Genomic DNA, 72,089 nt, shown 5'->3' with positions numbered 1-72,089 from the left:
TCTAACGAGGGCATTTTTTTTCTCTCCTATTTTGTCAAAGGTGGCTTATTTGCCCTTTTTGTAACTTTCCTCTGTAAGGAATTTATATCCACTTCATAGTTCAGAAAATAAAAAGACTGAACCGCATTAGCTAAATAAGGCTGTGCTAAAGGAAGATAAAACTAATATCTCTTTGGATATCATGATAGACTTATAGAAACAAAGAATAAAACTCTATTCCATTATAACACTATTATTTCTATCCATCTATTGCCAGATGCCATACTCCCATATGGGGTGGCCATTTGACTTTATTTGTTTTACGGGGAGGGGCACTAACCCTCCACCAACACACTTGTTGACACGTAGGGAGCACGTATGGTTTGGTTATATGGTTACCACCCAGCGTTGTAAATGGTTTCTTGGCTTACAGGAAACCATTTGGCTTGTCACTCAATGTAAAGCCACCTGTAAAGGAAGGAAAAGTAATAAGAAGTGACAGGAAAGATGGGAGAAATAGGAAGAGAGGAGGGCAAGCACAGAAAAAGAATGGCAAAGGCTAAGGAAGAAGTAAGCAGCACTACATCAAGTGAGTGGATGATGGTCGCCACCACCTACCACCTACAATATTATTCACTAACATTAAATCATATCCAGGTTAACAGTTCCTCAGACTAATTACGAAGTAGAAATTTGTTTAAATTAAATTAATTAACAAAAAGATTGTTGTCCAGATAAGATAATGCCGTAATCTGGGTCCATACTTTCTCGGAAAACATTGACATTATCAAAAATTGTTTTCCCCTCAACATAGAGTAAGCACTCCACTTTTTCAGGCAGAGGAGACGGAGGAGGAGGAGGAGGAGGAAGTTATTCGAATTGAAAGAGTTGCCATAGCAACCGTTACAGAAAAGGTTTAGGGTTACCTATGCTATTTTGCTATTATTCCTTAGCAACCAGAAGCGTTAGAGAAAACGGACAGGGTTGACTATGTTATTATCAATTTTTCCCCCATTCTGTGAAGTCTTTTGATGTGGAGTAAGATTACATAATCCTCCTGTTTGTTTTCTTACAGTTCCATTTGTTGTGTCGCTGTTTGATCATACCCACAGACGAAACCATGAGACACATAGGGCTAGGCTCAGGCAATGAGTTTCTTACGCCTGAAGCCGTTAGTGATTGCCATCTGCTTTTGATGACAACGGAGGCGGAAAATTGTCGCTAGGCAAGATATTCGGACACACACACACACACACACACACACACACACACACAAAGCTCGCACGCACTCTCCTACACATACATACACACATAATGAAACAAAGAAATATATGTATGTAAATATGCATGTAAATATGTATGCATGTCTGTATACCGGTTAAATATGTATGTATGTAGGCTATGTATGTAAACTGAAGCAACTAACTCCACCTTCGGGAAGCGAAGTCGGAAAATAAAGGTAAATATTAAACCCAGCACGAACATCAATCATCGCGTTTATTCATATGTCGTTTCGATTCTCACGGGAGTTATCACCACACCTGAGAAACATAAATTACACAAAAGCAAAGCTCCTATTACACTAATGTAAAAAAAAGAAAATGCCTGGTAATTAATGATATCCTGGAATACATGAAGCCATTTGTGTTGTCATCTAATGTAAAGTCACCTTAAGGTAGCAACTCATCGATTGAATGGATGGTGAGTTCCCCAACCAGGGCATAAATGTCCCGGGAAAACAGTACACCAATATGGTTAGGGAAGCCTGCGTGATTCTGCTGCCTGTTCATGACCCAGAGAAAATAGACAGGTGCTCTCTCTCTCTCTCTCTCTCCTGTATATATGTAATAACAGGGTGCCTCTGTGGTACAGTGGTAAAGTGTGTGTTTTCGTACACTGGAGAGCGAGGGTTCGCTCCCCGCCAGGGTAAAAAACTTTGGGAGCGTTCTGCTGGCCACGTACTGCTTGGCGGACATCAGGGGTGCTGTGGTTGAACCAGTGTCGCATACTATAAAGTATGCTTGCACCCAGACGGCTTGCGCGGGCCGATTACACTTGGTTCACAGACTACACACACATCCAAAGCCACTGCAACACTATATTTACACTTACAAGCAATTCACACCCTACGTACAGTCTCTTCCAGACAGCCTAAGCCATTTGGTAGAGACACATTGGCTGTATGGCTGTATCGTCCCCACTTCGGTTGGGATAGGCCGGTCCTGCTGTGGATACTCAAACGGCTGATGATGATGATGATATAATAACAGATCAGAGAAAGGAAAAACAAATAAATAAAAAAAATAATCCATACACCAGATTACTGACGCCCTCCATTCATAAAATCTATCTATCTACATACATATATCATAAAATCTATCTATCTATCTACATGAGGGGCGTAGAAGCTCGGGGCTAGGCAAGTTGGACCTGACATTTAAGATGAGATTGACCAGCCTCGCTCATCGCTGTGTGACATTACGTGACCAATAAACTCCAATTATCCCTTGGATATAAACCTTCACCGCCTCAATCCGATTGGAGCTCCGTAATTACCCACTAAACCACCAGGCGCCAAAATTTGGTTATATGGTCACCACCCAGCGTAGTAAATGGCTTCCTGGTGTGCAGGAAATCATTTGGCTTGTCACTCAGTGTAGAGTCACTCATAGGCAGAAGGAAGAGGAAAAAATGAAGGAAAGAAAGACAGAAGAGGGAGTATAAAGTCACCCGTAGGCAGAAGGACGAGGAAAGAATGAAGAAAAGAAAGACAGAAGAGGATGGAAAGAAAGAAGGATGGAGGGAAGGAAAGGGCAGACACCCAAGAGTAGCACTACATCGACTGAGTGGATGGTGAGCGCCTCCACCTACTACACACACACACACACACACACACACACACATACACACACACATATACACACACATAGCCTATATATATATATATATATATATATATATATATATATATATATATATATATATATATATATGTGTGTGTGTGTGTGTGTGTGTGTGTGTGTGTGTGTGCGCTCATGCAGGTTTGCCATACACCCACCTCATTCAGAAACTATCACGTTGACCCTTAGATAGATAGACTTATAAGGAGGTAGGTAGGTAGGTATAGGCAGGCAAACTGGCATGGATAGACAGATCGATGGACAGACAGAGATGCAGAGATATCGCATTCACAGATTTTTCACATTCATATCTGCATCTCCACCAAGAAAACGTGGATGTGTATAGGATGACATTTTTATATTCTAATATGGTAGTCGGGATTCCTTTACGTGCATGTCCATCATGTTGCCGCCCCAGCTGACACCACCAGATTCCTTCTTCGTAGTTATTTTCTTGCTTATTTGTTTTTGTACTTTTATAATCTGGTTCCAACACAATATAAAGGATGAGAATAACCCTTGAAGGCTACATGGTTTATGGATCAGTCTCACTGTCACTCTTTCACCCACTACTCGTATTACATTAAATTTTTCCCACTCAGTTACACTGTCACGCAAACTTCCACTTTTACACTCTAACACTTATTCACTCCCATTTATTTTAAACTGCTCATTTACTTTTGCTCTCATTCATTCATAGCAACTTCACATTCACTCTTTCACTCTGTTATATTTATTCACTTAACTCCCTCACCTAAGTCCACTGTCACACAGTTTTTCACACTTTCTTACACTCACCTACTATCTCATCCAATATCACTCTCCTTTTTAGTATAATTTATCATTAAATCTCCCTCACATACTCACTCCACTAATATAAAATTTCTCCAGAAGTCGTGCAGTTTGTATTATTTCAAATGCTAGGTTGAGTGCAGTTATTCTTAGTTTTTTTGTATTTTTTTTGTATAACTATACGGTCCATTTTTGTTACATGTTCATATACGTAAACAATCCCCTCTGCCCAGTTCTTTTCCCCTTCTGTTCCAGTCTCCTCTGAGTGTTGTCACTGCAGTCTCCTCTCATCCTGCACCCAATGGGGTTACACTCTTGAAATCCTTCAGTGATACATCCACATTTCCATGTTAAGTTTCACATCTATATCAGCATCAACAAGTTTTACAAGTCGATGTCTGATCTGTTACTAATTACATATATATATATATATATATATATATATATATATATATATATATATATATATATCATCATCATCATCCGGATCTCCTTTCCCACCTAAGGGCAGGGTGAGGAGTAGCAATGTCCAGCCAGCCCAAAATTGCCCAGTCCATTGGGCCACGCTTCCATTCACTCATCATTCAAGCCCCCGAAGTCCTGGCTCTATCGGATACGCCAAAAACATTCACCACGTTCTGTAGCTTTACATAATCATATCCGACAGAGTCAATCCAGACGTTGCCACGTTAAAAAGGGGTGCCAAAAATCCCTGATCATGCACGTCTCCTCATAAAATTCATCCAGCCAGCTCGATCTCCTGTGAATTTCCTAGCCTCACCGACTTCGAAACCCCTCTTCCTCACATATTCATCCACCATAGCTCTCCACCTTCTCCTTGGCCTACCTCGCCTCCTCCCTCCTTCGAATTCGCTCAGATATACCTTTTTCACCACTCTATTGTTATCCATTCTCTCCACATGACCATACCATCTCAGTACACTTTCTTTAATTCTGGTGTCCACCGACTTCCTCACTCCGCATCTTTCACGAATCACATTATTTCGTATCCTATCCACCCTCTGTACTCCACATACATTCCTCAGCAGTCCCATCTCCACTGCTCTTACTCTTGACTTTTCATTTTCATGCCACACCATAGTCTCACATCCATATGTTAAAGATGGCACTAACACTCCTTGATGTAAGCCTCGTGCAGCTGCAACACTCAAGCCTCTGTTTCTTATCAAGGCCTTCATTGCACCAGCTACTTTTCTTCCTTGTGTCACTCTACTTTCATCTTCTTTTGCACATTTTCCTCTCTTTTCTATCACTGTACCCAGGTATTTGAACTCTCTCACCAATTCCAGTCTCTCTCCATTCACTGTTACATTGCACTGGGAATCACCTTCTCTTTCAATAACCATCACTTTACTCTTTTCTACATTTACTGTCAAGGAATGACGCTTACAGACATCAGCAAAATTCTGCACTAGCCAACCATGTTCTTGTCTGGTACTTGAAAGCAGTACTGCATCATTAGCATACAACAAATTTGAGATATTCCATCCATTACCATTCATTACCAATGCCATCCCTCTCTCCGTTACTCGTGTTTTCACTTCTCTCATCACCCCATCCATATATACATTGAACAACCATGGGGACATCACACAACCTTGTCGCGCGCCCACACTGATCGCGAACCATTCACTTAGATGCCCATTAACCCTGACACATGCTTCACTACCATCATAAAAACTCTTGACGGCACCTAGCAGCTTACCCTCTACACCGTACATGCGCAAAACATTCCACAATCCTTCTCTGTCCACTTTGTCATATGCTTTTTCCAGATCCATGAATGCCATAAACACCTTATGGTCCTTCTCACAAGCCTTCTCTACTATCTGTCTCACTGCAAATATTTGGTCCACACATCCTCTGCCACTCCTAAAGCCACCCTGTTCATCACTCACTAAGACTTCTGATATCTCTCTTACTTTCTCTATAATAATTCTTCCATATACTTTCCCTACCACACTCAGTAAGCTTATGCCACGATAATTATTCTTATATACTATATATATATATATATATATATATATATATGTATATATATATATATATATATATATATATATATATATATATATATATATATATGCTGATCAGCTAGTCAGGTCAGGTGCGGGTAAGGGGATGGGTCTGTTATGATGTGGCAGAGGTAAACCAGCTCTGCTGTCGGGCCCTGCTGCGGATGTCACTGATTGCATTGCGCAGTTGACCCTTGTGCGGTGTAGTGCGGTGAGGATCTGTCCGTTCTCCCCTTGGGGCTAAGATGCGAATGAATGTGTTTGAATGGATGAGTAAATGGGGAGTGTGTCGTCCTGTCTCGGCTACCTCCCTTTCCTTGGGGGAAGCAGCCTAGGTATACGTACATATATATATATATATATATATATATATATATATATATATGCAGTGGTGGCCAAGCAAGTAGTCCATAGCCACTGATTTGGCCAAATCCGGTAGCATCCTTGTAACGGGGTGTGGTTCAATAAGGACAAGCATGTAGCGTGTCTAGCGACGTCTGGCATCCCTACCTGCCTACCACCAACCCATAGTCCCATATCCAGCGCTCCCACTTTGGGGGGTAATTTCACTAGATTGGAGAATTTGAATGATTTTAGTGACAAATCTAGGGAAATGGAAAAATTAGGGAAATCTAGGGAAATCTTGGATCAGTATCAGAAAAAAAAAAAAAAATCCAAATTTCTGGACCGGGACACCACTGCCACCAATAGGAGTGATCGAATACAGTGGGTAAATCGTTTTATTGCCTGTAGTTTTATCTCTACTCAGTGTAATCGTCTAGGATTACTCAAATAATCTAAATGTGCCATAGTTAAAATTAAATTTTGCAACCTTATTTGCTTAGCATATTACACTGAGTAATAGATCAAAGCAACAATGTATGTTACTTAACATATTTTAATGGAAAAATAAATATAACTCAGCTATTTATAGTAATATAATATATGTAGGCAATTCCGCAAACTAGATCCAGAAAATTTCTCTGACAAGAAACTTTAACAAAAAATCATCTTCAATATAAAGTTTCAGTCCATTTTTTTTGGCTTTCAGTAAACAGCATTACACAAAATATTATTAAATGTCTCCAATTAGCCAGCTTCAACTATTCTGTTAATCATTACTGATGCCACTGAGGGTACATTCTCATACCCAATGAATTTATCATGCCTTCCGAGGGCTCAAATTTTACACACTCCTCACTCTGATGCCCTCTCCACTTGTTATTTCATTTACCAGACTGCTGCTTTTGAGCCTGTTCCGTTTTTCTGTTTTCTTCAAGTAAACCAAAGAAAATATTCTCTCACAATCTGCATTAGATCCTGGGATGGTTAATAATGCTTTAGCAAGTTTTGAAATTAATGGATATATCCCTGTGTGCTATATTCTTGACCAGAAGAGTTCATTGTCAAAGACAGCATTTTGAGAGAATATTCTCTTACCTTCATTCATCGTCCAAGTCTTGTTCATCTTCCACTCTAACAATTCCAGGAATCTTGGCCGTGATATTTGCTAGACATATTAATCCCACATAAAACTTCATCAGGATCAAGGAAAGAACAGAGATCGGCGAGAACTGTGTTACTGAGAGGTAAGCGCTGCTGAAGCTGAACGGCCAGTTCTACCAGAAACTGAAGCAAGCGCTCCAACATTTGACTGGTCTTCTGAACGTCTCTCTTACAGGTTGTAGTCTCCAAGAATAGTGCAAACTTAATACCTCCATAGATCTTGTTAGCTGGTAAATGGTAGGTCTGTTTTTATTTTTTTAAATCTAGTTTTACCACTTCATTAATTTTCTTTTTTGTTTTCATGTTAATTAAACCAGGAAATTTGAAATAATACTGAGTTTGCAAGTAAGATATATGCGAAATTTATTCCAGAAATAGCAACATTAGGCTATGTCAGAATTATGCTAAAAGATCCATTATGTTAGAAAAATGCCAGGCACTAAATCTGAGATAAAATTATCCTAAAAGCATAAAATTATGCTAAATCTGGTAACATTTTTTTTTTTTTGGCCTATCGACCATTGGGGCCGAAGCCCCTGGTCATTAAGGCAGTTATATAAACAGTATACATGTATATACAATGAGACATATATGTCACGGGGTTTTTAAAATAAATGCTTATATTATTTAATTGATAATAATATTGCAAAGCAGGGACAATGATTGTCTTGCTAAATCAAGCAGCGATTACTTTACGCTGACTTGCTTCGCACGATTCTCTAAGAATGAGAATTTATAAACTTTCTCAACAGTACACAGCAGAGACTAATTACTCAATTGCTGTTACTGTTAGCCTCTGGAGAACGTTACTTCACCCCTGACAATAAATAACTAATACTAATAATAGTATCAGGCTCTTGCTGATGCTTAACTCCTAGGAGGCACAACGGATTTTAAGCTTAATACATAAGACTGGCCTAAGTACCAGTTATGAATGGCAAAACGTTTATGCAAGCTAGGAGCTATATGGGAAATAAGCTTAACTGCGGAGAAATGAAACAAGAGTTTACATTACATTAAGCTCAAGAAAAAGAACTGTTAAATTTATTGATTACAAAATAAATTTAACGTTACATTTCAAATCAAATTAACGAGATCGCACTCACTCACTCACACAAGAGCTAAATTCTTACGCCTAGGAAAAACACCTTAACTAAACTCTTAAGACTAGGAAAACGAACAGAAATACTGGTCAATGAATGCTGTGTATCACCCAAAGAAGGGTGGGAGCACTGGAGAACTGTAGTCAGTGGAGTCTGGGTGCTAGCGACCTCTCCTCTCACACTTCTGGAGCACAGTACCTCTCTCCGTCACAACACTGGACTGAGCAAGTCGTGGGAAAGAAAAGAGGAGCACTAGGCTGCATTTTTTAATGGTCGAGTGAGCGAAACGCGCCCAAAACAAATCGCTCAGCGGAAGTGCTAATGTCTCACACAAAGACGATCATGTATGACAATGAAAAATTGATTTGACAAAGCTTCCGTCCGAATGAGCGGTTAACTGAACGATAAACTGGGATTCCACTTGAGTTCGCGGTTTCCCACAAAAGCCAATGTCACTAGCCGACTCGTGACATTACGCCCCATGAAAATCAAATCTTTTTTCCTTCAGAAAAGAGATTTCAATATGCATACATATAAATCCTAGCTCAGTCACACAAGATTCACACTGTGGTGTGTGTGCTATCCTGCTACAGGAGAAAGTCGCAGTCGCCAGTGAGCGAAAAAAAACTCGTATTTACGTTAATAGAAGCAAGCTTGAGGGAAAAACTCCATGATGACGGTGAAAATCCTGTATTCAGGTCAAACTGAGCGAAAAGTCGCTACATTTACACTGACAACTAATTGTTGTGTAGCATGATGTATGTAATACATGGTGTAGGTGTAACAGTTGTAGTGTAACTGTACATACATGTAAAATAACACAGTAAATAATAATATGGCGACGGCGAAGGCAGAGGAGAAGAGGCGGCAGCGTACGGCAGACGATCAGCTGGCCCGCACAGCAAAACTGCTACACCCATTGCTGTACCTGCAAAACCAATTAAGGTGGAGCATCAAAAGTGTCAATGAGACAAAATTCTTATTACGTTACAATTACTCTTTCTGCCTAGCAATCAGTACATGCTACGAAAAGTATGCTCTAGCTGAAAAATACAAGTGACAGCCTAAGCTTTGTACATTCAAGGTCGCCATTAATTATAGCACACGATTAGCGTCGGCAAGTTGAGAATCCTTGTGCAAACTCGGGTCTTCCATAGCCTCGAACTGCACACGGGTCCTCAACCTGTGCCTTGACCTACAGTACTTATATTAATATCGGGGAGCTGAGAATCCTTGTGCAAACTCGGGTCTTCCATAGCCTCGAGTCGCCTCTGCGGAGTTCTCACTTCCCCCTTAACCTACAGTACTTATATTAGTATCGGGGAGCTGAGAATCCTTGTGCAAACTCGGTTCTTCCATAGCCTCGATTCGCCTCTGCGGAGTTCTCTCTCGAACCTCCCCCTTAACCTACGGTACATAATATGTATGTACAGGCCCTGGACATAATGTGTCCAGTGGGGCCAATGGGCGAGACGTCAGGTCTACACCCACTTCACCATTACCCTGTCTCTCAACTGACTCAGAGATTACAGGTGTGGTTACGAACGGCACAGGAAGGACATGTCCCTGATTAGTGGTGTTACTTTGACACACACTGCAGGAACGGACAAAACTATCTATGTCTCGTCCCATCCCTGGCCAGAAAAAGTCAGCTCGGATACTGCCCTGGGTCTTCCTTTTGCCCATGTGACCTCCTGAGGCTGAACAATGACCCCATTTTAACACTGCTAGGCGGTACTTGGCGGGAACGACAAACTGCAATCGAACCTCGCCCTCGGGTGTTCGTGACTCACAGTATAGAGCTGTCCTTGTTTGCGAAGGAACTTGGCTTGACCTCCCCATGAATACTTAATCACTCGACCCTTTTGTTTGTTCCACACGGCAGCAAGTGTCGGGTCAGAATGTTGTTCTTGTACAACAAGTTGACTACATATCAGATCTTGCGGTGATTCAATGATCACTGGGGTGACACAGTCTGGAGCCTCAGCCATGGCTCATGTTATCGCAGCAGCCGAAGTCTGAGTAGCGTCATGTTCGGTGCAACTATCCTTGACACCATAAATGTTTCCTACTATGAGGTCAAATAAATGTTCTGGCATGACAACTGCGAGTGTCGTACCAGTATAAAATTGAGATGCCACCTGGATACATGCCTCAGGGAACAATCTCACTGATCCATCAATAAGCTTTGCATGGATCTGTCGACCTGTATACTGCTCAGGTCGAACTAGACTCTGCTTGACAGAGCAACCTGAGGAACCATTATCTCTCAGGACCTTCACACGTATGCCTCCCACAAACCCTGGCTGAACAAGGAAGGTACTGTCACCTGTGAGAGGGCCTGTGGAGGAAGCAGCTAGTCATTCATGAGGCTGCTGAATTGATGCGGCAAACATTGTGCCTTGAGAATTATATTGGGAAGATGGAACATTGACCATCTGTGGAGGGGGGTTCACTGTCACTGTGGGACTAGTGAACTGTGGGGAAGTACCCATACTGGTAGGGACGTGACCACCATGCTGCTGGTGAGGAATGAAGGCTGCATTCGCTTCCTGCCTCTTTTGAGCTGGTGGTGAAAAAGTTTGTCCCGACGGTCGGTTGCGTGGCTGATACTGCTGCTGGTTAGGGTACTTGTTGTACCTCTTCCACTCAGGTTTCTGAGTGTTTTGCCCCTGGTCCTTCCACTGCAGTTTTGGACCTTGGCCATTATCCTGAGAATGGCCTTGTTGCTGGGGTTCAGTCTGAGACGGCTTCCCAGATTTATCAGGTTTTCTGTTCCAGGTGTTTTGCTTACGAGTTTGGTACCCGTATGCAGTAAAGAATGCGTCAGCCTTCTCTGCCATTTGGCTGGAATCTTTCACCTGGCAGATCTTAAGCTGTGCTATGAGCTCAGCAGCCACGACCTCTCTAGCTGTGTACGCAGCATAAGGTCAATTATCCCCTCACGCGTGGAAGGAGTTTCATCTTTCTCCATCCACTCATTTAAGTAAGCAGTGAGACGATCAAGGAATTGAACAGCTGTCTCCTTGTCTTGGAGACGAGCTCACATGAACTGAACTTTGGCGTCGTCTACTGTGAGACCATACGCCTTAATGAGTGCAGCTTTCATCATCTCATACGTGAGATTGTCTCCACGAATTCTGTGGAGAATATCGAGGGCAGGGCCCTCAAATAAACTAAGAAATTGGATCCGCTTAGCTGCCTCATCCAGTTGATACATGTCTGCCATGTCCTCAAAACGAGCTATGTACAGCTCGATTCGCTCGCTTTCCTTGTATGAAGGAAGCTTGATGCGTGGGGTCGCCAGGACATGTGTAGGAAGAGCGCTAGTGGAGCTTGGATTAACTGCACCAGATGTGTCTGAAGCCAAGGAATCTCGCTTGAGCTTCAGCACTTCAAGTTCATGTTTTTCGTGTGCTTCTTGCTCGGCACGTTCGTGTTCTCGTTCTCTGTCTCGTTGTTCACGCTTGTATTCGCACTGTTCTCGCTCTTGTACTAGCTCGAGTCCGCGTTGTTTTTGCTTGTGTTTGCGCAGTTTCTGTTCGTGTTCGCGCTGTTCTCGCTCGTGTTCGCGTTGGATTCTACGCACTTCACGAGCATCTTTCTCACGCTCTTGCTCGTAATTAAACCGTGAGAGAACATAACTCTGAATTTTCTCTGGGTCAGTGAGGCCCATTTCTTTGGCTTCCTGTAAAAATACAGTGGTAGCCATGTCGCTAATTTACTAAGTAAACCGAAACTGAGTACTGACTGCGTCGCAAACGAATACTAATAAACACAAGTAAAGAGTACAGACACAAGCTAGTGGTGACCAGTCTTATCTAGTTAACTGGAAAAGAATAAAGCAAAAATGCAAATAACTGAGAAGACTCAATAATTAACACAATGGGTACAGCGACTTCCCAGGAGCGAATAAAATCGTGTGGCGTTACCAAAAATAAAGTACTAAATAGAGTTAAGTACTCTATGGATTAATAAAGCAAAATTCACTTGCTAAATCAGCGGTAACCACCAGTAAACTTGTGCCTATAAACTTTAATGATAAATACCTAAATATGAACAAGTGAGTATTATCTCGTGAATAGCTTTAGAGCTAGGAGTTAATATCCTGGAATGAGGTTGCCAATTGTCACGGGGTTTTTAAAATAAATGCTTATATTATTTAATTGATAATACTATTGCAGAGCATGGACAATGATTGTCTTGCTAAATCAAGCAACGATTACTTTACGCTGACTTGCTTCGCAAGATTCTCTAAGAACGAGAATTTATAAACTTTCTCAACAGTACACGCAGAGACTAATTACTCAATTGCTGTTACTGTTAGCCTCTGGAGAAAGTTACTTCACCCTTGACAATAAATAACTAATACTAATAATAGTATCAGGTTCTTGCTGATGCTTAACTCCTAGGAGGCACAACGGATTTTAAGCTTAATACATAAGACTGGCCTAAGTACCAGTTACGTATGGCAAAACGTTTATGCAAGCTAGGAGCTATATGGGAAATAAGCTTAACTGCGGAGAAATGAAACAAAAGTTTACATTACATTAAGCTCAAGAAAAAGAACTGTTAAATTTATTGATTACAAAATAAATTTAACGTTACATTTCAAATCAAATTAACGAGATCGCACTCACTCACTCACACAAGAGCTAAATTCTTACGCCTAGGAAAAACACCTTAACTAAACTCTTAAGACTAGGAAAACGAAAAGAAATACTGGTCAATGAATGCTGTGTATCACCCAAAGAAGGGTGGGAGCACTGGAGATCTGTAGTCAGTGGAGTCTGGGTGCTAGCAACCTCTCCTCTCACACTTCTGGAGCACAGTACCTCTCTCCATCACAACAAACACTGGACTGAGCAAGTCGTGGGAAAGAAAAGAGGAGCACTAGGCCGCATTTCTTAATGGTCGAGTGAGCGAAACGCGCCCAAAACAAATTGCTCAGCAGAAGCGCTAATGTCTCACACAAAGACGATCACGTATGACAATGAAAAATTGATTTGACAAAGCTTCCGTCCGAATGAGCGGTTAACTGAACGATAAACTGGGATTCCACTTGAGTTCGCTGTTTCCCACAAAAGCCAATGTCACTAGCCGACTCGTGACAATATATACAGATATATACAAACATATATACTGTATATTCATACATTCATACATACACACATCCATGCATATGAATATACACACTTTCATGCACACACACATATATATATATATATATATATATATATATAATAATTTTTATTTTATAATTTTTTTGTATTTTTATAATTATTTTTTATTTTTACCTTACATTATAACCAAATATGCCTAATCTAAAGAACCTAAAACTAATCACCTAACTGACAAATCGTTAACCTATACTAAATACTAAAGAGACAAATAACTAAACCTACATTAATGGTAAAAAGACCTCGACCAAGAGAACACCATCGACTGCAGATATGTAATGCCTTTCAACAGTACAACTGGTCACGTTGATGGGAGGCAGGCAGGGATGCCAGATGTCGCTAGACGCCTTACTCGTCCATATTTAACCCCACCCCTTTGCGAGGATGCTACCAACTTGGGCCAATGAGTGACCGTGGACTGTATATATATATATATATATATATATATATATATATATGTGTGTGTGTGTGTGTGAGAGAGAGAGAGAGAGAGAGAGAGAGAGCGACAGGTTTCTTCTATTTCTTTCTGTTATGTCTATAGGAAAGGATGCAGTGCAAAAATTTCACTCTGTGTAAGTGCGAATGTGATTGGCTGTATCTAATATACATGAACTATATGCTTGGTTTGAAAATCTCTGCCCTCCACGCCCACGTCATTATCTCATCCCCCATCCCACACTCTCATTCTTGGAGGATATTTTGATATAAAGCTTCACTACACTCAAACCACAAATCTTACAGCACCCATTTCCACAGGGCATATTCTCATGGTCCCTACCCACCCCACCACAATTCCAGCTCATACCATAACATTTCTTTATTTTCCACGTAGCCTATATTTTTCACACGCTAACACTTTCATTCTTGGAGGATATTTTGAAGCAATCCTTCACTAATCTCAAACCACTAATCCTACAATACACATTTTCAGAGGGTACACTTTCCTGCTCAAGCCCAAAATCCAGCCAACACTGCAGCGATTTCGCCCATTCCTTTGCTCTCCACTCCCATTTCTTTATTTTCTCTCCCTCCCCACGAAGGTTTCATGACGCTACACAGGTCATGAAGTCAATGAATGCGCTTGTTTCTACTCTTGCTTCTGGTGTTTTTTATATGAACTGCTTTAATGTTACTTCTGTTTTGGAATATATTATACTACTTGCTTATATTGAGGAGCGATAAATGTTATCACAATAGTGCTGTTGTGAGCATGCAAGAGTTTGCAGGTAATTGGTACTGTCTTATGCAAGCTATGGTCAAATTAACACCCTAAATACTTAGTAATTTATACCAATAATATTTTCATAATTTAACTTCCTATGTTGAGGAATTATTTATGCAGATATAGGGCCATACTCATTCAGCCCGGAGACGAATTATTCGTTTTGTTTTAGGTCTTAAGGAGACGCCTTCCCCAAGTAAAAAAGGAAATTAAGGCTGTACTGAATCTTTCCACACCTGTATGGAGACTTTATCCCAGGGTAAGGTAAATCATCTAGAGATTCCAAAAGGAAAAAAAAAATAGTATTTAAGAGGCTAAACAAAGCCTTGTAAATACTTTCCAGCTCAACAGTCTTCTTATTTTTATGCAAAGACGTGTACAGTAGATTATCTGTAATGAAAAGTAATATTATAGTGTTCTTCCTGTGCAACTGGCATAAAGCAAATTAAGCGTGATGGCTAAAACGAGACTTGACAAATTAATCCTCGTCAGAGACAGAATGAAACGGCCCCGCAGGATATCAATCAACAGTGTATCTAGGCTACAGGTATGTGCGTTTGTATATTGTTCAGTACAGAAGGACGTCGATAAATCTCTTCACAAGGTTTCATTTACTGTGCTCCCAGGTGGTAAATTGATTCGGAGAGCAGAATACTCTCTTATTATTTTATTCTGCCTTTTTCTCTACTTTGACTCATATCTGTTTGGAATATTAATATGACAATCAAGGACAATGGATGACGACTCTTATCGGCATTGCATGTGTGCCCAAAATAACACCAAAGTTATGTACTGTACGTCAGTATTTGTTGAGGACGTTTGAATCAAAATATTTTCTACGCACATCACACCAGTTAACCATAGTACAGCTACTGGTTCTTGACTTACAAATTTTCTGTGAACACCTGACCAGAAACCAAAGATACAGTAAGAAGAAAATTTATTGTCTCAAAATGAACTTATCATTAGTTTTAGTCTTGAGTTACATAGTACAATTCAGTAACATTATTACAGTGGTACAAAATATATATTTGGGGGCATAACCTACGAAAAAGAAGGCCTTCGGACTAACGCTTAAATCACAGTGTGGCCCGAAGTTGAGAAAGGGTGTACATGCCTGCTGCGTAGCCTTATACAGTAATACATCATCAGAGATAAAACGCTTGTTTAATTATCGGAAAGGAATTTTTTCATAGTCATTAATACCGTCCTTAAGCAAGATGGTATCAAAGAGACTTACAAAACAGAATGGTCAGTCAAAGAAGGAAACTTATTCATCTTCGCTTCAAAGAATTACAGCTACAATGGATAGAGAAAAATTTGAAAGTACCACGAAAAATTATAAGACATATAACGACACTACAGTGGATCTCATACTGAAGACAGATAGGCAAGCATGCACCGAAAGTCTAGCTGAAAGACAAATTAAGACACTGTTTAATACAGTACAGTACTTCAGAACCAAAAACACATCTCACGGTTAAAATAAATGACAAAACAGAACAAAAGAATGAACAAATAATCTATCTATCTATCTATGTCAGACGCCTCAATCCCTTTCGGGATGGCCACAAACAAATCGCCTCCACGTCGCCATGTCCCCCGCCATTTCACTGCCCTGCTTCCAACTCTCACCCCCTTCTCTCATATACCTCTCCACCCCATCCCTCCATCTCATCCTCGGCCTCCCCCTCCCTCTCTCCCCCTTCACCTCACTCACATACACTCTTCGTTAGTCTTTCACCCTCTATCCTCTCCAAATGGCCAAACCACCTCAGTGTATTCCTCCTAATGCTTCCTATCACATCCACATCCACACCACAACGCTCCTTTATATCCTCATTTGTCAGCCTGTCTCTCCATGTGACTCCAAAGGCTCCTCTTAAATAACTCATTTCCACTGCTCTCACTCTTGGCTTGTGCCCTTCCAACAACGTCCAAGCTTCACTTCCATACGTTAGAGTTGGTATCACAATATTGTCATGTAATAACAAATAATGAGAATACTAAATGAAGGAGCCGCAGTGAGAGAAAAAGCCTAAAATGACAATAGTGTAGTACTGGAAGGAATGGTTCAGGTAAAGGAGGTGCATGTTCAGGATACAAGGGAAAGGACTCATCAAACTGAAGATTAAAGAAAACCATGAACAACAACAAGGCAGATGATATGGCACAACACAACAGGAAGGAAACAGGGAGAATCTCAAGACGACAAATCTGAGACCTGGGATAGGCTAAAGTCAAACGTTATCTCAGATTCTACTGAAAAAATAAGAGAAATCAGAGATGAAGGAGTCCAAACAGCAAAGAAATTTTATGCAACACTTGGGATCAGTAATAAAGTAACTCTTCAGAATTGGAAAATGGTTTACACAGTGATTCCAAATGTTACATTTCAGGAAATAAATAATAAATAAAATTAAAGAAGTGTAAAACAGGGCGCGAAATATCTGGACTTTTCTATATCCTTCAGTTTTGTGTTCATCATTCAACCCTTGGTGTTTTCCTCACTGACCACCAATTTCCTCAAACTTCTTACATTCCAAAACTTCATCATAAATACTTTGCTTCCCCAGCTAGTGCAATTCACTCGGCGGCAGCCAAACTACGTCCAGTTCGGTATACTTTTAGCTTAAATAATGGTCACAGGAGTTCCCATTATTCTAACCAGGCGTCTATTCCGACAGTGCATTAGATGTGACAGCTTGATGTGGTTCGCCCGCAAGTAGTGTACCGAGAATAGGACTATGAGTGTTGGCTTAGGATATAATTTTTTGTTGTTATGTGTCCGACTCAGGACAAGACGTGGCTGAATTGGTAGAGACTGCCTGCAGTCCTAGTGGACCCAGGTTCGAATCCCGGCTGGGCCAGGGAACAGTTTAAGGATTTGAATTTCATAAAAGCAGACTTTACTATCTACCAGAAGACCCGCCGACATGAAAAAATACCCTCTCTAATACCGGTACACCAGTCCTGTATGACACAACCCCAGCATGTATTCGATATGGAAGGTGGGTCTTAGCGCCGAAGTGGTGACTTGTGGAGGAGAACTGCTGGGCCCTGGGATAGGCCCTGAAGCCTTTACCCAGAGTCAGACACATAAAGAAAAATAATAATAATAAAAAAAAAAAGCTTAACACCCCGTTCTCTGAGTTCCAGCAGTCCTCCTATGTACCAAACATTTCCACGTCACATCTTCAGCGCAAAAACCCACCATCCATAATGAATACATACTAGAGCTGTCTCATGAAGGAACAAAGTATGAGGGTATATGGGGAGGCTTGTGTGCCGTAAGAGGAGGATTTTCGTTAGGTCTAGTCAACTCTTCACATGATGCGACATCAGGCAAAAACAAAATAGCATGGATAGACAGGTAAACAAACAGGTGCTTCTGGGTGAGATTCGAAATTCACATAATTCCAGAGCCGTTCAACCTCTCTGCCTCCGTTTACAACACGCAAGGAATACTTGGGTAGATTTCCTTTTCTACCAAGTAACTGCCTTATCCTTATCTCATGGATTATAATAACATCGATATTCCAGTTAAAGAAATAACCAAGCACATTACATTGGTCGAAAATACATGAAGGTTGTAGGCAAATGGAAAGTCAGATTGATGAAGGCTGTTTCAGAGGTGACCGGCTGTTTACTTGAAAAAGTGAATTTGTCCGCTAACTCTTGCTTTATAGTAGAAAGATGAACAGAAAAGAGTGAAAACGTGTAACTTGGGTACTGCTTGTCCATCAGCAGTGTTCAGAAGAACAGTAAGTGGTCTGTGTATTAACTGTAGTAAAGCGTGTGATACAATTCTGCAGAGAGAGAGAGAGAGAGAGAGACCAGGCCCGGCTGATTTATGATTTATCCTCAGTCGCTTCAACTCACTGCTTGTCATAAATCATGAAAACCGAGTCATCCACCCGTAACGATTTCATTCCAATTTGCCATATTCTATTTTCACCTCACCCCCCTGGATTCACACACCTCCATGATTCCAAATTCCTTTCACACCATTTGCCCACCGTTTCCTTGCCCTCGCCCTTGCTGTTAAACCCGGCAGCCACTGATCTGTACATCCTCTTTACCAGATTGCCGTCGTCCGTTCTCTCCATATTGTCATACCACCTTAACACACCCTGGACAGCCCTTTCTGGTTATTTCTGTTTTCACCACTTTCTCTTGTCATTCCATTTCTCACACTGTCAACCATCTCACCCAACCGTAAGCGCTACATTTATACCAGTTCTCCCCTGTGGTGGTGTAAAACGCATGGTAGTTATACACAAGCATGATATATCCCCATTCTGTGGTCACTTCCTTCATTAAATATGATAATACTCTATTCAGTGGGGTTTCATCACTGTACTATATATGTATAGTCGACATCAATACTTCTGTCGCCTCTCCTGCTCTACTATCGACCCTGGATATCAGTGTGATGACTCCGCAGCCACTGACTCTGGTGACTTCATTTAATCACAGGTCAGTGTCATTAGTGTAGGTGGCTGTGGATTCACCACACTGACTGTCAGAATGCATGGAGAGAAATACCAGAGGCGAAAGGAGCTTTGATGCCTACTGTACTTTGGTAGTAAGGATGAAAACTACTTCACCATGATTCGAATCCTGGCGATAGGGGACCGGGATCTTCATATCTTAGTAGTATTTTGCTTAATAATGTATATATATATATATATATATATATATATATATATATATATATATATTTGTGGTATAGTCCGTTTCGAAACCGTGATTCCTTCTGATCATCTCTTCGTGAGAAACGACTCAGCTTTTAATACCTTCTACTTTGGAAAATTTGCTCATTAAAACAAGAAGCTGTGCCAAGGCACAGCATAATCCGTCCCCGGTAGCCATTTTAGTGCTGTCGTATAAACACAACAGGATATCTTGTCAGTGATGTCACATATCAGATTTGGAGTAAATCAGGTAAAAATTTACAATTTTATACCCTTTTGGAATTTTAGGCTCGACCCACGTGATACTGACCCTCCCTACCGCGAACTAGGGGGGAGGGGGTGACCCCCGTGATGTAATGAGGCATGTTATATGATGGAGATACGAATGACGCACATTTAGGTTTCGGTTTCATGTCGATATGACGAATTTGAAAGGAGTTATGGCGAAAAAACGATTTTTTTTCCTACTTTATTTTTTTTAGGGGGGAGGGCTACTCCCTGGGCCTTGGCCCAGTTTGGCCCAAAATTTCACCAGGTGATCAGAAGGTCATAGCACATCATCCCTGTAATTTTAGCCAAAATCGCACCAACAGAGTTTGCGTAAAATTAACATACTGACAAACAGACAAACAAACAGAGAAACCGAGTGAAAACAATACCCGTCCCCAAGCCTCCCCGGGGCGGGGACGGGTAACAATTAGGCCACTAAACTGATGAAGTTGAATGGATAATATATTGAGCAGTGACATAAACAACATTAATCAGTCTACATATTATGATCTTTAAGTGAATTAAAAAACATATCAGTCGCTGAGTGCTACCTTGGAAAAGTTATGAAAACCACAATATTCTTGAGGTTCTGAACTGTGTGTGTGTGTGTGTGTGTGTGTGTGTGTGTGTGTGTCCCCACCCTTCCCTTCTTGAAATCCTTAATTCTCCTCTCTCTCTCTCTCTCTCTCTCTCTCTCTCTCTCTCTCTACTGTTTTCCGTCCCTTTCTAATTCATATTTCATTCCCACTTGCCTTTCCGTAATTTACAGTTCGACAGTAGAGTTTCTTTCCTCTTTTTCCCTCTGAGTATTTGTATTTCATTCCTCGTTTCGTCCTCCTAGTTTTTCAATTCTCTACCCTCTCCTCAGCAAGTCTCTCTTCTATTCTTGTTTTCACCATTAAGCTTTCCATAGTTTTATATCCTAACTCTCCTTTTCCTTCTTTTTTACGCTGTCGTTTGTCTCACATTCGTGCCTCACTTTTTATTCGTCGGTTTTTTTTTTCGTTTTTCTTTGTTCCCAATGCTTCTTGTTCATTAATTTCTCTTGTTTTGGATTCCCTCTTCTTTGTTCCTTGTCTCCCTCTTCCTCTCCACCATGTTATTCTCCTTTTCTTGCCCTTCATTTTGTACTCTTCTCCCGTCTCATCAATTCACATTATAATCATGTGGTTCTTAACAAGTCTTTCACTTTTTCCCATTCTCTCCACCAGCTCGATCCTGTTCGCGTCGTATTGCTTCCTTAATATCTTTTTGCATTTCTCGGTTTCTTCGCTCTTACACCGTCAAGAACTCATTTCCTCTTCCTGTGTCTTAGGGCTCGCGGTGGCTGGCTCACGCTACACACATATTGTTTTCGTGTACGAGTAACTGTCGTGCTGTAGTTTACCCACCGCAACCTGAAGTTTTCGTCTTTTTACTGATATTTCACGTAGTACAGTAACATAATACAACAACTCAACTCCCAATCCATGGCATTTTTTTTTTTTTTAATGTGACAAGCAACGTAATCTAGTGCTAATCTCTTGGTACAGTTCATTGTTCAGAATGGAAAGATTGCATTTTTTTGCCAAGGTCATAGGGCCAAATTATAGTTACACGTACAGTACAGTGCTCCCTTAACATCCACGGGGGTTAGGTAACAGACACTCGCGTATGTTAAAAATCCGTGGATATCTTCTTCCCCCTTAAAAACTCCCCTTAACCCTTTGGCTGCATCGGCTGTGATGACAACGTACTGGCTGTGCTCATTGCGGAGTAATAGGAAAAAAAAATGTTTGTTTTCAACTCGTGTTTTAACCCACTTATCGTCAATCTTGAGAGCTAAAATTTTTGCCAGAAAAACACCAATCTTTCTACTATCGTTTGCAACAAACTGCATGTCCGTAGGCACTCCAAGCACGGAGAACGATTTAAGAGATTACAAGGTGTGTTTTGACTCTGATGCTGGGAGGTGGAAATTTCCACCAAACCACAGCATTTTTTCCATACAAAATAGGGTTACAGCCACGTTACCTCATCACAGTATTTTTTTTTTTTTTTTAATAACAGAACGGAGGAAGGGAAAAAAATTAGTAAAAAAAAAATAATCCATACACCAGATTACTGGTGTCCTCTGTTCATAAAATATCTGTAACAATTAGACTTGAACAGTTGTGGGTTGAAATTTGGAGGAAAACAACTCTGGGGAAGCGAGTTCCCTAGAGATGCAGTTCGGGGAATGGAAGAATTCTGATAGGCAGAAGTTCTGCAATAGGACTGGGTGACATTTCAGTCATGAGCACTACCAGATGCCCGTGTAGCACGAGGGAAGGCATGGAGAGGTGGCACCATGGACGCAACTTCGTCTGAGCATTTGCCAAAAAAATATCTGTAAAATAATGCAAGGGAGGCAACATTCCTTCTTACTTGCAGGGGAGGTAGTTTATTTGTAATGGCAGGGTTGCTTAATGCAACCTCTCCACAACCATTCCACATGGGTGAGCAATATTCAAGCTGAGAGCGCACATGACTCTAATAAATTATAGCTAACTGCTCATCAGCGAAGAAGTTACGGACTCAGTACAATAATCCAAGTTTCTTTGAGGCGGTTTTAGCAAGTAATCTGACATGAGAGGTCCAGCTGAGGGCACTGTTAAGTGAGACACCAAGAATTTCAATACTTTTGGAGATGGGAATATTAGTAGCACTGAAGGTAATGTACGAATTTGGCAATATCTGTCTGTTAGTAAACTGTATATATTTAGTTTTACTAGCATTAAAAGCGACAAGGTTGTTTTGTCCCCATTCACTGATTGTAGATAGATCTTGGTTTATGGAGATGGCTGTACTGAGTTGAGAGGTGGAGATATTAGACTTTGTAAATGGTTGTCTGAGTGTGAATGAACTATGTAGTGTTGAGTCATCTGCATATGAGTGAATGGGATTGTGGGTGACAGATAAGAGATAATTAATATGAACCAGAAATAGGGTTGGCGCCAGAACTGATCCGTGCGGCACGCCGACGTTAATTGAGTGGAAATTGGAATATACATCATCTACTTTTACTCTTATTTTCCTGTCACTAAGATATGAAGAAATCAAAGGAACAAAAGACGTTAGTCCATAGCAAGGGAGTTTGGACAGCAGGGAACGGTGCCATAGTCTGTCGAAAGCTTTAGAGATATCAATCCTACTGCATGAGTTTCTCCAAAAAGATCAACTGATTGATGGTATGAGTTAAGACATTGAGTATGTCAATGGTGGATCTTTCGTGGTGAAAACCACATTGTCTATCACTAATTAAGTTGTTGGATTCAAGATGTTTAACAATGTGCTTATTAATTAAAGTTTCAAATACCTTACCAAGAGAAGATGTGACAGCTATTGGTCTGTAATTGGAGGGGTCAGACGACCTTCCTTTCTTCGGAATTGGGTGGATATTGGCTTCTTTCCATGAAATTGTGAATAAAGAAGTACGTATGCATAGTCTGAATAATTTAGCTAGGACAGAGACAAGTTCAGTGGAACACTTTTTCAAAACAATTGGCGGAATTCCATCCGGGCCTGGAACGATGTTGGCAGGTAAATTGTCTAGGATGGATTTTATGTATCTTGTTTGTATTTTAAGTGGAGCAGTTTCGGGAGAATCAAGTTCCAGTACTGGGACATTTTGGCTGGTATCGTCTATGGTAGAGTTTCTGGCAAATGTACTGGCAAAGATATCTGCTTTCCCACGTGGATCATTTGTAATGTTGCCATCTGAAGATTATAGTGGGGGTATGGAAGATGACTTGTTAAAGTTATTATTGAAAGAATTAAGAGTTGACCAGAATATTCTATTATCATTAAGGTTGTTAAGTAGTTTTGATGCTTGCTTTTGAAGAAAGTTTGATTTAGATAGATTTAATACAGCTTTTGCATGGTTTCTAGCAATTTTAAACTGGGAGAGTATTCTGGTTGGTTGCTTTACCAACTGGGTGAGATTAAACGATTCTGCAAACAGCTCGCACTCTAGACCAGCGTCATCAGTCCGGGCAGAATGCAATAACCATTCAACATTGTGTATGTTAAAATCACCCAAAATGGTAATTTCGGTGCCAAGGGCAAGGTCAAGGTTACTCAACTGAGTGGATATGGAATCAAATACACTGGGTTCTGAAGAAGCATTGGTGAACGATAAACTACGCAAATATATTTGGTAATGTTTTGTCAATTTAATTTATATAATGAGTAATCAAAACTGGATGAAGTGATGTTTAAAACAGTGTCAACTGCATATTGGGATTTGATATAACAACAGGTGCCGCCCTTGTTACGAAAGTTTGTAAAGAGATGGTAGCCGGGAAAACAAAATAGAGATATATCGGTAGAGTGTGAGATTTGTGGTTCTGTGAGGAAAAGGGCCAAAGGGGATATGGAATGAAGGAAAAAATGAACTGAGTTTAAATTTGTGGTAAGGCCGCAGATGTTGGTAAAGAATAAGGCCGCACAGTCACTTCTTCACCGATGACCATTCCCGGTAATAGTAACAGTCGCTGCCAGCACAGTCACTTGATGGCGACTGGGAGGACCCTGTGCCCCCAGCCCTACCCTGCCGGTGGTGGCAATCCGAGGTAGCACCTCATATGATGGTAAGATTGCGGCCGCCATTACTAAAGACATGAATAGAAGGTGTGATATGTTATGCGCATGTAGTGTGGTGTAGACAGTTGAAGGTAGAGGTATTATGAGAGCATGCTGGCCTACTCTCTGTTTAAATGAATGCACTGAAAATGTTCAGCAAAGGGAGATGGTCAGGATCAAGTCCTCAGGGCTGGTGAAACGGGAGCTCCAGCTCTCCCTATCACCAGCTTGCTATCAATCTCGGGAGTACTGCCCTGTTCGACTGGTGCTACAGTCTGCTCCACAAATAATAATAAAAATAAAACGCTTCTAGCCAGTCTCCTATGATTTTGTTACGATATTCCAGTGTTTACGTTAGACTTTAGAAAAACAGTAACAATGTGAGGAAAATCATTACAATCTTTATCAAACTTCATGAATGACTTTTATTACTATCTATCTATCTATTGCCAGACGCCTCAATCCCGTTTGGGGTGGCCACAAACAAATCGCCTCCACGTCGTCCTGTCCCTCGCCATTTCACTGCTCTGCTCCCAACTCACACCCCCCTCTCTCATATACCTCTCCACCCCATCTCTCCATCTCATCCTCGGCCTCCCCCTCCCTCTTCCCCCCTCCACCTCACTCACATACACTCTCTTCGTCAGTCTTTCACCCTCCATCCTCTCCACATGGCCAAACCACCTCAGTGTGTTCCTCATAACACTTCCTATCACATCCACATCCACACCACAACGCTCCTTTATATCCTCATTCGTCAGCCTGTCTCTCCATGTGACTCCACAGGCTCCTCTTAAATAACTCATTTCCACTGCTCTCACTCTTGACTTGTGTCCTTCCAACAATGTCCAAGCTTCACTTCCATACGTTAGAGTTGGTATCACAATACTGTCATGTAGTAACTTTTTCACTTCCATGCTCACTTCCCTGTTTCTTATCATTGCTTTCAAAGAACCAGCAACCTTTCTTCCCTGCTGTACCCTTTCAAGCACTTCACCCTCCAAACCTCCATCCTTACTCATCACACTACCCAAGTACTTAAACGTACTCACATTTTCCAATTCCTCACCATCCAACCTCGCTGTACATTCACTGACTTCACCTCTCTCAAAGACCATCACTTTACTCTTCCCTACATTCACCTTTAGATTCCGTTTCTTGCACACTCTCCCAAACTCATCCACCAAGCCTTGCAGCTCCCCTTCGTCTTCACTCAACAACACAGTATCATCTGCAAACAACAGTACAGGGAGTTTCCAAACACTATCTTCTCTCACCAGGGCCACTCCAACATCCACTACCCTATTTTGTACCTCTTTTATTACCCCATCCATGAACAGACTCAACAACCCTGGAGACATGACACATCCCTGTTTCAACCCAACCTCCAAAGAGAAAAATTCACTTAGTTCACCATCCACACGCACTGCAGCCTTAGCACCATCATACATACTCTTCACAGCATTCAACAACTTTCCATCTACTCCATATATTCTTAATACTTTCCACAATCCTAGTCTATCCACCCTGTCATATGCTTTCTCCAAATCCATGAAAGCCGCATACAACTTCTTTCCCTTCTCTAGAAACTTTTCCACTAAAGATCTAAGAATGAATATCTGATCTACACAACCTCTTCCCTTCCTAAAGCCTCCCTGTTCTTCTCCAACTAATTCCTCTGTTCTTTCTCTAACTCTGCCAATAAGTATCCTACCATACACTTTTCCTATTATACTAAGAAGACAAATGCCCCTATGATTACCACACACTTCTTTTTCCCCTTTTCCTTTGTACAAGGGAATAATTATACCTGACTTCCAATCCTCCGGGACTCTACCTTCCTTCCAGGCCAATCTGCACATTTTCCACATCCATTCTACTACTATCTCTCCCCCATACTTCAGCATTTCACCACACAGTCCATCAATTCCTGGGGCTTTCCCCAATATAGCTTTCTTCATTGCTTCCACAACTTCTATCCTACTGATTTCTTCCTGTCTTCTCACCTCCCTCCTTCTCCCAGCCATTCCCCAGCCACTTATACTCGCATTACTTCCATCCTTTATGTTCAACAATTCCTTAACGTGTTCTCTCCATCTGCTCGCTTTTTCTCCCTTCTCCACCAGTAATCTACCATTTTTATCTTTCACTCCCCTGCTAACTCACTTCCACCCTGTCTTGCTCTCTTCACCTCTTTCCAGAACATCTTCTTACAGTCCCTCCACTTTACACTCAAATTCCTTCCAAATTCCTCATCCACTCTCTTCTTACTCTCTCTTACTAATCTTTTCACCTCTTTCTTTCTTTCTACATATAACTCTCTCTTCCGCCTCTCAACTTCTTCCACGCCCCTATTTCTTATCCATTCGTTGTATGCTTTCTTCGTTTGTGCCACAGCCTGTCTCACCTCTTCAGTCCACCACGCTGTTCCTTGCACCCCCCTCCGTCTTCTCTTCCTCCCAGACACCACATCACATGCTGCACATATTTCTTCTGTAAATATCCTGCACACACCTTCCACGTCCCCCATCTGCTCCAATTCATAATTGCCCAATCGTTCCTCCACTTCTCTCTTATACTCTGCCTTTTTCTCATCCTCTTGTAACCTCTCCACTCTCCTTGCAACTACTCCTTCCTCTCGTCTTTCCCTTCTTCTGTTCCTCCATCTTACTTGTATCCTAATTCTGGCCACCACCAAGTAGTGGTCAGAAAGTCCAATTCCCCAACCTCTATAAGCTCTTGCATCCATTACACATCTTCTGATCCTTTCATCCACACACACATAATCAATCATTGCCTTCCTTTCATTTAGTTCACCACCCACCCTTCTCATCACTCACCATGTATACCTGTGGATCATTTTATGCCTGAAGAGGGTATTGGCTATCACCAACCCCCTCCCAGCACAAATGTCCACTAACGCACTGCCATTCTCATCTATCGCAGCAGGCAGACCCCACTCACCAACTATTCCATCCACCTTCACGTTCCCTACTTTACCATTCATATCACCGATCAAAAACACTCTCTCATTCCTTCCAAACTTTTCCATGCACACTTCCAGATTTGTCCAGAACTCTTCTCTCACCCTTCTAGCACGATCTTGCGTTGGCGCATACACACACACAATCGCCCACATTTGTATTCCTACTTTCAATTTTACCCACACAATCCTTGACCCAACAGATTCATACTGTCTTATGCTCTTTTTCCATCTTTTACTCACAACTATACATACTCCTTCCTTTGCCCTCTCATTCCCACCTATTGCTGCACATATACCCCATCCATACTCCCATTCTCTCACACTTTCTCCTCTCCATTTTGTTTGTCATTCCACATACATCCACTTTTGCACCCTCAAGCATCTGGACAATCTCTCTCTCTTTCACCTCATCATTCGCTCCTCTTATATTCCACGTAGCCATTACCAAGTCCTTTGTCCGGTCCTGGGTCGTCATCGTTTGGTCCGAGGCTTCTTGTTTGTTTTTTTAATTAGTTGTTCTCCGGAGAGGGGCACTAACCCTCCGCCAACCCTTTTAGTCGCCTTTTACAACAAGCAGGGATACTGGGGGAGTATTCTTGAAAAAAAAAAAACTACCCCCAAGGGGTGCCGAGAGAAACCATTGCCGGTAATGGTTCGTTCCTGGGTCTCACAATCGAGACCCAGTTATGTACCTGTATTGGCTGTAGTGGATCTGTCTAACAACTCAGCGGCGAGGTCGAACTGTAAACAATTCTATTTGTGTCCCAGGCCACTCCACTTTTCTTCATCATGGCTCCAAAACCAGTGTTTGTAACTGCGTGAGTACAGCAGCTTACCAACTGAGCCATTTAGGCACCCACTTACTTTTATAAAGGTTATTGATATAATGTCATGAGTCATTTCATAGCATTGCTGCACAGTTTGCAACCCCCAAAATGTTCGCTAGCAAATGCGTTTAGCATCATGACTTCTCTGGTTATCGTAAAAATATCACCAAATCACTTGTAGTTTATCACAGTAATTCACAATATATAATAACACTTTCAGCCACTCTCGTATGATTTCAGTGCGATCTGGGTGTGTATTGCTTCGTATGATTAACGAGAGAGAGGGAGGGGGGGGAGGGTAGCAAACCGGTTTAGACCAGCTCATCGGGTACGAGACAGATAGGGAAGGGGAAGGGGAGGACAGCAAACCAGTTTAGACCAGCTCATTGAGGGTGCATGGGAAAAAATAAATACTCCCAGCCCGTCCTAACTTTTTGCCTGATGAATTAATGGCATTAAAAAATGAAGTGGCCAAAATGAAGAGTGTTATATTAATTTTGATTCATTGGATAATGCCATCACCATAACAGCCATGAACTGTGCCTGGGATAATGTTACATTTGCAGTGAACAGTGACAGCAGAGTTCAACGAGATAAAATGTTGTATTGAATCTAGCCTCGGTACTGTATCCACCTGCGGGTATTTAAAACCGTTTATATTATATCCATTGGCGGATATTTAAAACCGTTTATGTTAAAAACGCGGATGTTAAGGGATGACTGTACATCCAGTACATCAACTTCACATCACTTCAGATCACATCTTACTTCCACCCAGTGGCAGTATCGCAGCCATACGCGGGTTTTATTCTCCCCTGTGTAGAGTACAACACTCAAAATGTGTAGGGAGGCTCCCCACATACAGCTCTTCTCTACAAGGTGGAGTTAAAGGCTTTTTGTCTCGTTAACTCTCCTCCTCTTACTGGATCCCTTTACTCTCTGTTTCTTTTCCTCACTATTGCATCTTTATCTCTTTTCTATCGCTACTTTAATGGTCAGTGCTCCTCTGAACTGTCTGTTTGCATCCCTCCACCACTGTGACCGGTGCACAGCACCCGTCTGGCAATAAACTCTCATTCCTTTTCTGTCCAACTCCCTAATGCAAGAGTTAACCGTTACACCCCGTGCTTCATGTATGAAACAGGTCGATTCTGCAACTGTCTCCCTCAGTCTGTATTTCCTACTGCCTAAGATCTTCAGTCTTTCAAACGCAGTGTGACCAGGCATCTCGAAATGAACCAAACTAGAATTTGACTCTCTTTTATTTTGTTTTCGTTTTTTCTTGAGGGGAACAATGTGCAGGCTTCTGACCTTTGGTTCCTTCTTCCTTAAAAAAAAAACTCACATATTGGTAGCTTTACCTTACCATTTCACCAACGCCACGACAACAAAGTTAAACTATATTACAACTGGTAATTCTTTCATCAAGAATTTCTCTGACAGATTATAATCTGGTTAGACAACCATACTATAACCATAATACGGTTGTCTAACCGTTACTAGCTTGTGTACCTCAAACTAAATTTTCCTACCCTTGGCAGCCCCTTGATTCAATATATACTCCGTAAGTGATCGACATATATATTTTTTTTAAACCTAATCAGTAAAGTATTCTTTCTCAATGAATATATAACTTTCGTTATTATGCAAAGCAGTGTATACTCCTTCGGAGCAGAGAGAATGAGATATCATTAGATACAGAAACATAAATGATCAGATGGAATTACGTCTTGCTAAGCAGGTTGTAAAATATTACTGCATCTAAGTGTCCGTTTTTCAACCCCCAGTTAGACAACCATGGCTTAGAGTCTGGGGAACTTCTCTATTGTACACAATGTTTCATCTGCTCAGATTGGTGTTCAGAATATGTAAATGATTCAAATATCATGCTGGGGTGGTAAAGTTAAAGGAGACACCGTTAAACCAAGTAATACCACTAATAATGAAGGAAAAACAAAGACAGAATCGAACGGACCAACAGTTGAGAAATATGGACCGGACAGTTAATATTCTGCAAATGCAACTTTGAATGTAAGGGGTACGAATGACGTAAAGAGAAGGAGACTGCACTGGTGTTTAACGATGCAATAGTGGATATATGCGGGTTGACCGACATTAAAGGGAAGGGTAAATGTGTGGGAGAATGCCAGCATGGATTCAGTGTGTGCTGGAGTGGATGAGAATGGGAGGACTAAAGTACGTGTATGTATTGCTGTATGTTAGACATGGAGAGAGAATATGAGAAAGTATGGATCTTTTGGACAGAGGACTGTATAAACGAAAGTAGTTACAGTATAAAACAACGTTTTGGGAAAATTCTGAATCATGCTAGTGAGCGAGAAAGTGTTTTTAATAGGAAATGTAAATAGGAAAGTGGGGAATACTATGACAGATGGGCCGGGTGGCAAGTATGGTGTACCCAAAGATGTGAAGGGGGATGGTAGTGCCGTGGTGGACGTCTGGGCTGGGAAAGACTTGGCAGCAATCAGTATTTTCTTCAGACACAAACTTATACTGATCTAGAGGTACAGTACTACAGTATTTATGGCTAGTTGGTTGACCATCTGGCAAGTACTAATTAGGTGTGGGATCTGAACGAGAAAAAAACTCTGGGGAGTGGCTTGTCCGATCAGTATGTAACAGCATCAAGGACAAAGGTGGAAAAACTATCACTGAACAGGAAAAAAAAGAAAGAAAAAAAAAGAAGACGGAAGCAAGTAATTCCTGTACAAAGAGTAGAAAGGTTGCAACAGGAGGATATAAGGTTGTGACACAAGTGAAAAATGAAAAAGCTAGAGCAGACATGACTTAGAATAGATGGAGGATATAGAAGGTGAGAGAGCCTAGGAATTGGTTTGATACAAACAGTAAGGCTGTAGGAAGGGGAACGAGGATATGGACCATAATTTTCTAAATGTTTAACAGGAAAGCATTAGAGAAGTGAAAGAAGTTGTATGCTGCCTTCATGGATCTGGAGAAAGGTTATGACGGAGTGGGCAGGTTAGCAGTGTGGTGAATTCTGGAAAAATACGGGGAAAATGAGAAATTACTGAATACTGTTTACAGTATATGTGAGGGTATAAGGACAATAGTATTTGTGTGAAGTGAAACTTGTGAGTGATTTGAACGTCGGACTGTCAGGAATGTGGATGTTGGAGTGTCATTTTCCTGTTGTTTGCTGATAGTACTATTTTTTAAATGAAGCATAATGGGAGTTGCAAGGCTTGGCGAGTTTCAAAGAGTGTAAGAAACAGGTGTCTGCCTGATAGGTGGAAAAGGGCCTGCTTTATACCTCTGCTGAGATATATATGACCAAAAACCTCTACCATGCACTCCTTAAATTTTCTAAATCTATTTGGTACCATTTCACTGACTAATTCCTATACTGCCTTTTGTTCAGATTTGTTGATCATTACTTACTTTCTCAGTTTCTACACCTTTAGTCAGTCACTGAGTAGTGCTCTCATCCTTCCCCCCCCCCCAACCTTCTCTCACTTTGACCTTGGTTACCAGTAGTAGAAGCAGGTCAGCAGCACTCCCAACGTCTGTTTCTCCACAAGCACTTAATCAGTCAGGCTTCTTTCAACAATCCCATCTATCTCTCTATGTCATTTAAAAATATCTTTTTTTTCGAAATATGAATTACTAATGCACAGCCGTCTTTTCTGGAGCATATCCATCAGTTGCCATCAGTTATCGCTCATCCTAGGCACTCTATAACCAATTACAATCAATGGGTCAGTGTCAGTTCTCACATTTTATGTCTTCTATCACAAAAACTTAATTGCTTTTGGGTATTTATTCCGTCACTCTGGTCATTTAATTTCAATATTAATCTTTCTCTTCCATACCTCATCACACAGAGCTTACATGATGATCAGCGTCACTTTCATCGCCCTAAACTTGACATTCTGCAACTCGCGTCGATAAATTTATAATCTTTAATTCCTCATTGACCTATGTAATTCATCAACAACGGAACTCCCTCCTTACTGCACCCATGTGTGCTCATATATGACCTTAGGTATTTTACACACTTCCATTCATCAGTCTTTGTAAGTCAGAGAAAACATGGAGAGGTTCACTTATTAAAAATTCTTAATATGAATAGACGACGAACTGATCCTTGTTCATAATTCTATTGTCAGTGTTTTCAGAAGCACAATATATGAGGGGCACTTGACAACGATTCACAATAATTATTGACTGAATAAAGCATTTCATCGGGTTTCTCCCAAGATGTTATCTAAAGTTACATGCAAAGGATGAGATATTTGGAGACAGGCAAGATTATGGCCAATAGGAAGAAAACAGAGAATAAGTATAAATGGAATAAAATCTGGCTGGAGCTTGGTGACTAGACTTAGTTATAAGTAGTAGTATTGATATATTTGCTGATGACAGTAATATAGAGAGAAATATAGAAGTATTAACACAGGTAGGGAGTATAATAGCCTCCGGAGGGACCGTGATATCTTGTTCAAATTGTGTAAGGAGTGGTAAAAGTAATCTGATGAAGTAAAATGTAAAGTATAAACGTGTGCAAACATATCCTTACAACGAATTACCGTAGGTACAACTTTGGACGGTAAAAATGGTAAATCAGACTGTGAGAAGGATCTAGTAATCAGAAGGTATCAAGGATCTTAAATTGGGACAGACGTGTAATAATGTGCATATACAAAAAAATAAATAAAATAATATAACAGGATAAAACAGGATAATAGACTTTTATCAAGTGTGAGTAAAACATCATCTAAGTATGCTAGAGCTTTACCTTGTTTTGGTTAGGCTACACTTGGATTATGCAGTACAGTTTTTGTGTCTTATAGAATGGGTATGAATTCTATATGTCTTCAGAGAAGGGTAACAAAAGATACACATTGTGATCATTCCTTAAGTAAACAGGAAGGAAATCAAAGCTGCATTCACTAGACAGCTGGAGTTAAGAAAGATTTACTGAAGACGATACACTTTGCACCAGGCAGCTTGTCTGTAGATTTACACTTTCTCCTAATAGTCGCCTCTGATTGACTAAAGCGATTTTCTTCGTACTGGTAAAATGATCTGTCTCACAATATGTTTATGCTCGTATTTATTCATAAATTCCACACTGACTTTCCATGGGTCGGATGGGTGCTGAGAAGGCGCACCTCTACAGTAGTATCGTAAAGATAGGAGAGAACATGCTCTAATGGGTGTGAACTGGAAATTATCTGCTTTAGTTGGGAAACAGGAAGGAACAAGTTGGGAAATAAAGTATTGAGTGATTGATTTGATTAATTTATTACGCCCGAAGGCGACAAATCTAGTACAGTACAATGTAGCCATATGTGAGGTGAGTACAGGGGAACTCGTGTCACGCAGGACACGCTGTCGAGCTAAAACAAATTAACACCCACCATAGTGTGGATGACGCATGAGAATAACATCTAGGTTATCTTCCAACAAATGTTTACAAGTGTCCACTATTGTGAGTCCATGTGGTATTAAATCAGAGACAAGTGGGCATTACAGGCAATAATGGTCAAGGGTGTTGGCATTGGGTGCGTCACACAGCTTACAGGAGGAGAAATGGGGTGCGTTGCTTGTCCCAGCCACCTACCACACAGGTCGGTAGCCCAGTCTGAGGCGGCCACACACCACGTTATGTCGATGAACCATAAGACCACTGAGACGATATCTATGGAGACGAGAGAGAAAGTGGTCATAATGTTGGATGGATGCACTGTGAACCCTCCCAGCATTTCTATGGTGGAGAATAGGGGAGCGGGCTGCTCCGCGTACTATCTGCTTGTAGCAAATGGGGGAGGCATTAATAGCCTCCACAGTGGGCGGATCCAGTCCACAGGCAGTCCTTGCAAGGAGGTCAGTGATGTTGTTGGCTGTGAGACCAATATGAGAGGGAACCCACAGAAAGTGCACCACCAGTGAACGATCGCGGGAAGTGGCCAATTGATGAAGTATCTGTGTAATGTGTTGATATGCGGGCCTGGGAGAGGAGAGGGCATGGAGGGACGGCTGTGAGTCACAGATGATCAAGCTGCTGTTGATTAATAAAGTAACTGCATCCAGGAGTCCATGTAGTTCGCAATACGTAGAGCTTGACGAGGTTGGCGGTCAATGGACCAACCAGCCCCCTTCAAGTGGGTCCAGACTTGGGGAAAAAACAGAACAGCCAACATTGCCATCCTCCTGCAGGGAGCCATCAGTGTAGATATGGTGGGCCGAAGAGAGGGAAAATGACAGCCTGGCAATAGTCTCCAAAGCTAGCTGTTTCTGAAGCTGAGGCAGGTCAGTCTTGGAGGCCCAGAGTGTATGAAATAGCAGGCTCAGGGGTCTGCCAAGGTGGAATGCCATAGTCCACCTCCTCAGTAAGCACCGGTACATTGATGTTTAGCCATTGGATGTTTGAACAAACACTATTAACTAGCGTGCAACCACTACTGCAAAGCAGAGGCCTTGGTACAATGGGATCAAGGGAAGTTCGAGTGATGTGAGATAGTGGGGAGAAAGGTGAGGAGAAAGCAGGCACTTAATGCTGAAGTATGTAACCATGGAGTGTATTCTCTCAACAAGTGGTGGAAGGTTGAGTTCAAGTTGCATGTCGACTATTTTGGTTGAGTCAGGGCAGCCCAGGATGAGTCTCATTACTGCATTTTGGAACTTCCCAAGAGGTTGTAAGGCTGTTCTGGAAAGCTGACAAAGAGCAGGGGAGAGATAATCAACAACTGATCGAATGAAAGCTATGTATATGATTTGTGCTACAGGAATAGACACCCCAGCAGCATAGTTAGTGAGCCACTTGAAAAGTTTTAGGCGCTGCTGTAGCTGGGTCAGCACATCCTGAACAATTGGACGCACATGTTGTCTTGCAGGAATGGAGGGAGAAATCCGTACAGGCGCCCCCGGATAAATTTACTGTGCACAGAGGGATAACACAATCCCTGATAGAGAATACAGGCAGTGTTCTTGCTGGACGAGAAGTGAAGATTCTACTCTTTTCTAGAGAGATAATGAGTCAGCATATGGAAGCCGACTCGTGAAACAAGTAAAGGAAACGTTGCAGATCTGCGGGGAAATTTGAGTGAATGCAGATGTCATCAGCTAGCATGTAATCGTGGTTCCAGGGATGTCAGGAAGGAGGGTAAGTAGATGATGTAGGAGGATATTAAACAAAAATGGACGAAGGACGCCACCTTGTGAAGTACCAAGCTTGAAATCCTTAGCAGTGCTGTATGTGCCCTTAAAAAGAACACGAGAGGACCTGTTACACAGGTAACCACATATCCATCACAGCAGGTTTCCCTTGACTCCAAAATCCACTAGCTGGTCGAGGATGATGTCTCTGTTGGCGACATTAAATGCACTCTTTAAATCAACGAAGGCCACTACACTGGTGGGGGAGAGGGTGTATAGCTCCATGAGGCAGTGATGTGTCCCTCAATGTGGTAAAATGCCGTACAGTTAGGGTGAGAACTTGTCCTGCAGCCTAAACAAGAGCCTTGTAAGGAGTATGCGTTCCAGTACTTTACTGAAGCAGGAGCTGAGGGAAACAGGTCGGAATTTATCAGTGCCAGCAGATTGTACTGTGGGTCCAGGCTTATGGCACGTATCCCAGATGGATGCAAAGGTTGAACAGCTGGAGAAGGGGATTACCAGGAACTTTCAGGAGGACACAGAGGACAGAAAAAGTGATGCCATCATCATCTGGAGCCGTTATCCTACCCCTGGCAAGGGCCCGTCGCAATTCATCATCAGTTATAGCCACACCCTCATCGTCTGTCCTCATTATTGTGGCGGTGAGACGGAATGCACGAAAGTTTTTCTGGGTGGAGAGCACGTCCTGTATGTGAGCAGGAAGGGCACAAGCCCGTGACTGTGTAGACCAGGCATCTACAAGATCCTGTGCCTACTGTGCTGAACTATGATGGAGGACACTAGGGGGCTTTTTCTTGACAACCTTGTTGATAAGGCGCCACATGGAACCAACAGTCGTTTGATGGTTGATGCTATCGGTAAGTTTATGCCATGAATCGGTATAAACGCAGTGCTGGAGACCAATTAGATCATCCCTCAACTATCGATACCGATGGAGACTATCGGGGGAAGGTTGTCTTTGAAAGGCAAAACCGTCTTCCACCACCTTCCTCTCTGCCTGAGCGGTGTGATTATCCAGTGTCCAGGTGTGGGCATCATGATGGTGTGTAATGTGTGGCCTGCTGACATAATGGGTGTAGAAGTCATGCATGGAGCTGACAAGTGAAGAATACAACTTTTCAGGACAATGAAGGTCAAATGTGGGAAGAAGGTTGGTCATATAGATGTATGCAGGGCAGTACTTGGGTGGGACTGCAAAGCAAGTGCGTCTGTGTACAGGAGAAGGTGTAACAGGGAGGGAATAATGAAGGCTGAGAGCAATGTGATCAGTGAAGAACGCAGGGACAGATGAACACCTGACCTGGGACGCCACGAGGCCGGAGGTAAAGATGTGATCTAGTGTGCCTCCTCGAGAGTGTCTGGCCCCACCAGTGTCCCAGCAGGTGAGCTGATTACGACGAATATACTCAAGAAGTTTATTCCCATTACAGTTAACAGTGGCAGATAGGTCCCCCAAAGCAGGGTGTCGGGCATTATAATCCCCCATGTATATCATGCCATGGATGGTGGGAGCTGGGAGAGCAGCTGTATTCAAACTGCCTTGCACAGAGTACACATGGCACAACCGAATTGTGCCACTTCCAATGGTGACCTCAAGAAGCTGGAAGGATGTCTCGTTGTCTACAGAGCTTTGGAGGAAACGGTGCTGGATGGAGGAGTGGACATATGTGACAAGTCCATTCCTAACTCGATGGACGTAAGAAACATAACCACTGAGAGAGGGTGCCTCTACCCCGAGTAGCGCATGACCAACAAAGGATTCCTGAATGAAAATGATATCCAGGTGGCGACTGTATACATATCCTTTGAGTGCAGTAAGTTAAGACTGGTTAGTAATACCACAGGCATTCCAAGAGATGACATGCAGTTTTGCCATGTTACTGAACTTTGCCATGACATTTGCGAGGGCCAGATGAGGAAGTGGTGGTGGCAGAAGAACCACGTGGCGTGCCATGAGAGGAAGACTCCCTGGAGGGGGCATTCAGTCATCCAATGGGAGTGACAATGGAGTCCAGCTTCTTCGTAAGGGTGTAAACAGTCATAATGATGACTTGTTGTGATTCAACCAGTGAATTTAATGTTGTCTCAAGTGTGGCTTGCTTGCTAACCAAGCCATCAATGCAGGCTTCTATTGCATCGAAACGTGCCGTAAGTGAGCTAATCCGAGTCCTGAGAGTAGCAACAGCATCGCGAAGTTCAGTGACTGCAGCTGAGTCCAAACCGACAGTGGAGGCAGGGGAAGCGGCAGCGTGGAGTGGTGGTGGTGGTGACGCTAGTGGAGCCCCACCCTTGGCAACAGGGGCAGGGTTAGCCCGGCGTCTAGTGCAGCCATGCCAAACGTTAACCCCTTCTTGATGACATCAGGGACATTTCCAGTGCAAGGTATCTGGAGGTGGTGGGTTGGGTTGCATTGAGACTGTATTAGGAGCAGGTGGAGGGGATTGGTGAGGACACGTCCGAGAGTCGTGTCGGCCAGAGCACCATGCACACAGTTCTGGCACAAAGCATTACCGGGAGATGTGACCAATGCCCCAGTATTGAAAGCACCATGGTTGCTCGTCCTTCATCTTGTGAAACTCACAAGATGGGAGGCAGGGACGGAATCTGAAGGTGACAATTGGTTGTGGCGGGCAAGGAAGGCTCCAGGTGACTACCAGCCGGCTGATAGGAGTGCCATTTTGGTGGAAACGTCAGGCTGAGTAGATACCTGGCAGCTCCTTGGCCAAATTGGGATCAATGCAAACAGGATAATGTGTAAGGAGGTAAGTTTTTTTTTTTAATGTGAGGAAGAAGGAACCAAAGGCCACGAGCCTGCAATTGTTGTTCCTTCCAAGAGAAAAACAAAATACAAGAGAGAGCCAAATTCAAGATCCGATTATTTCGAGATGCCTGGACACACTGCGTTTGAAAGACTGGAGATCGTAGGAAGCAGGAAATACAGACAGAGGGAGACAGTTCTAGAGTTGACCTGTTTCATAAATGAAGGACCGGGAGTAACGGTTAACTCTTGCATTAGATAGTTGGACAGAAAAGGGATGAGAGTTTGCTGCTAGATGGGTGCTACACGCCCGGCGTAGAGGTGGAGGAATGCATGCAGACAGTTCAGAGGAGCAGTGACCATTGAAATAGCGATAGAAAAGAGATAAAGATGCAACAATGCGACGAAGAGACAGAGGTTGAAGGGAGTCAGTAAGAGAAGGAGAGTTAATGAGATGAAAAGCCTTTGATTCCACTCTACTGAGAAGAGCTGTATGTGGGGAGCCTCCCCACACATGAGAGTTGTACTCCACACATTAGCGGATAAAACCCCTGTATCGAGTCAACAATTGTGCTGGGGTAAAGAAGGAATGGAGCTGGCTTAGCACACCTAATCTCTTGGGAGCAGATTTTACAAGAGATGTAATATGATCTTTCCAAGCTAAGTCCCGAGTAAATGAAACCCCAAGCATGTTCAACGATGATGCAGGATTAAGCTGCATATTATTAAACATTAGTGGGTTTACCTGTAGAATATTTTGTCGGGTTGATAGATGTAAAAACTGAGTCTTTGATGCATTAAAAACAACCAAATTATCTTTACCCCAGTCAGAGATACGAGCCAAGTCAGACATTAGGTGTGCCATAGCCTCATCCCTTGTTTGTTGAAGTAACTGCTAAGATGGACGTTGCGGGAACCGAATGGAAAGGTGAAGGGTGGAGTCATCAGCATAAGAGTGGATAGGGTTAGATGTACAGGTTAGGTCATTGATGAATAAAAGGAAGAGAGTTGGTGATAGGACAGAGCCCTGAGGAACACCATTGTTGATAGATCTAGGAGAAGAACGATGGCCGTCTACTTGCGGGGCCTCTCAGGTGAGTCTTGAATTTCCAAAGAAAGCGATAGGAACTCTCCTTGAGTCACGCTATCTACGATGTCCCTGCGACGTCTGGAGATGTAGACAAAACGGGAAGTGATGGCAGACATCTTGACCTCCACTTGGGTGCGGTCAAGGTGAAAAGCACGGTTGACCTCAGAAAACCATCAAAGTTTGATGTCCACAGTTGGGTTGTCTTTGAATAAAAGCTTGATGTAGTCAGCCCTGGGCGTGAACGCTGGAGGCGTAGAGGCAGGAAGCAATGGCAAAACTTGTGGGGATTGCACAAGCTGTGGGATGCAAGGAGTGCTGGATCCAAGGGCGGCTGCCCTCTGCAGAGGATCAAAGTCTCCAGCTGCTTGGAGGATTTGGTAGCAGGGGATGAAGGCTCACTGTTGCTGTCCGAGGTGTTATGCACTGGGCGCTTGGCAGAGTAAGATGCCTGGCCAACGAGGTGAGGTGCGGCAGTTACAGATAGTGCTAGTTCCGTAGGTGCTTCCCCAGCTAGTGACACACTGCTACTACTTTGTGGTAGCTATGGCCAGTCACTCTGAGTCATTTCACCCTCGTCACTCAGCGCTAGGTCAGCTTCAAGGTCCTCGAGGGTGGCAGGGCCTGAATACTCCATACTGCACACTTAGGCAGGTAGCAGGGTGAGCGGGGCATCAGCTTCACCAGCAAGGCAGAACAGACCAGTGGTAGCAGGGGATGTGAAGTGACTCGTCCATGACGTCACACAGGTAGTACTGTGCATGTGCAGGAACGAGAAAACCCAACCAGAGGAGGCCCCGTCTACCGTACTGAATTTTCCTCCCAAACTACAGGTTAAGTCCAAACACCAGAAAAACACAACCAACGGTGAAGTAAGCACTAGACCTTTATATTGCTTCCTGCAACGACAAAAGAGTATTGGAAGGCAAGGACCAGCAGAAGAACCAGGAATATGAGCCACACACAGCAATGATTTGTTTATGTCCGGCCCTCTGGAGGCGAGTCCTCGAAATAAAGTAGTTGATGAATGGAACAAGTTACCAAGCGGTGTAGTTCACACTAACACATTTGAGAATTTAAAGAGTAAGCCAGATAGACATAAGACTGGGAAGTGTTTGGGGGTAAAATTCTTTCAGTTCACTAAGATATTCAAACCAGAATTATTACATTTCCCTCAGGTTCCACTGTAGCATCTTTTCCACCGTTTTTCTTCCGTCACAGTTTTTTTTCAGTAGTACATGATGTTCATTCTCACTTTACCTGCCAGTTATAGTGGATGGTTTGGTGAACGAGGTAGAGTTTCTCTCTCTCTCTCTCTCCTATCCACGTTTAATTTACAAAACTGAGTCATATTCTAAGACTGGCGATGCCTAACATGGGCCAACCTATTTATTGTTGTCTTTTCTTCTTAGATACTACGATTATATTGGTGCCTTCCGTTTGTTCACCTCTCAACCTACATTTTCTTCTCTTCCCTCTACCATTCTTTGTTTTCTTCTTCCTTTTCACCTGGTTCTTCTTATCTGCGCCTTATCCTTTTCACCTTGTACTTCTTATCTGCCCCGTATTTCTTCTTTTGGTATCAGCTCGCCTCTCGCACATCTACACCTTTATTAATTTTTGCCATATAAAATCGCGAAGCTTTTTGTTTTCTTATTATTATATATTTCCTTTGCTCTTTTTTTCTATAGGATCTAGATTATATTATAAAGGAAGGTACGGTAGGGTAGCCCAAGTACCTGTGTCATATATAAATGACCTTGACCTATTTTTGAAGGTCAAATACTCATTCTTGGTGCAGAAATTGCATATTTGAGGTTGAAGTATCTCAGAAACTAATTAAGATGCAGTTATTTGGTTGAAAATCGCATAATAATAAATTTTCCTGAGAATATTGGCTAAATCTGTTCCCATTTAGCCCAGTGAAAAGTACCGAATTCAAAATTGCTCAGCGTTTTCTTTATTCCACGTTTTAGAGAAAACCACAAAAGCTGCAAGGCGTAACTTTATATAAATATAGCTGTTGTTGATCTTATTATCTGAAAGGACTATGGTTACAGTTAAGCATACAATTAGCGAGTTATTGAGACAAATGCTAACTGTACCACTGCCCTCTTCTACACCTTTGTCTTCAGATTTTGTTGATATTAGACAAGAAGCTACCTTAGGTTAGTCTAACTACATGTTCCAAATATGAATGACCTTGATCTACTTTTAAAGTCACAGACTTGTTCATGATGGCAAAATTTCATACCTTGTATACCATAAATAGTTATTGCAAAGCTTCTTTATTGTGGCTACGCAATTAGTAAATATATATCTAGTTGATTTTGTCTTCCTGTTTTCCTTTCTCATTTGTGTTATTCTTTAAATCTCTCTCTCTCTCTCTCTCTCTCTCTCTCTTCTTCACACCCGTCTTCTTTATCCGTTTATCCCTTTTCATACGCCATCTTCTTGACCTTTGAGTGGCACATCAGTCTATCTCTAGTGTCTTTAATCTCCTTACATCTTTAGTCAGGGGGCTTTTTTTCTTTTTTTCCACAAGGCTATTATATTAAGCTATTCAGCTAAGGAGAGAGAGAGAGAGAGAGAGAGAGAGAGAGAGAGAGAATCAATAAAGGTTTAGATGCGCTTCTTTTTGTGGGTGTGTGGGATTAGTGGCTGTATTTTTTTTTTTTTTTTTTTTTAAGGTGGGTGAATGGGCTTAGAGAGTGGTGGGTGTTTTGGGTGGGTGAATGGACTTAGTGGGTGGATGGTCTTTTTGGTGGTTGAGTGGTCATGTAACTTCCTGAAAAACAAGCCAGGAGACGGGCTTACTACACTGGGTGAGTGGAGAGGTAGAAGGGTGAATTAGTGGGAGGGTAGGTTTGTAGATGAAGGGAAAATAGGCCCACTGGAAACAGATCTATGAGGTACATCTATCCATGGTTAAAATCGATCCATGTACAAAAGTTAGCCCTTAGTCCTTACGTGTTTGGGGGAAATGAGCCCAAGAGGAAAAGGCATCACGGAGGAAATAGGTCCATATAAGAAAACCGGTCCATGTGGGGATTTAGTGTCCCCATGGCGAGAAAAAAGATCCATGAGGAAAACAGGTCCATGGGTAAACTAGGTCCATGGGGAAAACACGTCCATAGGGAAAATAGGTCCATAGAAAACATAGGTCATTAGAGGGAAAATGGATCAATGGGGAAAAGAGGTGTATGGGGAAATTAGGTCCCAGAGGTAAAATAGGTCCGTGGAGAAAAACAGATCCATGGGAGTAAAAAAAAAGAGTCCACGGGAGAAACAGACCCATGAAAGATTATAAGTTTATGAAGACGAACGATCTGTGGGGAGTACTGTAGATCCATGGAGGAAAATATATCCATGAGGGAACATAGGTTCAAAGGGAAAATGGGTCCACAAGGAAAGGGAGTCCAAGAGAATATAATTGATCCATGGAGGAAAATGGGTCATTGGGATGAAAGTGGGTGCATTGGGCAAATAGGTGGGCGGGGTGAAGACTCCTGATCCGGGGCCTGGATCCTAGGCTGGGATATAAATTGGCCAGATTTCACACAGTATGTCCTTCCTCTGATGAAACTTCACAGCGAAACTAGTCAGAAATAAACTTAGATTCTACCTCGCGTATTCTCCATCCACCACTCATAATGCAATACTCTCTTTCTCTTAAACACACAGAATATACTGTACTCAAAGTCTGTTCTATAACACACGGCTCTGAGAGAAACAGTAATTCTGGTGATGTCTCCTACCTTTGTACTCCCTTAAAATTCTCCTTTGTTCCTTTGCTCTTCTCATTGTTCCCCTTTATCATTCCCTTTTCTTTCATTCTCTTCTCCCCGTCTCCCCTTTCTGCTCTCGCTTCATCTCCTTCCTTCACCTACCATTCCAGACATTTTCCTCTTTTGCCCTTCTTGCCGTTACAATCTATCCATTCTTGTATTCTATATCCCTTCACCTCTTCCCCTTAATTTACCCTTTCTCCCTTCCTCATTTTGTTTCTTAAAAATCCTTGAATCTCTTAGTTTATTTCTTCCCTTCCTTCCCTCTTTTACTGTTGACCTTCCTATCTCTCTGTTGTTCCAAGTTTTTCATTCACTCTCATTTCCTGTCCGTCCTTGATGTACTGTCACCTCTGCGATCCAGGCTTTACATGGTCAAAAGGGGCAGAAAACAAGTCACTATTGATGACCACAGTCTGCTGGAACGGTCAGGAACTCAGATTGATAGAGACTCTCTCCCATTAGTGGCCTCTTTGGTTGCGTTTATTATATTTCAAGTGGTCAAGTTGAGAATGGTAGCATGCCTAAATGACGGGGCCAGTCTCCAACTAGGCCAATCCAAGCCCGACCTTCGCAGTTTCCCAGAATGCTTCTAAGTTGCACATGAATAAACTACTTGGTAAGCTTTATACCAGGCTTGGAGTAATTGTAATTGTAATTGAAATATAATTAAACATTTTTAAGATAATTGTAATTGTAATTCGTTAATTCTAATGATGTGTAATTATAATTGTAGTTGTAATTGTGTTTTTAAGTAATATAGTAATTGTATTTGTAATTGTAACTGAGCATTTAGAAGAACAATTATAATTACATCACACAATTACTTTGATAAACGTATATGATATACTGAACAGAGAGAGAGAGAGAGAGAGAAAGAGAAGGGTGGATTTGCTCTGAAGTAAACATGTTACACGAGACAGTACACGACTAACATGTCCAGTACGCGTGACATGGTAATAATATATTCTATCGTAAATTTCAAAAGTATTCTTTTTAATTTGTAATCTCTGCAGGTGTTCATCAGTTTTATAATCATAATTGTGTTGTGTTTGTATTAAAATTTTCAGGAGTGCTGCATCAATGTATTTAATATTAGATGATACTAAAAAAAAAAAAAAAAAAAAAAAAGTATAAATGTTTTGAGTAATCTGCAATTTGTTATTTTTGTTTACCTGTGTATAAGTAATTGAAATATAATTGAACACAAACTAGGTTGTAATTGTAATTGCAATTGTAATTTGGAAGTATTAAAACTGAGTAATTTTAATTGTAATTGTATTTGTCATTTTTTTCCTTCCCTGTAATTGTATTTGTAACTGTAATGTAATAATGGGCAAGTAATGCTAATTGTAATTGTAACTGACTGAAAGCATATGTAATTACTCCAAGCCTGCTCTATACCACCAGTTCTCAAGGGTTATATAAACAATAAAGTTCGAGTGGGAGGGAATGTGTATTAACAAGACCAAAAAGTAGAAATCTTCCCCAGCTACTTGCTTTACAGATTAAACATGAATCAGTTGGCACATTGTTCGAAAAATATATCTCTATGTTGTCCTAATATCAAATCCACAAAACTTAGCTCGTCTGTCCCGGTCCAATGTGTTTCTTCATAATCGTCCCTGAGCACAAATTTTACTGGTCCAGTCCTCTGCAACTCCCGACCTTAACTTCCACACTGGGACCTTGACTCACTAGGACTTCAACCTACACGCCTGGACTTGGACTCACTCACTGGTACTTAGACCTCCACACTTGGACTCACTCAGGTACTTCGACCTCCACACTGGGATCTGCTCACTATCCAGCTCAAAAATGTAGGGGAGGTGAGTGGGAACACAGGACTCGCTTCTCCAAAGGCTAATGGCGTCACCGTTACAATTCCTGAGGAATGACAACACTTGATCCTACCCGAGTCCGTTTCTTTATTTCGTCACTATTATCACTTGTGGCATATCACTATTCACGCTTCAACATATCAGACATTATATTAATATTAAATTACTCACATAATTCCTTGGAGGAAGGGGGATAGGAGGATGACAACAGCACTGTCCACCTTCCACCCATCACGGCCAGTGAGAGTGAGACACGCCAAAATTGCGTGGTGCAAGGGGAAGGGGGGGTTGACAGCATACGTAATTTAAGATCTTTAATTATTACCGACTCGAGATAAACTCAGTGTGATGTCTTTCCCCTTACAATCGATTACTCCAAAAAAATAACATTCTCTAGTTATAATAGTTACTCAGCAACACCTGTCACTTTATACCCTTACATCGAAAAATAATGAAAATTATCGTGCTTTACATCACTTTGTGCACGCGTACATTATGCTGGATCACGTGACCAAAGGCACATGTTCCCATCTCACTCGAGTTTTATATTATAAAGAGACTTAACACTAGTAAATTACAGTAGGGAAAAAAAAAGTGACTTAGCAACTAGGTAACTTAATCTATGTTCTGGTAACGTCCGCATGGAAACAGCCATGCCTAGGCCAGACTCTCTCACTTAACCGAACTTTTGGTCATATAAAATGAACTAGATACAACTCATTATCACTTCCGGGCACTACATCCTCCCATGGTTAGGGAAGACCAAAAGTTCGGGCGACTGGACCTGAACTCCTCAGAAATACCCAGTACCCATACTTAACACACACGGTACTCAAGTTCATCTGCTTGACCAGTCTCCCTCAATACTGTTACTGTGGGGTGTTTCACACATTCTTTGCTCGTGAGGGGAAACCAATCTGCATGCCTCCAAAACACCAGCCAACGTGTCATATACTGCAACTGTGGGTTATTGCATAAGCTCCATGCTCGAGAACAGTCGGCGGCTATCATGTCCACACAAAAAAAAAAAATCCTCTACCGCGAGTAAATTTTCTCCTGCTACTCACTATATGCAACTGACGATGTATGCCACTCACCAGGCATGTTACTCATAAGGAGAATGTCCTGCTACCAGGAGAAACTTTGTGCTTCGTTAAGAGTAACACGAGTCGCTCCACTGCGTTCTGTCCAGAGAGACCAAACGAAACCTACCTACCTCTCCTAACATGCGAGAGCCCCATAGTTCAACTTCTCCAAGCCCTATAGAGAAACTGGAGACTTCCCCTCTCTCTCTGAGCAATCCTACACTGCAGTTTGGGTATTACATACACTCAGCCCTCGAGGTTCTCAAAGCAAGTAGGAAACCTCCAGGTGGAGACCTTCAGGTAGAACTGCCCCTCACATGTACAGTTCCTTAACTCTGGGAAAAAAAAAAATTAAAGTCCTAACTGTGAGATCTCATTATCCCTAAGCCTAACAATCTAACCTAAAGAAAGAAAAAAAAAGAATCAAGGTAAGGCATGAACGACGGTCTATACACCACGGTGTACTTGATTTGACAACAAGCAGCTTCCACACCTCATCTCTCCAAAAGCCGGACATACCCTCGACAACTACTGAACCCTATTAATCCAAAATTACAACTCATAGGTACTGGTAAAAAAGATAAATACGCAGGTACAGTCCGGAGAGACCTGGAAGGGCATACCTGACTCCATGTTCCTAGCCAGTTAAGGCAAGGACAAGACGTGTTCAGAAAAAAAAAAGAGTATATACAATATATACACCATACACCCATCATCTACGAATACTCCAACCTCTCAGGGGGTCTCCGGGATCTTACACTAGGCAGTATCTCTTCCTCTTCCTCACTGGTCAAAAACTTGTGATCCACCTTACTCAATAAGGCATCTCTTTCAACATACCTTTTGACCTTTTCAGCTGCCCTACTCATGATGGTGCCATCAAACACATTTCCTAACCCACAGGCTCTACCCTGATCGATAACTCTGACAATCTTGCAAGGACCCTGCCATTTTCTATTTAGCTTTGATGCCGTACCAGGCATGCACTCTTCGACACAGATCCAAACTAATTCACCTGCTTCTAGAGAATCATTCCTATGTGCCTCATTTGCCCTGTTAAGGTATCCTGCTGTCATCCGACGTTGTGTCTCCTTGAGCATCTATTTGACATCTATTTTCTCTATACAGTCTTCATCAGTGGACAATTGCAAATCTACTACCTCGTGATTTGGATGATGACCATAAAATGCAAAGAATGGTGATGTACCTAAGGACGTATGCACTGCTTCGTTCAACGCTTTCTCAGTGTCGCACAGGTGCATGGGCCACATATTCGGGTGTTCTTGGCTCAAGATTGCCAGTACTGTCTTTAAGGTCCTATGTGCTCTCTTAATAACTGAATTTCCTCGGGGGTGGTAGGGTAGACAGAATCCTTGCTTAACCCCTTCACCGCGGGGCGTCACTTTCATGATGCTTGGGAGCAAGGGATCATACCGCGGGGTGACACTTTTGTGATTCTGTGTTATTTTGAATTCGCCCAGGCTTTCAAGTGGTGGCTTTTATCATCTATCAGTACTGCTAATGTCCAACACTAGTCAGCACTCCTAATCTCATCTGTACTCCCATCCATTGTTGACAATTTAGCCATTTCTCTCCGTTCTTGACTCCCCTCCCTACCTCCCCTCCATTACCCTATCATCTCGCCTGCCCGGCCGTGCTATGCTAAGTAAATCTTCCCTGGAATTTTCCACTGATTTCATCCATTGAAATAAGCCCTATGCCCTATTCTTATACCAAATAATTTATACAAAAAAGAAATAAGGTAAGTAATTGTGCCATATACCTGGAATTGGCTAAGTATCACATGACAACACCTCACATTCACTCGTTCGCTAATTTTCGCTGTTTATTTCCTCTTGAAATATGCCGTATAATCTATTTTAGTAATATACATATAAGGAGGGAAGGGAGAAGCCTAAGTGATACAGTATTTACATTCACCTGGAAATACCTAATTTATTATGTATTGTCTTGGTTTCCTGCCAATCATTTCATTGCTATATATTAGCAGGTCTTACAGGGCTGAAGTTGGTAGTATTGCACTCACCCTAGCCAGGCAGCAGGAGGCCACTGCTATCAGTTCACTGTCGTCTTTGAAGGTGGGAGTATGTCTGATTAGCTCCTGCTAACTTCCGCAGCTTTCTAGCCCCATGCAGAGGGCCCCGTGACCTTTACCTCCTACTAAACCTCATGTGGAAAGAGGTAAAGGACTGACAATTAATAGAGAGTGACTACGATCTTTTTATTGAGTAAAACAGTGCAAGTGGAATTGTAAATAATGTGTAAACAGCAACTGAAAGCAATGAATGTAAATATAAGTGAACAGTGGAAAATAGTTATATAAGTTACTTCAAGTGACAGTGCATAACACAGCGAAAATAAAATAGAAATGTAAATAATGTAAATAAAATAGAGAACGTAAATAGAAATGTAAATGAGTAGTATTATAAGAATACGAGTATATATACTAGGAGTAATGAAAGTGAAAGTTTCACTCTAGCATGTATGAATACTATGAGTTATGAGTGTGAAGGTGAAAGTGACATTCGCTGTCAATGCGAGAAAGTGAATGCTACGTATTTTACTGAAAGAAATTGGGAATCCCTACAGTGACAATAAACTACTATTACTGAAGGAAACTTATGGATAAAGACTGTAGATATATATGTGTTATATGGTAACAGAAATATAAACTGAGTGTTTTTATGAATAACAGACAACACTAGCGGCGAACGATCGGAAGTGGGATGGTCATACACCCTCTTAAGTTTCATTGCATTCACAGTGTTTTTTTTTTTTGGGGGGAGTATGGATACCAAACTATTTGAGAATCATAGAATAGTGTTTCTAGTGATAAAATCAGGCTGTGGTAATCATATTACGAGTTGTTGGGAAGTGTAAAGTGGAGACTTCGTTACCCAACTTCAGAGGTCTCCACAAGTCCTACGGTACTCGACGAAGGCTCAACAAACACCCAAGGAGAAAGCTGAAGGTATGTGCCATAAGTATATGTGATTTTAATATTCCAGGAGTAATAACTGATTTTTGGCAAATATTTTTAGAGAGTCTGTCGGAGGCGAATATGCCCGCGGGAGCCGCAAGTCAAAGCAAAACAAGCCCGCAGTTTAAGGGTTAATCCCGGCTCTCCTACAAAAATCTCTAAACTCTGCACTGGTGAATTCTCCTCCGTTGTCCATGATAACTACCTGCGGCTTGCCATACCTACAGATGTCCTTCTTAAATTCTTCAGCTACAGCTTTGGTGGATTTTGTACGAAGGGGATAGATACGCAGGTACCTAGAAATATGGTCTATCACCGTGAGACAATACCTGTGACCACTCCTACTATTATGCAAATCTATGAGATCTATCGCAACTCTCTGACCATTATCATCTACTGGTGGCAATTCCTTAAAATGGTGCACAATCATTCCGTGACCCTTGAACTGCTGACATGACTTGCATGATTTAACAAAATGTCACACATCGGCCAGTAGAGACGGCCAATAGAAAAACTGTCTTGCCTTGGCTACCGTCCTGCGTTCTCCTAGGTGTGAAGGGTTATGAACAATTGAACAGGCAATAGCAACTAAAAACTTGGGTACTACCAGGCACAACCTCGACTTCCCCATTTCTTCTCTTCTCACATACAGGATCTCCTCATTCATTTTGAAAGCGTAAATGGGACGATTACCAGACAAGTCCCTGGGTAACTGACCTCCTTCTAAATACTGAATTACCTGCCTCCACCTTGGGTCTGCTCTCTGGGCTTCCCTGATCTTGTCTACCGTAAGACCCAGCCACCGAAATTCTGCATTAGATTGGGTTATATCTGAGGTCTCCTCGATTGCTCCTACTGGTCTACTCAAAGCATCTGGGACATAATGATTCACACCCTTTTTATACTTTATCACAAAATCGTAGTCTCTCATCTCCAACAAATAACGCGACATACGTGGGTATTTGGTCTTTTTCTTAAAGTTAGTGGTTAATGGTCTATGGTCAGTGACAATGGAAAAGGGTTTGCACCATAAATAGCGGCTGAAAAATCTACACGCACTCACTACTGCCATAGCTTCCTTGTCTGTTATGGAGTATCTTTTTTCTGTCAGGGTAAGTTTCTTTGAACAGCATCCAATAGGTCTCAGATCTTTCTCACCCTCCAGCTGCACAAGAGCTGCGCCAATGTGCGAGTCACTAGCATCTGTGTGTAACTCGAACGATTTAGTTAAATCTGCCTTTACTAGTACTGAAGCTGACACTAGCTTTTGTTTAATAACTAAGAATGCATTCTCACACTCCTCTGACCATTCAAATTTTGCATCCTTCCTAAGCAAATTAGTGAGAGGACTGGCAATGGCAGCAAAGTCAGGAATGTGTTTGCGATAAAAGTTACACATGCCCAAAAAGCGTCTCACTTCTTTGGCCTTCGTTGGTCGTGACATCTGTTCGATAGCTTCAAGATTCTTACTGTCAGGGCGTACTCCTTTCTCAGACACATGTCCCAAGAACTTAATTTCTCGCTTTATGAAAGAGCATTTACTAACATTCAGCTTCATTCCGAACTCGGTTAATCTTCCAAAGGTAATCTTCAATCGGTCTAGCATCTGATCGAAAGAGTCTGCCCAAATCATAACATCGTCTAGGTAGTTACGGCACCAACTTTCTCTAACTAAAGGGGCTAACACTTGCTGCATTTTCCTTGTGAAAATTGCTGGACTCACAATCCAAAAGGTAAGCGCTTGTATCTGAACAAATTAACTCCCTCAGAAAAAGTTGTCAAGTCTCGAGAGCTTTCATCCAACCGAATTTGGAGGTAGGCATCTTTCATATCAAGAGTGCAGTAAAACTTTTTCCCTGCACTATCCTCTACTAATTCGTCTAATCTGGGTAGGGGTTGGATATTATCTTGACCTTATTAAAAGCCCGATAATCAATACACATCCTTTTACTGCCGTCCGGCTTGCTAACTAAGACTATGGGGGCTAAATATGCAGCCTTCGATTCCTCAATCACATCTTTATCAATCATCTCGTCCATCATCTCGGAAAATTATCTTCCTTGTTTGCTCAGGATGTCGATACAAGGGCATATGCACAGGTTCAGAGTCGATAGTATCAATGTGGGCTTCAGGTATTTTAAGGGTGCCAATTTCCTTCGGACCAAGAATGAACAGTGCATTATTATCCAATATCAACTCTCTCAATTTGTCCCTCTGTGACTGAGACAAATGTGTCCACTTCAGCTCTCTGAGAATTGAATTAAGTGCAGCACGTCGGTCATTCCCATCCTGTTCCTGATCCATGTGTGGTAACAATGCATTATCTACCCAAACTACTGGTGCCACAAGGTCACCTGCCTCGGATACTGGTTGCACTAATTCAAGTGGACTTCTTTCCTGTTCTTTGGGGCTAAAATAAGTAATATTCGACACGTCAACAACATGGTACCTCCCCAACACTTGTCCTGGGTTTAGCTTCACTGGTCCCTTGGTTACATTGGCAATGGGTAAATAGCATGTCCCGTTCTCACTAACTCTCATACAACAATTTGGTGCTGATGAAGCTTTACCCTGGCCTTCTGAAATTTACTAACATGTAAGACATCTCCGGGTTTTCTGTCTTTCAATGCAATGGGTATTGATATCAATGTCTGTGCAGGTACCACAGTCCTACACTTCACTTGTACTAGCTCTCCTTCCACCTTTCTCGTATGGTTAGTCAGGAACTTTATTCTGTTCACTGTCTGGCAAAGCTTATTTCGGACCTCGTACTGATGACCACCCCAATGCATCACCTGACCTCCATCCCAAGTGAAAATCGCCCTACCAATTAAGTCCACACCCATGAGCATTTCGGTTGACAAATAGTAGTCTGGGACCACTACAAATCGCTACACTATGCTTGTCTCGGGGGCAATATGCACTACCGACGAAACCTGGCCAACAACAGTTAACTTGTGGTTGGATACGGAATGCAATGAACGTCGGCACTTGCTAATCTTTAATCCTAATCTATTTGTGTACTTTCTTTCATCAGTGTTGCTACACTACCAGTATCTACAAAAGCTGAAACCTGAAACTGTCCCAAAATCAAGCGTATCACTGGAGTGTCTACTTCACCTCGAACTTTTCGAATTTCCTCCACCTCACCATCTGAAAGGTTCTGACAGCCCTCATTCTGTTCTACATCCTGTACACTACACACAACATGACTGGCAGCCTGCGTTACCTCAGGGGCCTCTAGTCATTCCCTAGGCGGTTGTGAGTCTGGATGTAACTGAGAATCCTGCTGTGGGAGGGAACTAGCTGTTGTGGGAGGTGTACTTGGCACACTCCTCTCTGGTTTTCTACTCAGATTAGGTATACCAGGGCATCCCTTATGTCCCCTTCTAGAGTTAGCTTTCAAGCAATCAAAACAACTTCCTCGCTCTGGTTTCCTTGGACAACTCGCCCTGTCATGTTTACTGCCATCTGAACACCACCCACAAGGCCACATTGTAGGTCTAGGTTTAAAGGATACCTGACGTACGGGTACTTGATTCACTGGATAAGCGTTGTCACTAACAACTGGAGGTGTGATTCTAGTAGGGGTTGGAACATTATCAACAGACCCTTGTTCATCCACAACTTTTGCCACTCTATGCCACTGTCTATAACCCCTTTCTCTCTCTAATTCTGAAATAAAGGTCTCCTCCATTCCTAGATCTTTAAACAACTCTAATCGTTCCCTAACTTCCTGTGGTACATTACGTAGCACAACTTTCTTCCACAACTGCTCCACACTGGGAGGGTTAATATGGGGATGTTCTCTACAGATTGCCCTGAAGTTACTCATGAACTAATAAATCTCTTTGGTGGATCCTCAAAGTTATACTCCATTTGGGCTAGCTCACGAAATGCATCGGCGATCCCTTCGGGACCTCTGAACTCACATTGCAACAGTGTCTTAATGTCACCATAAGTACCACCTGCCTCACATAAGCTTAACTCTCCCAGAACATATGTATGCAACTCTGTGTCCATACGAGTGAGTGCTACTGCCTTCCGCTGTTCTAAGTTAGTGGACACTGACTCCACCTGCATCAAGAAGTGATCGACCAGGGTCCTAGTATGTAGACCATACGTTTCACCCACCTTTAGAACATCAACATCCTTGCACTCTAGAACTACTGAATTTCCCTGATAGCTCTGCATACCTCCTACAGGCAAATTTGACCACTGTGGAGTTGACTACCTAAATGGATTTCCAAACTTTATAGGGGTATACTGTGATGGGCCTCCAATCTTGGTTGGGGTGAGTCCGGGTGGGCCTAACATCTCCTCTAAGGCTTTAATACACCCAAAACACTCATCAATTGCGGATGGTTCCTGTTTCACCTCTACTCCCTCAGGCATCTCAATGTCAATCAATTTATCAACACGGGATTCCATCATGAATTATACAAAGGTGAGCAACCCCTGGAGGTGAATGCTCAACTACGAAAATGTCCCTACTGCAACTTAAGCAACCCCAGGAGGTGAATGCTCAACTACTAAAATGCCCCTACTGCAACTTGAGCAACCCCAGGAGGTGAATGCTCAACTGCAACACAAAAATAGTACACACTACAAATACACATACCTTATAATTCTACACATAATGCTAAGTACATATACCTTTGAAAACTGGGGGATGAGCTATTACCTTAATTTCATGTTAAATTACCCGCACATTAATAGGTCATCCCACCGCTGTGCCACCACTTGTACTGTCAGCTCTATGATCCAGACTTTTACATGGTCAAAAGGGGCAGAAAGCAAGTCACTATTAATGACCACTGTGTGCTGGAATGGTCAGGAACTCAGACTGATGGAGACTCTCTCCCATTAGTGGCCTCTTCCGTTGCGTTTATTATATTTCAAGTGGTCAAGTTAAGAATGGTAGCATGCCTAAATGATGGGGCCAGTCTCCAACTAGGCCAACCCAAGCCTGAACTTCGCAGTTTCCCAGAATGCTTCTAAGTTGCACATGAATAAACTACTAGGTAAGCTCTATACCACCAGTTCTCAAGGGTTATACAAACAATAAAGTTCGAGTGGGAGGGAATGTGTATTAACAAGACCAAAAAGTAGAAATCTTCCCCAGCTACTTGCTTTACAGATTAAACATGAATCAGTTGGCACATTGTTCGAAAAATATATCTCTATATGGTCCTAATATCAAATCCACAAAACTTAGCTCGTCTGTCCCGGTCCAATGTGTTTCTTCATAATCGTCCCTGAGCACAAATTTCACTGGTCCAGTCCTCTGCAACTCCCGACCTTAACTTCCACACTGGGACCTTGACTCACTGGGACTTCAACCTCCACGCCTGGACTTGGACTCACTCAATGGTACTTAGACCTCCACACTTGGACTTGGACTCACTCAGGTACTTCGACCTCCACACTGGGACCCGCTCACTATCCAGCTCAAAAATGTAGGGGAGGTGAGTGGGAACACAGGACTCGCTTCTCCAAAGGCTAATGGCGTCACCGTTACACTTCCTGAGGAATGACAACACTTGATCCTAACCGAGTCCGTTTCTTTATTTCGTCACTATTATCACTCGTGGGATATCACTATACGCACTTCAACATATCAGACATTATATTAATGTTGAATTACTTACAGAATTCCTTGAAGGAGGGGGGAGAGAGGAGGATGACGACAGCACCATCCACCTGCCACCCATCACGGCCGGTGAGAGAGTGAGACACGCCAAAATTGCGTGGTGCAAGGGGAAGGGGGGATTGACAGCGTACGTAATTTAAGATCTTTAATTATTACCGACTCGAGATAGACCCAGTGTGATGTCTTTCCCCTTACAATCGATTACTCAAAAAAAATAACATTCTCTAGTTACAATAATTACTCAGCAACACCTCTCACTTTATACCCTTACATCGAAAAATAATGAAAATTATCGTGCTTTACATCACTTTGTGCACGCGTACATTATGCTGGATCACGTGACCAAAGGCACATGTTCCCATCTCACTCGAGTTTTATATTACAAAGAGACTTAACACTAGTAAAGTACAGTAGTGAAAAAAAAAGTGACTTAGCAACTAGGTAACTTAATCTATGTTCTGGTAACGTCCGCATGGAAACAGCCATGCCTAGGCCAGACTCTCTCACGTAACAGAACTTTTGGTCATAATTATAAAATGAACTAGATATAACTCATTATCACTTCCGGTCACTACATTGATGCCACATTTCACTTGCTGCCTTTTTCTTTTATTCACACTTCATTAACCCTTCCTTACTACTTATCACCACCACTTCTCCACATCTGCTTACTCTTTCATTATCTTTCATCGTATCTCCTTACCTTCTTGACTTCATTCACGCTTCATCATCTCTTTTTCGCTGCAGTCTCGACTTCATTCACATCTTTTGAGATATCATGTCATTTTTTTTTTCTCCACGAGAACTCTCCAGATCTTCACTTTTTCACCTGACTGCTTTATTTTATTTTATTTTTTTAATTCCATGCCCTTTCCTGTTTTTTTGCCTTTCCGAAGCAAACTACACTTTACCGAAAACCATCGACGTTCCTTACCACTTCTTGTTGTGTTACCTCTTCCTAACTTCTCAGTTTCCTCATGCGTCTCCTTTCTTTCGTCTACTTTTTCGTCCTCCTTTCATCTACTGTACTGATCATTCTAGTTCGTGGTAAGCGTAATTTGATTCAGATTCACAATTATTTCTTACCACAAAAGCTCTTCTACAATGATTAGCTTTTCCAATGGCTACTTACTCTGTTTCCATCACTGATTATATCAAAACTCCCTTGCGTACGTTTGTCTTTGCGAGGCTGAAGAAATGGGCCCCGATTTTTTCTCCACTTACCTTGTCCGCTCAGCCCGTCATTCAGTCTCTGCAATCCCTGCCTGCTATCTCACGCTTTACTTCGCTTACGTTTAGTTATAACTATCAAAACGCCATATATAATATGTGACACTGTAAGGAGATTACCCTTCACAAAAGAGATGAGATCCTGCAGATCTAACCAATCTATCGTCGTCAAACAAGGAAGGCATATAGACAGCAAATTGTGGGTAGAGTTGTATTCGCTAAATCAGTTTAAGAGCTTTTATTTCCACAGTGTGCAAGGAAAAATCTCTTGATGAGCAGCATGTGAAAGGGTTAGACTCCTAGGGAGCGAGTAGCAGAGGGGTTCATGGAAGAAGAGCATGTACAGACAAAATAATGCTTAGGAGAGCTTCTGAATAGCACTGTGAAAAAGCGAAAATTTTTGAGGCAAGCATATTATAAATTCAAAACTAATTCTTATAACTACAAAGACATACTAGCCAAATCAGCTGTATCGTAAAACGACAAATAGACGAAATGTATGCAGTTAATCTCCTTTTCACCAAGCACTTTAAATCTCGATTTCACGATCCACATAACTCTTCCCATGGAGACGACAAACTTGCTTCTTCGTCGAGTAACAAAAGTATTCTCCATAAACCATATGACGGAACAGTATAAAACATTAGTTCCTCTCTTCTTCATCTTTTCACTCTCCCTGGATGCCTGTTACCCAGTTCTTGGATGATGATGATGATGATCATCATCATCATCACTATGCTCTGTCCACGTAACTCCCTGAAAGTGCCATCTCTTCGTATTGAGTGCAAAAACTGGTACTAGAATATGATGCTAGTCACGATGTAGTACTATGGAAAGGTTGAAGAGCCACAATATTGCCATGATCTGCCTCTGAGCCACAGAAAAGAAGCTGCAAAAAAGAACGAAAATCTCTGTCTGAGTAAGGCACATGAATTACAGCGTGTGTCAACACACAACCGGAAAAGACTTGCACTACTTTCACCACTTTGACCAAATGTCTGTCGGCCTGTTCCGTAACAATCCTGCATAATTTCGGATACATAATAAACAACATTCATCAGTCTACATAATATGATCTTTAAGTGAATTTAAAAACTGATATCTGTCGCTGAGTGCTGCCTTGAAAAAGCTATGGAAACCACAATATTCTTGAAGTTCTGAACACTGTGTGTGTGTGTGTGTGTGTGTGTGTGTGTGTGTGTGTGTGTGTGCCGCCAACCTTCCCTTCTTGAAATCCTTAATTCTCTCTCTCTCTCTCTCTCTCTCTCTCTCTCTCTCTCTCTCTCTCTCTCTCTCTCTCTCTCTCCATACTGTTTTCCGCCCCTTTCTAATTCATATTTCATTCCCTCTTGCCATTCCGTAATTTACAGGTCGACAGTAGAGTTTCTTTCCTCCTTTTCCTTCTCAGTATTTGTATTTCATTCCTCCTTTCGCCCTCCCAGGTATTTTTTTTTTCTTCCCTCTCCTCAGCAAGTCTCTTCTGTTCTTGTTATCCCCTTTAAGCTTTCCATAACATTTTATTTCCTAACTCTCCTTTTTCTTCTTTTTTACGCTGTCGTTTGTCTCACATTAGTGACTCACTTTTTATTCGTCGTTTTTTCGTTTTTCTTTGTTCCCAACGCATCTTGTTTTGGATTCCCTGTTCTTTGTTCCTTGTCTCCCTCTTCCTCTCCGTCATGCTATTCTTCTTTTGTTGCTCTTAATTTTGTACTCTTCTCCCGTCTTATCAATTCACATTATAATCATGTGGTTCTTAACAAGTCTTTCACTTTTTCCCATTCTCTCCACCAGCTTCATCCTGTTCGAGTCGTATTGCTTCCTTGATATCTTTTTGCCTTTCACGGTTTCTTCGCTCTTCCACCGTCAAGAACTCATTTCCTCTTCCTGTGTCTTAGGGCTCGGAGTGGCCGGCCCACGCTATATACATATTGTTTTCTTGTAACTGTCGTGCTGTAGTTTACCCACCGCAACATGAAGTTTTCGTTTTTTTGCTGATATTTCACTTAGTCCAGTAACAGAATACAACTCAACTCCCAATCCATGGCATTTTTTTGTTTTTTTAATGTGACAAGCAACGTAATCTAGTGCTTATCGCTTATCTCTTGGTACAGTTCATTGTTCAAAATGGATAGATTGCATTTTTTTGCCAAGGTAATAGGGCCAAATTATAGTTACACGTACAGTACAGTGCTCCCTTAACATCCACGGGGGTTAGGTAACAGAGACACCCGCGTATGTTAAAAATCCGTGGATATCTTCTGCCCCCTTAAAAACACCCCTGGACCCCCCTTAACCCTTTGGCTGCAGCGGCTGTGATGACAACTTCCTGACTGTGCTCATTACGGAGAAATAGGAAAAAAAACGTGTGTTTTCAACTCGTGTTTAACCCACTTATCGTTAATCTTGAGAGCTAACATTTTTGCCAGACATACACCAATCTATCTACTATCGTTTGCAACAAACTGCATGTCCGTAGGCACTCCAAGCACAGAGAATGATTTGAGAGATTACGAGGTGTGTTTTGACTGACACTGGGAGGTGGAAATTTCCACCAAACCACAACATTTTTTTCCATACAAAATACGATTACAGCCACGTTACCTCATCACAGTAATTGTAATAATAATAAAAATAAAACGCTTCTAGCCAGTCTCCTATTATTTTTTTTTTTTACAATATTCCAGTGTTTACGTTAGACTTTAGCAAAACAGTAACGATATGAGGAAAATCATTACAAACTTTATCAAATGTCATGAATGACTTTTATTACCACTTACTTTTATAAAGTTTATTGATATAATGAGTCATTTCATAGCATTGCTGCACAGTTTGCAACCACAAAAAATGTTCGCTAGCAAATGCGTTTAGCATCATGACTTCTATAATTATCGTAAAAATATCACAAAATCACTTGTAGTTTATCACAGTAATTCACAGCATAAAATAACACTTTCAGCCACTCTTGTATGAATTCAGTGCGATATGGGTGTGTATTGCTTTGTATTATTTACGAGAGAGGGGGGGGGGGAGGGTAGCAAACCGGTTTAGACCAGCTCATCGGGTACAAGACAGAGAGGGTGGGAGGGGGGGAGGGCAGCAGCAAACCAGCGCCGAGCAGCTCATAGCTATATTACATCACTGTAATCTACAAAAGAGGTAGGAGGTGAGATGAAGTAATGTGGAGCTGCCTGGGACTCCAATACAGGTGTATCGAGTTCAAAGCTGCACCCCACAGCGAACTTCCTCCTCTTGTTTATCTGTATTTTACTTCTATATGGTATGTCATTCTTATTTTCTAGCCGATTTCTTTGTCTTCTTCTTATGTCAGCCTATCATTCATTCTGTCCTTCATGCTTGCCTTTTTTTCCTTTTCTGTCTCCCTTCTATCTTTCTTTTTCTGTTTCTTTCCTATTACTGCATACGATTAATGTAATAGTTTGCCACACGGACTCAACATAGTGTCAGAGGCGGAAATTAAACCATATGGATGATACTACCCGTGATGACCGCTCTCCACCACAGTTCATAACTACCACCTTAGTTATTGCTGTATTTACTGATGGCCAGTAATATTTTAGCAGGTAAAGGTTAGCCCAGAAACTAACAGACATCTCCCTCACCACCACCACGACCACTACTACAACCACGACTATCACCACCACCACCACCACCACCACCACCATCATTATCATCATCATCATCAGTTACCTTAGATCAAATCCATACATATATTGCACAATTATCAGGTACATGAGAGGTAGGACTCCAGGTGAAGTAAGGTGGAGCGGCCTGGCACTCTGCTACAGGTGTCTGGAGTTCAACCCTGGACAGTTATTCCTCTTTATTCTCCTCACGTCATTTGTCTTTTCCTTTCATTCTCTTTCCTTTTTTCCGCCTATTATTATTTCGTTTATTACTCTAATTATTTCTTAACATTTCTTTCATTTTCTTCTTCCTCCTCTCAATATATCATTATTTTTGTTAGTTTCATCTACCTACTTATATTCTTGTCTTTCTTTTTCAGTTATTTCTTTTCCTTACATATTATTTCTTTCCAGTTAGTACTCTCTCTCTCTCTCTCTCTCTCTCTCTCTCTCTCTCTCTCTCTAATATATATATATATATATATATATATAGATATATATAGAGATATATATATATATATATATATTAACGAACTACAAGGAGGTAGGGTGCGAGCTGAAGTAAAGTCATCATCGTCAGGAATAAAGTATTGTACATCGCCATCATCATCACTATCACTCCCACCACCCCTGTCATCATCATCATCATCATTATCACTACCACTACCTCCACCCCAATCCATCATTATCATCATTTCGACTACCACTAACTCCATCCCAATCATCATCATCATCATTATCACTACCACTGCCACCACCCCTATCATCATCTTCATCATCATCATTATTAATTATCATCATCATCACCAAACGGAAAATTCTTAGTAACATCCTCAGTGGTAATCTAAATCACCATCACCATCATCACTATCACCACCATAACCACCTTTAGTTACGTCAGATCAAAGCCACATCTGTATTACAGCATCACAAGCTGCAAGACAGGTAGGAGACGAGATGAAGTAAGCTGGAGCGGCATAGGACTCTACTACAGGTGTACCGAGTTCTATCCAGTAATCTCACCGTGTCTCCTTTTCTTGCCTTGCGTCTCTCTCTTTTTCTGCTCTGCCTTTCTTTCTTTCTTTTCTTTATTTTGAACTTTGAATTGCTCATTTTAATTCATTCCGTCTCTCACCGTTTTTTTTTTCCTCTATTTTTCTACCATTTTCCCTCCTTCTGTCTCTTATCTTTTATTTCTTTCTCATTTTCTTCTCCATCTTCCTTTCTCCACAATATTACATGGTCACAAGCTACAGGAGAGGTCGACAAAAAGATGGAGTAAGGTGGAGCGGTCTGAGACTAATACAGGTGTACACAGTTATCACCATTACCATTTGCAACTCATTTTCTTTCTTCCCTCTCCCTTTTCATTTATTACCTTGTCATATATTCTTGTGTAATCCAATAATGCAGTCTGTATAGTATGGTCTATTGTTTCAGGTAAGGAGTTGTGCAGTACCTGTCTGGTCTACCTGTGTGAGTACCAACTTTAGCCAGTCTTTGTTTATTGTCTCATTAAAAGGTTGGTTGGTTGTTTGGTTCACTTAATTTTTCATGCTATCTCCTTAACTGTTATCATCATCATCATTATCATCAACAGCTAGATTCAATAAAGGTACCACTTACGTCGCAAGCTAGAAAACAGGTAGGAGCCGAACTAAGTAACGTCGTTGGTAACTGTAGTAACTTATATAACCATCATCATCATCATCATCATCATCATCATCACTGCCAGCACCATAATCAGCCACACACACTTTGGTACTATAATACATCACAAGCTACTGTACAAGAGAGGTAGGAGGGCAGATGAAATTAGGTAGATAGGCGTGAGACTCTACTGTAAGTCTACCTAAATTCCTTTACCATTTATACTTCAACCTTCCTCTTCTTCACTTTCTCTCTTTCCATCTCCTTTATCCCACGTTTTGATTAATTTTCTTCCTCCTTTTCATCCTTCCCTTCTATACCTTGTTTTCTTTCATTCCCTTTCTCATTTTCATCCTTTCATCACAGTTTCCTTTCTTTCCTTCTGTCTTCCTTTTATCTTTATCCTTTCCTTTCTTTCTTACCGTTTTTCTTCATCATGCCTTACATTTCTTTGATATTTTTTATTCTTTCAATCTTTTTCTTTCTTCCTCCTCTTTTTTGTAACGCCATTCCTTCTTCACTATATTACAGCAACTGAGCAACAAAAGAACTTGACGCCAACGTGAAGTAAGATGGAGCGGCCTGAGATTCTAAGAAAGGTGTCATACGCACAACCCAGGTACTTGTAAGGCTCATTTTTTGTTAGTTACCCCTGTCAAGGAGGTTATGTTTTACCCCGCGTTGGTTTGTTTGTCTGTCCGTTGACAGGATTACTCAAAATGTTATGAAAGGATTAAGGTGATATTTTGTGGACGGCTGGGCTACGGGCCAAGGAAGAAATGATTAAATTTTGCGTAGGATCCGGATCCGGACCTGGAGTATCCCGCACAATATCTCAAAAAGTTCTTAATGAATTTCAGTGAAATTTTGTGAAAAGATTTGCCGTGGACCATAAAAGGAATTTATTACATTTTTGGGTGGATCCGAATCCGGATCCGGATCCTATATCCACCGATCTGGATCCTGGAATAAGTAAATAGTTATCAAAGTATTTTGATGAAATATTGTGGAAGGGTGGGCCATGGGCCAAGGAAGAAATGATCGGATTTGGAGTATCCCGCATAATATCTCCAAAAGTTGTCTTTGAATTTCAGTTAAATTTTGTGGAAGACTGGATCATGGACCAAGAAAGAATTGACTTAATTTGGGGTCGGGTCCGGATCCTTTTTAATAGCAATGACACCGGAGAGGTTTTGCGCTCCTTGAGAGCTTTCTAGTCTTGTCTGATTTTGATTTTCTTCTTTTCTCTTTCCATTTCTCATTAATTTTCCTTATTTTGCCTATTTCTTCATTTCTTCTTTCTCATTTCTTTTTTTTTTTTTCTTTTTTTTCTTTTTGTCGTTTCTCCTTTCTATAGTATTATCACCTTCCTTTATCTTCATTTTCCCTTCCATCTCCGAGTCTTTGACTTGTTTCTATGTTTCATGTTTATTTACCATTGCTTTTATTCTTGTTGCCGATTCTTTCTTTCTCAATTTCTTTGTTTAGCTCCTTGCTTTTTCTCCCTTTTTCTTTCTCCCTCATATTACAGCAAATTTCGCTTATTTCGGGTTTTCTCTCTTTTATGTCGTGTTCTTCCTTTTATTTAATATTTATTGGCATATATTTACTTCCTTCGCTCTTTTCCTTTCCTTTGTTTAATCCTTCCTTCTCTCCTTTTTTTCCCCTTTTCCTTCTTTGTCATTTCTACTTCCTCTTTTCTCTTTTAACTGCTTTCGTACCTTTTGACGTTTAGTTTTTATTTTCTTCGTTTTCCTTTCTCTTTGCCTTTTGATCTTTTTTCTTTCCCCTTCTTTTTTTTACCGTTTCATCTTTCTCCTTTCTCTCTGCTGATATTATTTTGCTTGCCTCTTTTTCTCGTTCCCTTTTCTTTCTTATTCCCTTTTTTTTCACCAGTCTCTCCTCTTTCTTCACTATATTATAACAATATAGTTATAAGAGAAGTAGGAGCCAAGGTGGAGTAAGGTGGAGCGACCAGAGATCCTAACAAAGGTGTCCTGGGTTCGACCCTAGCTTGCTGGTGTTGCTCCTTTTATTCATTTTTTCTTGTTTCTTTTTTCGTTATTTCTTACTTTCGTTTTCCATTTATTCTTATTGTGTTTCTTGTTCTTTCGTTCTTTTTTCCTATTATTCTACCTGTCTTTTCTGTCTGCCGAGACCTTTGTGTCTTGAGTTTGAATTTTGTTTTCCCAGCTTTTCTACTTTCTCTTCCATCTTTCTTTTTCTCTGCATTTTTTTCTTGTTCTCTCCCAGTTACTCCATTTCTTTATTTCTAAATTCTGTTATTCTTTCTAGTGCTTTTTCCTTCCTTGCGGTCTTTCTTGTTTTTAGTCCTTCTTTTCTTCCTTTCCTTCTTTCTGAATTCTTTAATTTGTTTCTTATTTCTGCTGTACCATATTTCTTTCTCCCATTTTAATTCCAGACTTTTATAAAATCTTGTCATCTTTTCATCCATTTGTATCTTCCTCCTATTCCCTCTTCCTCCATTTTTTTCTCTCTCTTAACTCCCTTGCTTTATCCTTCTTTTTCCTTCACTGATTACAGCATCGAAACAAAAGAGGTGGGAGACAAGATGAAGTAAGGTGGAGCGGCCTGGGACTCTACTACAGCACATGTGAATAGAGTACAATCCTGCACTGATTTTTCTGGACGTCTCCTTTTCTTTATTTCTCTCTCATTTTGTTGATCCTCTTTCACCATTTCTTTGCGGCTCCTTTCTTTTATTTTTCTTAATTCTTTCTTTCTTTCTTTTTTTGTACTATAATTACGTTTGTCCTCTCGCTTTCCAGTTCTTTATATGATTTGTTTTCCCTATGGTTCTTCTCATTTCCTATAATTTCCTTTTGTTTTTGTTTTTATTTTTATTTGTTTTTTTTTCATTTCTTTAATTTTCAGTTTATTTTCTTGTTTTTTTTTTTTTTTTCATTTCCTGTATTATCCTCTTAGTTTCTTTCGTTTCACTTTAATCCATTACTCTGCCGTTTTCTTTCCTACTCCTCTCCTTTCCTCCTTTCTCCTCGTCATAACGTCACCATTAGCTACAAGACAGGTAGGAGGCGAGATGAAGTAAGGTGGACCGGCCTGGGACTCCATTACAGGTGTACAGAATTAACACCTTCCTTATATGCGTCATTTTTCTTCTCTTCCTTTACTTTCTTTCCTTCCCTCGCCTTAATTCCTACTCTTCTTTCATTATAATCCATTTCCTTAGTTTTCTTCTTTCATTCTCCTTCCTTCCTTTGGCTTTGTCTTCATTCTCTCCTTCCTTTGTACTGATTCCTTTCGTCTCTTTTCATTCTAATCTTTCTATTTATAGTGTCCCTGTTTCCTTTCCAATTTAATCCCCTCAGCTTTTCATTTTCCTTTGAGTTTTGTTTTTCCTTTCAGTTTTTGTTTTTGCTTTATTTGCTTTGCTTTCTTTCTTCACTATATTACTGCAAGAAGACTATAAGAGAAGTAGGAGCCAAGGTGATGTAAGGTGGAGCGGCCTGAGATTCTAACAACGGTGTCTCGAGTTCCAACCTGGAGTGTCTCTAGCTCCTTTTTTTGTTTCTTTCATATATCTTTTAACCCGTTCCCGCCCCGGAGGGGCTCGGGGTCGAGTATTGGTTTCACTTGGTTTGTCCGTTTGTTTGTTTGTCTGTCTGTCTGTCTGTCTGATTGTCAAAAACTTTACGCAAAAACTACTGGGGCGATTTTGACTAATATTAAAGGGATGATGGGCTATGACCCTCTGATCACCTGATTAAATTTTAAGCCAAATTGGGCAAAGGTCCAGGCTGAAGGCCCAGAAAATGTAAAATAAATAAATAAATAACTAAAAAAAATAAAAAAATCGTTTTTTCTCCATAAATCATTTCAGATTCGTCATATCGACCTGAACCAAAACCTAAAGTTGCATCTTTCAAATCTGCATGCTATAACATGCCTCATTAGATCAGGGGAGTCACCCCCCACTTAGCGGTAGGGGAGTCAAAGTCAGGTGGGTCGGGCGTAAAATTTCAAATGGAGAAAAAATCGTCAGTTTTCACCCGACTTACTCCATATTTGTTATGTGGCATCTTTGCTTAGATATACTGTTGTGTTTATACTTCAGCACTAAAATGACTGCCGGGGACGGGTTTACTGTGCTTTGGAACCGCTTCTTGTTCTTTCTCTTTTCTTTTCTGTTTGTCTTCATTTTTTTCTTGTTTCAGTCCCATTTTCTTACATTCACATTCATATTTTTTTTATTTCTTTTTCCCTTCAGTCGTTAATCGCCTTTTTTCTTTTATTTTCTCTTTTTCTTGTCCCACTGTATAATTCTCTGTTTATTCTGATTTCTGTTTCCTTATATTGTTTCTTTGTCATTTGTATATTCGTCTTCATTTCCTTGTTTCTTCTCCATTTTACAAGTGCTAATTCTTCTTTCCTTCTTCCTATATTATATAACGGCAATACAAGCTACAAAAAAAATGGAGACCAAATTAAATTAGGGTTTTATTATCAGTAGTAAATTACGTCACTAAACCCATCATCATCATCATCATCATCATCATCACCATTAACTATATATTGTTTATTTTTCTCATCAGCGTTCAGCCACATCACAGTCATCACTCTCGTCATCATCATCATTATCCATATAGTTATTTTCCTCAACACCATCATCATAAAGGCAATCATCATCATCATCATCATCATCACTGTTAGCTATATTACACTGTAGGTCAGAGCTACAACTACGTTACAGCATCGCGAACTACAAGAGAGGTAGGAAACAAGGTGAAGTAAGGAGGAGCGGCCTGGGACTTCTGCATGTGTACAGAATTAACACCTTTCCATTTATGCGTCATTTTTTCTTCTTTTTCGTTTACTTTCTTTTTATCTCCTTTATTACGTGTTTTGTTTCATTATAATCCTTTTCCTCAGTTTTCTTCTCTCATTCTCCATCCTTCCTTTTGCATTATCCTCTTTTGCTCCTTTTTTTGTTTTTATTCCTCATCTCTTTTTATTCATTCTTTCTCCTTTTAGTTTTTCCTGTTTCCTTTCCTGTTTTTCCCTTCTCTTTTTTATTTTCCTGTTAGTTTTGGTTTTCCTTTCAGTTTTTGTTTTTGCGTTATTTTCTTTCTTCACTATATTACTGCAAGAAGACTATAAGAGAAGTAGGAGACAAGGTGAGGTAAGGTGGAGCGGCCTGAGATTCTAACAAAGGTGTCTCGAGTTCGACCCAGCCTCAGCTCTGTCTCCTTGTTTTTTCTTTCTTTTATTTTTTTTTTCTGTTTAGCTTCTCTTGTTTCTTGTTTTTCTCCCTTTTTCTTTCATTCTCATTCATTTTATTTTATTTCTTTTTCTCTTCTATCAGTCATCGCCTTCTCACATGCATGTACTCCTTTCATTATCTCATATTCTATATTTTGTGGTGAACTCATCGAAGGCTGCGACAACTCCGATGAGGATGACACAAAGTGGAGAGCAGAGACCCAGCTTATTTCAACCTTTCACCAAGACTGGCTTTCTCAGGAAAGACATACAGTGTTTACACTCAGCGACTTAAGTAGGCCTCACAGCTCCAAGATAGTGACCTCAAGCTATTGAACAACCAGAACAAACCACCATACTTTAGGTCTTCCGTTCGTTAAAAAGTAGGCAAAAGGTTTGACAAGTGAATAAAATCCTCTATTGTGATTAAATTTATTCGATACAGCAATATGGGCAGACTCGAGATATCTGCACTTTCTTATATCACTCTCATGTAACACAAACTTAGCCTCATTCCACAGTGTTCCACGTCCGGTATCTAATCTAAGTTGTACAGTAGCATTGTTGAGATTAAACACTCTCATATCATATTTATGTTCCTTTAACCTCTTATTCAACCCTCTAAAAGTCTCTCCCACATATACCTTTTCACAGTCTTTGCACGGAATTTTATACACACCTTCCTCGTTTGTTCTTTTTACGTATTTGTCATTTTCTCTTACTAAACTACCCACAGTCATATTTCCTGCTCTAACCACCTGTATTCCTGCCATATTCATACAGGGAGAAACATTGTCCGCTACACAGGATTTAGGTAGTACTATTCTTTTCTCAGGTATTTCTTTTTGTGTGAAGTGTATTTTAGTGGCACTCTTTCTAGCTTTGAGGATTAATTGTGAAGGGTATTTTAGATCATTAAAATCCTCAAAAATGTAATCATATTCATCCTGTAAATATTCATCAGAACATATCCTCAAGGCTCGAAGGAAAAAACGATGAGTATCCCCTGTTTTGTTCTCCTGTCTGTGGTAGAATAATAATGAATAAAGTTATTTTTGTTGGTAGCCTTTCTAAAAACTTTGAACTTAAGACTGTTACAGTTTTTTATTTAAAGAATATCGAGGAAAGGTAAGCTGTCTTCCTGTTCGTACTCTGTAGTAAGCTGAATGCTAGGCTCTACCCTTTCCGATCTAACTCTAAGTCTCTCTAGATCTAAGCTACGGGGTGCTATCACTAGGATATCATCTACGTACCCAAACCAAGTAACCTGTCTTGGGACTATGTTACTAAAATTATGTACCTCTAGATGTTCTAAAAATAGATGACGACAGCTTCGATACTCTTTTAATCAGAGCCTGTAACAATCTTAAGTTCAAAGTTTTTCGAAAGCCTACCAACAAAAATGACTTTATTCACTTTTATCGACCAGAGATGAGAGAACAAAACAGAGAATACTCATCGGCTTTTTCCTTCGAGTCGTGACGATATGTTCTGATTTACAGGATGAATATCATTACATTTTTAAGGCTTTTCGTGATCTAAAATACCCTTTATATCTAATCCTCAAAGCTAGAAAGAGTGTCACTAATATACACTTGAGTACACAGAAAAAAGAAATGCCTAAGAAAAGAATAGTACTACCTGAATCCCGCGTAGCGGACAATGTTTCTCCCTGTATGAATATGGCGGGAATACGGGTGGATTGAGCAGGAAATATGACTGTGTGTAGCTTAGTAAGAGAAAATGACAAATTTGTGAAATGAACAAACGAGGCTGGTGTGTGTAAAATTCCGTGTAATGATTGTGAAAAGGTATATGTGGGGAGAGACTTTTAGAGGGTTGAATAAGGGGTTAAAGGAACATAAATATGACATGAGAGTGTTTAATCTCAACAATGCTACTGTACAACATAGATACCGGACATGGAACACTGTGGAATGAGGCTAAGTTTGTTACATGAGAGTAATATAAAATAATGTAGATTTCTCGAGTCTGCCCATATTGCTGCATCGAATAATTTTAATCCGAATAGATGAATTTATTCACTGGCCAAACCTTTAGCCTATCTTTTAAAGAGCAGAAGACCTAATGTGGGGTAGTTTGTTCTTGTTGTTAAATAGCATGACGTCACTATCTTTGAGCTGTGATGCCTACTTAAGTCGCTGAGTGTAAACATTGTATGCCATTCCTGATGAAGCCAGTCTTGGTGAAAGGTTGAAATAAACTGGGTCCCAACTCTGCACCTTGTCATCCTCATCGAAATTCTATATTTATTCTCGTTATTTATTCGTAATGGTGTTTCTTTGTCATTTATTATTTCTCCCTCATTTTCTTTCCTTCTTCTTCATTTCTTCAGCGCTCTGTCTTCCTCGCTTCTTTCTATATTATATTACGGCAATACGAGGACGAAAACAAATAGACCAAATTAAATTATGGTTTTATTATCAGTAGTAATATACGTCATCAAACCCTTCAACATCATCATCGTCATCATCATCATCATCATCATCATCACCATTAAGTAGATAGTGTTTATTGTTCTCATCATTGTTTAGCTACATCACATTCAGCACTATCGTCATCACTCTTGTCATCATCATCATGATCCATACAGTTATTATTTATCGCAAAGCTCACCACCCCCACCACCATCATCATCGTCATCATCATCATCATCATCATCATCATCGTCATCATCATTATCTTCATTATCATCATCATCATCACTTTTAGCTATATTACATTGTAGGTCAAAGCCACAACTACATCACAGCATCACGAACTACAAGAGAGGTAGGAGACAAGATGGAGTAAGGTGGAGCGGCCTGGGACTCAACTGCACGTGTATAGAGTTTAATCCTTCACTCCGATTGAAGCGACCGTCTCCTTTTCTTTATTTCTTTTTTCATTTTACTGATTCTCTTTCACCTTTTATTTGCTTCCTCTTTTGTTTTCTTTTCTTTTCCATTTTCTTCCTTATCATTCTACACTATTTACTTTTCTCTCTTTCCCTTCTATGTGTATTTTTTTTTCGTTTCGTGCCATATATTTTCTTTAAAGATCCTTTCTCCTCTCTTATCCCTTACCTTTTCCTTTTCCTTCTCATTCTTCTTCCCTTCATTTTACTTCCTCCATCAAATCCCGGCATCACAAGCTTCAAGGCAGGTAGGAGTAGAGATGAAGTAAAGTGGAGCGACCTGGGACTCTACTACAGGTGTACAGAATTAACACCTTTCCATTTAAGAGCCATTTTTGTTCTTTTTTCATTTATTTTCTTTCTTTCCATTTCTTTAATTCCTCGATTTGTTTCATTATGATCCTTATCCCGAGTTTTCTTCTTTCTTTCTCCTTCTCTCCTTTTGCTTTGTCCTCTTTCTCTCCTTTATATGTATTGATCCCTTTCGTCTCTTGTCATTCTTTCTTTCCCATTTAATTTTTCCTGTTTCATTTCCAGTTTCTCCCCCCAGTTTAACATTTTCCTATTAGTGTTGTTTTTTCTTTTTTTCCATTCGTGTCTTTGTTTTCTTTCTTCCCTAATTTACTGCAAGAAAACTATAAGAGAAGTAGGAGCCAAGGTGAAGTAAGGTGGAGCAGCCTGGGAGTCTAACAAAGGTGTCTCGAGTTCCACCCTTCTGAGTTTGTCGCTCCTTTTTTTTTTTCTTTCTTTCTTTTATGTACCTTTTTCCTTCTTTTTTTCTCTTGTTTTTAGCTTATTTTGTTTCTTGTTTCTCTTCCCTCTTTCTTTCATTCACTTTCATACTTTTTATTTCTTTTCTCTTTGTTTCGTCCATCACCTGTTTTTTGTTTATTTTCTCTTTTTCTTGTCCCGCTTTGTAATTCTATGTTCATTCTCATTTCTAATTCCTAGTATTGTTTCTTTGTCAAATGAATTTTCTCACTGATTATCATTCTTTCTTCTCCATTTCTTGAGTGCTCTATCTTCCTCGCATCTTCCTATTTTATATTACGGCAATACAAGCCACAAAACAAATTGGAGACATAATTAAATTCGAGTCTTATTATCAGTAGTAAATTACGTCACCAGACATAATCATTATTAATATCATCATTATTATCATCATCATTAACTGACGGCATGTAATTATTCAATATTCTCATCATCGTTCAGCTACACCACCATCAACACCACCATCATCACTCTTGTCACTGTCATCATTATCCATACAGCTATTTTTCTCAAAGCTTACCACCATCATCATAACCGCAATCATCATCAATATCTTCATCATTATTAGCTATATTACACTGTAGGTCAAAGCCACAACTACATTACAGCATCACAGACTACAAGAGAGGTAGGAGACAAGGTGACGTAAGGTGGAGCTGCCTGGGACTCTGCTATCACCGTACCGAGTTCAGACCTTCATCGCCCAGTTCCTCCTTTTCATTTATATCTCTTATCTTTCTGTTTTCTTATTTGTTCATTTTTGTTTTATCTTCTTTGTTTTTTTTTTTTCTTTTCCATTCTGTCTCATATTCATTCTCTCTAATGGTTGTGCCTCCTTCCCGCTTCTTCCCGCTTTATCTTTGTGTTCATTTTCGTCATCTTCATTCCTTTTTCTCATTCTCCCTTATTTCTGATTTACCTGTCTTCCCGCTTTTTTCTCGTTCTCATTTGTGTTCTTTCTTGTTTTTTTTTTTCCATTTGCTGACAGGAATTTGTTTGCTTATTACACCTTTTCACCCTCTTTTACCGTACTCAGTCAAATAACTTCGCCATTAGAAATGGTCTTAATAATTTATACGAGAATACGCAGGACAGTAAATCGCTATGAAAGAAGCAAGACAGAGTTTTTTATGCCGCCTAAGACATGATCGTTAATTCCTAGTTCTGTACTAAATTTTGTCTCATCTTTCTTGTTGTACATGTCTATCTATCTATCTATAGCCCGACGCCATAATCCCGCAAAGGGTGGCCGCAGACAAAACGCCTCCAAGTCGCTCTGTCACCCACCATTTGACTACCCTTCCCCCAACTCACCCCCCCCCTCCCTCATATACCTCTCAACTCCATCCCTCCACCTCATCCTCGGTCTACCTCTCCCTCTCCCTCCCTCCACCTCACCTACATACACCCTCTTAGTCAGTCTTTCATTCTCCATTCTCTTCACATGTCCAAACCACCTCAGTGTATTTCTCCTAATCTTCTCATGTACATACCGATAATAAACTAAAAAATAAATAAATAATGGTGTTACACTGTTCGTCCATCTATTTCCAGTCCTCTTTCGTCCCATTACGAACATATATATATATTATATACGAGTTTATAGAGAGAGAGATGCTACTCACTCCCTACATGTACGGCAAGGATAACCAGCCTCACTAGCCCCTGAGTAACATCAGAGCAATATCCCCCAAACACCCACCCCTGAGATGTAAAGGTGACTGTGCATTATGTGGTTGGGGCATCTTAAACCCATAGACCACCAGGCGTCATTTGGCTATATGGTTACCACCCAACAAGAAACCATTTCGTATGTCATTCAGTATTTAGATATTTAGAGGTTTCCTTACATCGAGTGAGTGGATGGCGAGTGCTCCCACCTAAATTGAGTAATGTTTTGTAATACACATTAGTTAGTGGATATTGATTCGATATTGCCCTAGTGTACCGCTACGATATACTAGTAGTGTTTTATAAGTTTGCACTACCGACACGCATGCCGTCCTTCACGACACATCACTAATTGTAACTTAGAAGCATATTACCACTGCTGACCCTTTGATGTCTGTGCTTCCTCTCAGGTGAGCCAAGTCGTCTGATGCTCACCTGGATAGAGATACACAAACACACTTACGATTAATTTCCTGTCGTAAGTCAGGTTT

This window comes from Coenobita brevimanus, chromosome 65 (genome assembly GCF_032717465.1).
Source record: "Coenobita brevimanus isolate Jiangsu-jjx chromosome 65, ASM3271746v2, whole genome shotgun sequence".
Taxonomy (NCBI): domain Eukaryota; kingdom Metazoa; phylum Arthropoda; class Malacostraca; order Decapoda; family Coenobitidae; genus Coenobita; species Coenobita brevimanus.
Note: the sequence above shows the minus strand (reverse complement) of the source record.